Consider the following 72,089-nt stretch of genomic DNA (forward strand, 5'->3'; position numbering starts at 1 on the left):
GATAAATCCCTCAAGCTAATCCAGTCCACCCGTTAAGGTGATTTCTTCCTTCTTAGAATGAAGGCAATCCACTAATCAGATAATTGTTACAACTGCACTTGAAACCTACAAGTGACTAACAATACACTGACTTAGCTATCACTAAGATTCACTCTCTTAGTCTTCTCTAGGATCCGATCAACCTTGATCTCCTAAAGGAATCACCACTAAGATTCACTCTCTTAGTCTTCTTAAGGATACTGACCTACCCGGTCCCTTAAGGAAAATCAAACAACTGTTTGAGGTTGGTGTTTACAAAGGTTTGCTTCTAAATAAGCTGAGTGTAAACTAAATAAGAATAGATGAAGAAAGTAGAGGCTTGAATCTTTTCTTGTATTGCAGCTCTTGATTTCTCTCTCGCTCATAGCTTTCTTCTTTTCTTCAGCCTTTTATAGTCCAAGGTGCAAAGGATATTTCTGTTGAGAGAATATGACCGTTGGAGGGCATTTCTGGAACTTCCAGAACCTGCTGTGGCTGAACCTTGGTAGGTAGGCTTTTCAGAATAGTACACTGCTCTTGTACTTCTAGATAGAGACATTTGCCTTTAACCATTGACTTCTGATCAGAGTTATGCTTCGTGTTGGAACTTGTGAAGCTTGGTGATCAGAGTCAGAGGGATGCTTGGATCCTCTGACCTTCGTAACTTCTGCTTCTGGACCTTCAGAGCTTCTGAACCTTCAGAGCCTCTGGTCCCTCAGAGCTTCTGGTCTTCAGATCTTCTGATCCTCTGATCTTCTGATCCTCTGATCTTCTGATCCTCTGATCTTCAGAACTTCTGACGAATATATCTTCTGGTGTCAGAATCAGAACCTGTTTGACAAAACACTCAAGACAAACATTAGAGTATCATAGTTGTTCATCCACAAATAAATACTTGTTATCATCAAAACATAGAGTTGTACCACATGACCAAATCTTGATCTTACAGTATTTGCTTCTTTCTCTACCTCTGAACTGAAACATGCTTTGTCTGATATCATGGATAAGTATAACTCTTTATTGTCTAAGCATAAAAAGTTGAAAAAGAACTTATCTGCTGTCTCCAAGACTCCTTCTGAACATGAGAAAATTATTTCTGATTTGAAAAATGAAAATCATGCTTTGGTAAATTCTAACTCTGTGCTTAAGAACCAGATTGCTAAGTTAGAAGAAATTGTTGCCTGTGATGCCTCTGATTGTAGAAATGAATCTAAGTATGAAAAGTCTTTTCAAAGATTCCTAGCTAAAAGCGTGGATAGAAGCTTAATGGCTTCAATGATCTATGGCGTAAGCAGAAATGGAATGCATGGCATTGGCTATTCTAAACCAATTAGAAATGAGCCTTCTGTGTCTAAAGCTAAATCCTTGTATGAATGCTTTGTTCCCTCTGGTACCATATTGCCTGATCCTGTACCTGCTAAAATTGCTAAAAACCCTCTTAAAAAGGGATCTTTCTCTATGACTAAATATCATGCAAATATTCCTTTAAAATATTATGTTGAGACACCCAAGGTGATCAGAACCTCTGGGGTAACTAACAAAAGAGGACCCAGAAAGTGGGTACCTAAGGACAAGATTATCTATGTTGCAGATATCCTTGATAGCTCCACTGAAACACCAATCATGGTATCTGGACAGTGGATGCTCGCGTCACATGACGGGAGAAAAGCGTATGTTCCGAGAGCTGAAACTTAAGCCTGGAGGCGAAGTTGGCTTCGGAGGAAATGAAAAGGGTAAAATTGTTGGTACTGGTACTATTTGTGTAGATAGTAGTCCATGCATTGACAATGTTTTTATTGGTAGACGGCTTAACACATAACTTATTGTCTATAAGTCAATTAGCTGACAAGGGTTATGATGTTATATTCAATCAAAAGTCCTGCCGGGCTGTAAGTCAGATCGATGACTCTGTTCTGTTTAACAGCAAGAGGAAGAACAACATTTATAAGATCAGATTATCTGAGTTGGAGGCTCAGAATGTGAAGTGCCTTCTGTCTGTTGATGAAGAGCAGTGGGTATGGCATAGACGGTTAGGGCATGCCAGTATGAGAAAGATTTCTCAGCTGAGCAAGCTAAATCTTGTCAGAAGCTTACCCAATCTGAAGTTCGCTTCAGACGCTCTTTGTGAAGCATGTCAGAAAGGCAAATTCACAAAAGTCCCTTTCAAGGCAAAGAATGTTGTCTCAACCTCAAGGCCGTTGGAACTTCTGCATATAGACCTTTTTGGACCAGTGAAAACTGAGTCTATAGGTGGCAAGAGATATGGGATGGTTATCGTTGATGACTATAGCCGCTGGACATGGGTAAAGTTTCTAACCCGCAAGGATGAGTCTCATGCTGTGTTCTCTACCTTCATTGCTCAAGTGCAAAACGAGAAGGCTTGTAGGATTGTGCGTGTCAGAAGTGACCATGGTGGAGAGTTTGAGAATGACAAGCTTGAGAGTCTGTTTGATTCCTATGGAATTGCACATGATTTCTCTTGTCCCAGAACTCCTCAACAAAATGGTGTTGTTGAGAGGAAGAACAGAACTCTTCAGGAGATGGCTAGAACCATGCTCCAAGAAACTGGCATGGCTAAGCACTTTTGGGCAGAGGCAGTAAATACAGCATGTTACATTCAGAACAGAATCTCTGTGAGACCAATTCTGAATAAGACTCCTTATGAATTGTGGAAGAACATAAAACCCAACATTTCTTATTTTCATCCTTTTGGCTGTGTTTGTTATGTTCTCAATACTAAGGATAGATTGCATAAATTTGATGCTAAGTCTTCTAAGTGTCTATTACTTGGTTATTCTGATAGATCTAAAGGTTTTAGATTTTATAATACTGATGCTAAGACTATTGAAGAATCTATTCATGTTAGATTTGATGATAAGCTTGACTCTGACCAGTCAAAGCTAGTTGAAAAGTTTGCAGATTTAAGCATTAATGTTTCTGACAAAGGCAAAGCTCCAGAGGAAGTTGAGCCAGAGGAAGATGAACCAGAGGAAGAAGCTGGTCCCTCTAACTCACAAACTCTGAAGAAGAGCAGAATCACTGCAGCTCACCCTAAGGAATTGATTCTGGGCAACAAAGATGAACCAGTCAGAACCAGATCTGCCTTCAGACCCTCTGAAGAGACCTTGCTGAGTCTGAAAGGATTGGTGTCCTTAATTGAACCCAAGTCCATAGATGAAGCTCTTCAGGACAAGGATTGGATTCTGGCCATGGAAGAAGAATTAAATCAATTCTCCAAGAACGATGTTTGGAGCTTAGTGAAGAAGCCTGAGAATGTCCATGTTATTGGAACGAAATGGGTATTCAGAAACAAGCTAAATGAGAAAGGAAAAGTAGTCAGAAACAAGGCAAGGCTAGTTGCTCAAGGCTACAGCCAGCAGGAAGGAATAGACTACACTGAAACATTTGCTCCGGTAGCAAGACTGGAGGCAATCAGACTGTAGATCTCCTTCTCAGTAAATCACAACATAGTTCTACATCAGATGGACGTAAAGAGTGCCTTCCTAAATGGTTATATCTCAGAGGAAGTCTATGTTCATCAACCCCCAGGTTTTGAAGATGAAAAGAAACCAGACCATGTGTTCAAATTGAAGAAATCACTCTACGGTCTGAAGCAAGCTCCCAGAGCATGGTATGAGAGACTTAGCTCATTCCTTCTGGAGAATGAGTTTGTAAGGGGTAAAGTAGATACAACTCTTTTTTGCAAGACTTATAAAGATGATATCTTAATTGTGCAAATTTATGTTGATGATATTATATTTGGTTCTGCTAATCAATCTCTATGCAAAGAATTTTCTGAGATGATGCAGGCTGAATTTGAGATGAGTATGATGGGAGAATTAAAGTACTTTCTGGGAATACAAGTTGATCAAACACCAGAAGGAACATATATCCATCAGAGCAAGTACACTAAAGAACTTCTGAAGAAGTTCAATATGCTGGAATCTACAGTGGCCAAGACTCCAATGCATCCTACATGCATTTTGGAGAAAGAAGATAAAAGTGGTAAAGTATGTCAGAAGCTCTATCGTGGAATGATAGGTTCACTTCTATACTTAACTGCATCTAGGCCAGACATATTATTTAGTGTTCACTTATGTGCTCGTTTCCAATCAGATCCAAGGGAAACCCACTTAACTGCTGTTAAGAGGATCCTAAGGTATCTGAAAGGCACCACTAACCTTGGCCTGATGTATAAGAAAACATCAGAGTATAAGCTTTCAGGTTATTGTGATGCTGATTATGCTGGAGATAGAACAGAGAGAAAAAGTACTTCTGGAAATTGTCAATTTCTGGGAAGCAATCTAGTCTCATGGGCAAGCAAGAGGCAATCAACCATTGCACTATCAACTGCAGAGGCAGAATATATCTCAGCAACAATATGCAGCACTCAGATGCTCTGGATGAAACATCAGCTAGAGGATTATCAGATCCTTGAGAGCAATATCCCAATCTATTGTGATAACACTGCTGCAATCTCATTGAGTAAGAATCCTATCTTGCATTCAAGGGCAAAGCACATTGAGGTAAAGTATCACTTTATTAGAGATTATGTACAGAAGGGCGTACTTCTTCTGAAGTTTGTTGATACTGACCATCAATGGGCAGATATCTTTACAAAGCCCTTAGCAGAGGATAGATTTAATTTTATTCTGAAAAATCTAAACATGGACTTTTGTCCAGAGTGAAGATGGATCAGAACCTCTGACTATGATACTTCTTGATCAGAAGATGTCTAGTCCAGAAGGTAACTCAATCAGAGTGTGTGTGCCCACTGGTACTGACTCTGAAGCTGAGACAACAACACGTGTGTCAGAATTTCTGATGCATAATTCCTTGTGCCCGTGTGACAGTCTGTTATGATTGCGTGTAGATATGCTTATCTCCTGTGTGTGATTGTGTATTTTACTGTTACTATCTATCTTTGATTTTCAACCGTTGATCTTAAAGTGCTTTTTGAATCAACAACGGTTATTTGATAAAACCCACTATACACACACGTTCTCGTTCACTTCCGGTTTTCACTCTCGCACTCTCTGCTTTTCAAAACCGCCTCTTTCGTGATTTCTCTCTCGATCTCTCTTCATCCTTCAAACTTCATCTTCTACCTCAAACCTTCAACCTCTTCAAAATGGTGAGACAAACCAGAAGATCTACTGCAGATGCACCTCAGTTCCCTCACATGGTAGTTGGTTTGGCAACGGGTCAAAGGGGCTCTGAGAACCCGGCACAAGAACAAGTTCAAGCTCAAGAGCAGATTGTTCCAATTGCAGAACGGGGCTGTGCCGTTCACTGCGTATTTGCTCCTGAGGAACTCCAAGTCCTGGCAGAATGGAGATTCGACCTCGACAACCTGGCTGCAAATGGGTTTGATCTTCGTCCTGAAGTCCAAGCTCAAGGTTGGGGAAACTACTTCAACCGACTTCGAGGACCGGTGTATGAGAAGTTGGTCAAGGAATTCTGGAAGCACGCCGACTGCGATGATACTCAAGTGGTATCTCATATTCTTGGCAGGAAGATCATCATCACGGAGAAGTCATTCGTGAATCTGCTAGGTGCAGACACTGCTTATGGGTTTCGATTCCAATTCACTGAGTCGAAGCTGAAACCCAGCACCAAAGACAAAACCAACCAGGCCCTGTACACCACTTTCAAACCGGGCAAGACAAGTTACAAGGTGATGGACCTTCACCCCAAACTCAGGATCTGGCACAAGATCCTGCTCAACTGCATCAATCAGAGACCGAAGGGCAGTTCCCCAGATTACATCAACTTCAACCAGAAGGCGATGCTGTTTTTCATTCAAGACAAGAGGAAGATCTGCCTTCCCTACTTCCTGTTCTCCTACTTGAAGGAGTGTATCCGGAAGTCTAGGACTACTGCCTCAATCAAGTCAGCAATCAAGTATATCCCCTTTGGGAGACTGCTGTCTGATCTCTTCATTGAGAGTGGCCTCATTCAAGACCTGATCAATGCTGGTTGCACAGAGGACTTGAGCACAATTGTCAGCGATGTCTTCACTGCCAACTCTCTGAAGAAGATGGGTTTGGTCCAGAAGAAGATTGCTCCTGCTCATGAAGACACATCTTCTGAGATCAGAGGAAGAAGGATGCCTCTGAATGACTACCCACTGTGGACTCAAGCAGACAATCCTGAAGCCATCAGATGCTATGTTGAAGACCTCAGGGCTTAAGGATTCGAGATTGATCTTGATGATTTCTTCAGCAGACTGCCGCCAGCTCCAGAGTTTCCTTCTCCTCCCAAGAAGAAAGCTCAGAGGAAGATGGTTCTGGAAGAATCCTCTGAAGAATCTGATGTCCCTCTGGTCAAGAAGACAAAGAGAAAGCCTGATGATGGTGATGATAGTGATAGTGAGGATGGTCCTCCAAAGAAGAAGCAGAAGAAGGTCAGAATCGTGGTGAAGCCTACTCGGGTGGAACCAGCTGCTGCAGTGGTCAGAAGGACTGAACCTCCTGCCAGAGTGACTCGATCATCAGCACATTCAAGTAAGCCTGCACTTGCTTCTGATGATGATTTGAATTTATTTGATGCACTTCCTATTTCTGCCTTGCTTCAACACTCCTCAAATCCCCTCACTCCTATTCCTGAATCCCAACCAGCCGCACAAACCACCTCTCCACCACATTCCCCACGATCCTCCTTCTTTCAACCTTCTCCTACCGAAGCACCTCTCTGGAATTTGCTTCAGAACCCAACCTCTAGGTCAGAAGATCCAACCTCTCTCCTTACCATTCCGTACGACCCATTATCTTCTGAACCCATCATCCATGACCAACCAGAGCCCAACCAAACAGAACCACAACCCAGAACGTCTGATCACTCTGCTCCCAGAGCATCAGCACGTCCTGCTGCCAGAACCACGGATACAGACTCTTCAACAGCCTTTACACCTGTATCCTTCCCAATCAATGTTGTTGATTCTTCTCCCTCCAATAACTCTGAATCAATTAGAAAATTCATGGAGGTTAGAAAAGAGAAGGTGTCTGCCTTGGAAGAGTATTACCTTACCTGTCCAAGCCCTAGGAGATATCCTGGCCCTAGACCTGAACGTCTAGTTGACCCAGATGAACCTATCTTGGCCAATCCTATCCAAGAGGCAGACCCCTTAGTTCAACAAGCTCACCCTGTCCCTGACCAACAAGAGCCCATTCAACCAGACCCTGAACCCGAACAATCAGTGTCTAACCAATCCTCGGTTAGATCACCTCACCCTCTGGTTGAAACTTCAGACCCTCACCTTGGAACCTCTGAACCCAATGCTCCCATGATTAACATTGGTTCTCCACAAGGTGCCTCTGAAGCTCATAGCAGCAATCACCCAGCCTCTCCTGCACCCAACCTCTCCATAATTCCCTATACTCACCTTCAACCCACATCTCTCTCTGAGTGCATCAATATCTTCTATCATGAAGCCTCCTTGAGGCTCCGCAATGTGCACGGTCAGACTGATCTCAGTGAGAATGCTGAAAATGTGGCTGATGAGTGGAACAATCTGAGCACTTGGCTAGTGGCTCAAGTTCCGATTATAATGCAGCTCCTGCATGCAGAGGGCAGTCAGAGCATTGAGGCTGCAAAGCAAAGGTTTGCTAGAAGGGTGGCTCTTCATGAACTAGAACAGAGAAATAAGCTTCTTGAAGCTATTGAAGAAGCCAAGAGAAAGAAAGAACAAGCAGAAGAAGCTGCACGTCAAGCAGCAGCTCAAGCTGAACAAGCCAGACTTGAGGCAGAGCGACTTGAAGCTGAGGCTGAAGCTCTTAGATGCCAAGCACTTGCACCAGTTGTGTTTACTCCTGCTGCTTCTGCTTCCATTCCAGATCCTCAAGCTGCTCAGAATGTTCCTTCCAGTTCTACTCAGACAAGCTCATCCAGACTCGACATCATGGAACAACGTCTTGACACTCATGAATCCATGCTGATTGAGATGAAGCACATGATGATGGAACTTCTGCGACGCACTGACAAACCTTAGTTTTAGGATCTCTTCTTTTTCTTCTTTTTCGTTACCTTTGTTTTCCTTTGTTAAACTCTGTTTCTTTTTATTTATTTATTCTCTTTTGTTCGTTTGTGATTATATATGCATAACTATATACTTATGTCACATATGTTTGCTAAACTCGTTTTATTCATAATTGTTTTGTGTTTACATCATATTTCTTTCCATCATATAATCTAGAATGGAGGATCTCTCCTCATTCTTCTGCACTCCTGGCGCTGCTCTGACCTATCCTTCTCCAGACGCTCCAGTACATGCTGGATGTTGCTGAGCCTGATCTTTAGCTCATCCCTCTCCAGAATCTCTTCTGAAGTCTTGAGCTTCTCTTCCAAACTCTCTTTCTCTTCCAGCAGCTTGAGTTCAAGCCGGCTGAGTTCTTGCACCTCCTCCACGAAGGCAAGAAATTCCTTCAGGTCTCTCTCCAACTCTGGACGCAGGTCCTCTTCCAGCAGTGTCCGTGTCAGCTCCGCGATGGTAGTTGCACCCTCTGGATGCCTGATGTTCAGGAACAGGTCCTCTTCAAAGGCCTTCTTCCTCAGCTCTTCTAGTGCTACGTTGTATGATGCCATTTTTTTTACTGAAAATTATTCGAGGTGTGAAGCTTACCTTTCTCTCCAACGCTTTTTATAGGCTTCACTTTCTCTCTGAAAGTTAATGCTCTTACAGTTTCTCGAGGTTAAGTTCTTGGTAACTGACCCTTCTATTTACTCACTTGACCGGTGGTAAACGTTCATCCCTTGCATTAACTCTTCTATTTATTTTCGCCTAACTCTGATTCTTACATCGTTTTCATTTTCTTTTAAACTTAGACCTTCTCTAAGGGGGAGTACCTTGTACTTCAAGCTAAGTTTTTCACACCCCAAGCTTTTTGCTTATGACAAAAAGGGGGAGTAAACCCAGTTTTTGATTTGTAAGATGTGTTAGTGTGACTTATTTTTCTTTTGGAGATTTTAAGAGTTCCACCTTCATGACCATAGATGTGTCACTGGGCAAATACAAGGAATACATTTCACTTCTTCTGAAGTGATTCTAAGTTGACTCTGATACCCAAGACTCTGATACCTTGTCCATGACTCTGATCACTTATGCGCTCTGATTATTCGTTTTTCATCTATGTCATAAGCTTTTCACTCTGAACTCTTATATTTTTTAGCTCAGAATCTAGACTTTACTAACGTTTTCATCAAGTATTAGATTCAGGGGGAGCTAAGCTCAGAATCAAGCAGTGACTTGAATTCAGAATGAGCAAGATAAACTATTCACATCAGGATAAGTCTTATTCTATATCTCTAAACTCTGAGTGAATTCAGTTTAATGTTTAAGAATTGTTCATCAAAAATCTTAGTTTTGTCATCATCAAAAAGGGGGAGATTGTAAGATCAAGTTTTGATCTAGTAGTACAACTCTATGTTTTGATGATTACAAGTTAACCTTTTGATATGAACAATTGTGGTACTCTAACGTGTTTTTCTGAGTGTGCTATTTACAGGCTCTGACCTCAACTCAATCTCACACAAATCAGAAGCACTGTGTATAAAGGGTAACCCAAGCAACGCTTTCGCATTCACCATGTTCAGTATGAACAGTGGAAAAGCTTCAGAAGTTCTGAAGCTATACAAACTCTGATGTGGACTCAGTCGCTAGAAGCTCTGAAGATCCAGAAGTTCTGATAACCAAGAAACACTGAAGGTTCAGATGTTCTGATGGTGTAGAAGACTCTGAAGATCCAGAAGCTGAATAGTGGAAACTCTGAAGTCCAGAAGCAAGAAACTCTGAAGGCCATGTTCTTCCCTCTGAGTTCAGAATCAGAAGATACAATGGTCAGAGGATCTGTGCTTTCCCTCTGACTCTGATCAACCGGCTTCACAAGTTCCAATATGAAGTATTCCCCTGATCAGAAGTCTCCTAGGTTAAAAGGTCAAGTCGCTATCCAAGTACAAAAGCAAGTGTACCTTCCTGACGACCTACCTAACGTTCTCAGCCACAGCAGAAGCTGGATTTTCCAGAACTGCCCTCCAACGGTAGCATTTCCCATGCAACGCTCAACCCTAATCCTTGGAGTATATATAGAGGCTGAAGATTGAAAGAAGCGGCTAGAAGAAAGAAACACATATACGCGCAAGACATATTCAAAATATTCTAAGCTTTCTTTCATCTGAAATTCATTGTGTTTACTATTAGCTTTTTAGAAGCAAATCTCTTGTAAACAATTCTTTGATAAACAGTTTGTTTAGTTCCTTTAGGAGATCAAGGTTGATCGGATCCTAGAGAAGACTAAGAGAGTGAATCTTAGTGTGAGCTAAGTCAGTGTAATTGTTAGTCACTTGTAGGTTTCAAGTGCAGTTGTAACTCTTACCTGATTAGTGGATTGCCTTCATTCTAAGAAGGAAGAAATCACCTTAACGGGTGGACTGGAGTAGCTTGAGTGATTTATCAAGTGAACCAGGATAAAATCCTTGTGTGCTTTTCTATCTCTTATCTTTAGCACTTAAGTTCTCGAAAGATTTGTCAAAATCTTTAAGGTGGAAGTTTTGTTCTGAAAACGTTATTCAAACCCCCCCCCCCTTTCTACCGTTTTTCATACCTTCAGCATGGACTCTTACCAATACCTATGGTTCCAGAACCAACAATCTTACCCTTCTCGTTGCCACCAAAACCAACTTCACCTCCAGGTCTAAGTTTTAGGTCTTGGAACATACGCTTTTCTCCCGTCATGTGTGGCGAGCGTCCACTGTCCAGATACCATGATTGGTGGTTTAGTGGAGCTATCAAGGATATCTGCAACATATATAATCTTTTCCTTAGGTACCCACTTTCTGGGTCCTTTCTTGTTAGTTACCCCAAAAGTTTTGACAACTTTGGGTCTTTCAACATGATAATACAGAGGAATCTATGCATGATATCTAGACATAGAGAATGTTCCCTTCTTAATGGGTAAAGCAACTTCAGAGGTTAAAGGTTCAGGTATGATGGTTCTAGAAGGAACAAAATGTTCATAAAGAGATTTAGGTTTAGGCATAGGAGACTCATTTCTACTGGGTCTAGAATAGCCAATACCATTCACTCCATTTCTGCTAACGCAATAGATCATTGAAGTCATTAAACTTCTATCTACGCTTTTAGCTAGGAACCTCTGAAAATATTTTTCATATTTGGTTTCATTCTTATCATCAGAAGTACTGGATGCAATAACTTCTTCTAACTTAGAAATTTGATTTTTAAGAACAGAGTTTGAATTAACCAGAGAGAAGTTGTTTTCATTTAATTCTGAAATGGTTTTCTCATATTTAGCAGAGACTTCAGAAGCAGCAAGAAAATTCTTTTTCAACTTTTTATGTTTAGTCAGAAGAGAATCATGTTTACTCATAATTTCAGCTAAAGCAGATTTAAGTTCAGACAATGAAAAAGATGCGAATACCTCATTTTTGTCATCAGAGTTTGACTCAGCTTCTGATGTTGGATCAACATCTGATTCAGCTCTTGACTCTGCTTCCTTGTCTTTGACAATGGCCATGAGTCCTTCAACAACTTCACCATCAGAGTCTACTTCTTCTGATTCTGAATCATCAAGAGTTACCATGAGACCTTTTCTAGCCTTGAAGTATTTCTTAGGCTTCTTGTCTTTCTTCAGCTTAGGACAATCACTCTTGTAATTTCCTGGCTCCTTGCATTCAAAGCATGTGACCTCTTTTGATGATGACTTGCGTTGACCAAATGAAGACTTTTGTTTTCCTTTGGCTTTTGATGATCATTTGTACTTGCTCTGCCTGTGCTTCCAAAGGTGATTGATCCTTTTTGAAATCAACAAAAGCTCATCTTCATCAGAATCTTCAGAGGATTCTTCTGAAACTTGTTCAGCTTGAAGCGCCTTGGCCTTCTCAGATTTTGACTTCAGAGCTATGGATTTCTGCTTCTTCTGGATGACATGATCAACATGATCTATCTCATGCCTCTTCAGAATGCTGATGAGTTCTTCCAAACTCATCTGGTTGATGTCTCTTGACAACTTCAAGGACGTCACCAAGGGCATCCACTTCTCAGGAAGGCCTCTGAGGATCCTCTTTACGTGGTCAGTAGTGGTGTAGCCTTTGTCAAGCACTCTAATTCCAGCAATGATCATCTGGAATCTGGAAAATATGGCACCTACTGATTCATCAGGTTCCATCATGAAGGCTTCACACTTCTTGATTAGAGACAACGCCTTTGTCTCCTTGACTTCCTCATTTCCTTCATGAGACATCTTCAAAGAATCAAAGATAGCCTTTGCAGAGTCACGGTTAGTGATCTTCTCATATTCATCATATGAGATAGCACTCAGCAAGATAGTTCTTGCTCTATGATGATCCTTGTACATTTTCTTTTGAGAATCAGTCATCTTATCTCTTGGAAGCTTCACTCCAGCTTCATACTCTAGACGTGTGTAGCCATCAACAATATGATCCCAGAGATCAGCATCAAAGCCAAGAAAGAAACTTTCAATTCTATCTTTCCAGTAATCAAACTTTTCTCCATCAAAGATATGTGGTTAAACACTGTAGTGATCTTTTTTAGCATCGTTAGCGGTGGTCGCCATTTGAGTTTTTCACACCGGTCCGGATCTCTAAACACTGTTAAGTGTGGTAATCAGAACTTACGCTATGATACCAATTGAAGGTATGAAAAACACTAGAAGGGGGGGTTGAATAGGGTTTTGAAGTTTAAACGTTTTCTCTCAAAGATCCTGACAATCTTTTCGGTGAAAGAATATAAGGTGCTAAAGATAAAGGATAGAGAAAAGCACACAATGATTTTATCCTGTTCACTTGATGAATTACTCAAGCTAGTCCAGTCCACCCGTTAAGGTGATTTCTGCCTTCTTAGAATGAAGGCAATCCACTATTCAAAGATTGTTAGAACTGCACTAGCGCACCTTGCTCAGTGACTAACAACCTATGAACTAGCAACACTAAGACAACCTTGTCTTAGTCTTGTCAAGAATACTGACCTCACTGGTCTCTCAAGGAAATACAAACAAGGTTTGTAAAAGGTTTGCTTTACAAAGAAATGCTTCTAAAACAAGCAGAAGTAAACACTATAAGAACAATGAAGAAATATTGCTAAGGTATTCGCTTGTAGGTTTTTACTTGTATTGCACAATAGTTTCTTAGCCAATTTCTTCTATCTTCAGCCTTTAAGTACTCCAAGGTTTAGGGTTTGTATCCGTTGAAGGAATCCATCCGTTGGAGGGCAATTCTGGATTTTCCAGAACCTGCTGTGGCTGAACGTCATAGGTAATGCGGTCAGAATAGTACACTTGCTTTTGTACGAATGACAATGACATTGCCTTAGCCTAGTTGACTCTTGATCTTTGGCGACGCTTCATGTTGGGACTTGTGAAGCTATGTGATCAGAGTTAGAAGGAAGCTTGGATCCTCTGACCTTCAGAACTTCTGCTTCTGGACCGTTCACCTGAACTTCTGGTCTTCAGAACATGAAGTACTTTTGGTCTTATGAGCCAGCTTACTCTCTGACTTCAGAGTCTTCAAGTCTTCAGCTTCTGGACCAGTCCTCAGAACATCTGGTCTTTAGAGCTTCAACGCTTGAGTCTTTCACAGTCCACATCAGAGCTTTAATCTTCAGAGAATCTGAAGCGTTTACTACCGTTCAGAAGAACGTAGTGATTGCAGAAGCGTTACGTTGGTTACTCTTGGGTCTTCAACTTATGACATATATATATATATATATATATATATATATATATATGGTCTTTGAGTCACAGTCAGAGCCTGTTTGTCACAACTTAAAAGACAAACGTTAGAGTACCATAATTGTTCATACATAATAATAAACTTGTTATCATCAAAACATAGAGTTGTACCACCTGACCAAATCTTGGCCTTACACAATGAACGTCTTGTCATTTTGATTCAATGACATAGTCTAAAAACGTAATTGTTTTTAAAATCACCTAAAATTTCGTTTTATTATTAATTACCTATGTTTGTGTTTTTTTATTTTTTTATTTGTTTTACGGTTTATATGGAAAGGAAAAAAATCAGACATACTCCCTCCGGTCCTTTTTATAAGAAACACTTTGGAGATTTTTTTGGGTCCTTTTTATAAGAAACACTCTTATAAAATTAAGTCAAATAATCAATACCAATGCAAAGGGACTTATTCTCAATACAAAAATATGGAGGGAAATTGCAAGCACCCAATAGGTATGATCAACATTTATGGTAATTAGCATGATTGTTCTTGTAAAAAGGAAAAAACATCATTAGAATTAAGCATAGTAGTTAATTTTATAAAAAAATATTAGTTTTCTTGGTTTGTGTGATTTTGTCCAAGTTTTTCTTATAAAAAGGACCGGAGGGAGTAATAAATTAAGTAATTAATGTATACATCATTTCAGTTTTTAATATACTCTTTGATATTATATTATATATTTTAATATATTTTAATTATTTGTACATAAACATTAAATTTTATGTTCATGTTTAGTTCGTTGGTGATGTTTAAAAATATGTGTGTGTGGGTTTCAACGTAGAATTAAAAAAGATAGACTTAAGGATCCTGTCACAGGATTCCTTAAACACTAGTTTATGACCATTACCTTGCACAAGAATTTAATTTTAAAGTGTTTTTTAAAAATTATGTTGAACAATTAATTTCTATTTTTATTTATTCTATAGAGGTATGTGGTTTTTTTAATGGTTTTTTGCACATTTGTGTTGCAGGTGGATTTTTTTGAAAAGCAATGTGTTTAAGGGTCGAAAGCACATTTAAATTGACTTATGCACGAAGATTTGCAAACATGAAACGATTTATTGAATATTTGATAACCATGGTCAATATGCGGAAAAAAATGTCAAAATGATTGAAATTGACTACCGAGGTCAATTTACAAAAAAAAAAAATATTGTGAACGTGGGTAAAGACATATAAGTGAACGTTTAGCACAAAAGCTATTTATTTGTAAGCAACCTTAAGTTGTTGGTATTCCATGTAATTGTTGGTATTTGCATTCAATCCGTTATAGTAATATTTAATGAGTAGTTCAATGTCTAAAACAAACCTATTTTACAGCAGTGATGACCAATACCTCAGTCAGAGATTTTAGATTTGAATCGGAAATATAAAAAATCATGATGTAGATATAAATTACCATTATTTAGCAATAAGAGTTTAAAATTTTACCTTTGATTTGAATTTTGAAATTATTTGCGGGTCCTTGCAAATTTTGAAAATGTTTAATGCTGATTTAAACTACCTTCCGCATCTTATCCTTTCCTTCAACCTTGAAAAGAAATTCCTTGTGCACTAAATCTACAAATTCTTTTGGGGTGTTCCATACAGCCAGTCTAGATTTCATTTAAATTAAAATGAAAAAATTAATATATTATGCATAGAGGTGAGCAATGAATATGTACTTTTATTTACATGACTATATTTACCTTTTTCATTTTTTTCAATATTTCATTGCCTTTTTTGTTGATTAGATAACAACCTTCACGATAAAAAACGGTAAAAGTTGCAGATCCAGTAAATGTTAGATTAACAGTGATAATAACATATGTAAATGTAATACATTTAAATGTACATACTCAGTAACATGTTTTTTTAAAAGGGAAATGATTATACTTGTTTTTGTTGTTATTTTTTGAGCTAGTAATTAATTTATAGAAAAATTCATTAAATTGGTATGTGTAAACTTTATGTTTATAAAAGGAGGGATTATTGTATTTACTGTTTTTATAATTGACTAAAAAACACAGTATTTAAGATCCATTAAATACGTGTATTAAATTAGTCTTATTTTTAAAAAAATGGAATATAAGAGTTTATATTTTTATTAAACGATAATAAATATAGGCGTTTAAAAACCTTTAAATAGCTGAACTTTATTATTTCTTTTTTAAATACGTTATTTATTTTTAAAGACAATTTTTTATCATTTTTTTAAATTGATTAAAATTTAATATTTTAAAGACACTAATTTAAAACAACTAATTTAATGTTTTAAATTAGTGTTCTAGCATTTTTTTTAAACAATAAAAAAAAATTAGAATTGAATAGTAGGTGTTTTTTTTAACTGTTGACTAAAAGTTAATTGATATTTTATCCCATTTTTAAGGTTTTATTAAGTTTCTATCATAGGTGATTATTAATTTAATTTAATAATTATTGAATTTTGTAGTTAGTGTTTCAAAATGGATATCCCCATGAATTTTTTATTTAAAACGCGTTTTGTGTAGTGTAATCCTAACATTATATGTTTTTTTACCAATTTAATAAATAAATCATTAATACTAATTTAATAATATAATAGGTAATGGTTTATTTAATTAAAACGTTGAATGAAAATCAATGTCTACTATTTTTTTTAAACAAAAATCAATGTCTAATAAATTAAATTAAAAGTGATGAGAACATACCGATCTGCAAGAAACCATATTTTTAATCGTTGTGCTTGGGAAAAGCTTTAGGAACTCATCTTCTTCAGTAACTTTTAATTTTTCAATCACAACGTTCATTACTTGAGTATGAACTTCGTGACACTCAAATAATATGAAATCCACAGTACGTACATACCTGTCTCTGTAGCATACTGCTTGTGGAATGTCAGGATTGGACATTACTTTAGTGCAGTTTAACCCAGCAGTTAGCTTGTATTCCCCTGGGGGAAAAATTAGTGATCGATTGTAAGTTAAAGTTTGAACATGTTGGTTTATTATATAGAAGTTTATGTTTGTTTATTGCAAAAATAATTAAATGTACCTTGATGCATTGCTACTACTCCCAATGATATGATAATAACAACATGATTGTTGTTTTCTGAATTTAGAAGTGCATCCAATTCGTCGACAAATTGGTCGTATAAAAAACATTTAATTTTTTGCTGGAAAAAAAATTAAATAATAGTTGTTAATTTTCTTCCCTAGGAATTTAGAGAAATTAATAATTTTAATTTGTTACTGATAAAAACAAACTTACCCTTGAGATTCAATTTCAATGTCTCTTCTTTCCGTATAGACTCCGTTCCGCTCATATCCGTTGTAATTTCCGACGTGCGTTACTTCGCCCATAACATCTTTTTTAATGGTAATGTCAATACATGGAAGTCTTGAAGTATTTGAAATTATTTAAATGAAGGTCTTTACTTACCAACTAAGAACCGCTCGTCAAAGTTAGGGTTTAGAACTTCATGCACGTTGTCAAATATCATATCACACACATAAAACACATCTTTATTATACTGAACCATCCTTGTTCTACTTTGCAAGTGTATCTTGTAGATATGACTAGATGCACTAAGACCTCGGAAATTATGCCATACCCATAAATATTCAAAACGGTATACCAAACCTTCATTGATTATGTTGGCAAAACGTTCGTGAAGGTTACGTATACACTCTGCATGGATTGTTTAACCTTATTAATGAAGGAGTTTCATATGAATGTATGTCCGTGAATTAAATTAAAGTATATTTAGATTTTTAATAATAACGAAATTGTTTCTAGTTTACATACCATTCGATCCATCAACAACAGATTATATAACGAACCGTCGTGTCCTTCCTCCTCTTCTTCAGCATACCACGCCCTTATGACTCGAACGACAATAGTCCAATCATGAGTTAGAGGAGTAAGTTGGTCAAGTAGGCTATAACGCGGATTCATGGTGCAAGGAAGTTTTCGAGATGAAAACTAACGTGTGATGATTTTGGTCAAAACTTGTGTTTTAAAGGAGATGTATACTAAACTATATATATATATATATATATATATATGTTTATTGCTCTTGTGTGATTTCTAATTGATTGTGTTGTGATTTATTACAATTTTAATAATTTAATGCGTATATGATTTTTTTACGTGATTTCGTGTTTTTATGTATGTATGTAGGTTTAATGCACTTAATTAACGCACATAATTTTGTATAATTAATTTATACAATTAACTAATTATGCATTTAATTGCTAGCTATAGAAAACATTTTTTTCATTTTAAAAAAGGAAATTATTTAGCAATTAATGTTATTGATAATTTAATTAATGAATGAAAAAAGTATTTAATAAGTGCACAAATCACGTAAATTTTAAAATGAAACAAAACGGGAAAATGTCATTAATTTTTTATATAAGGAAATTAAATGAAATAATTAATTAATTTCAAATTTTAATTTTTTAAATAAATAATTTGTTGAATTAAATAAGTAATTAATATATTTCCTCTTGTAACAAAAAAAAGTAATTAATTAATTTGGCAGGTATTTAAAAAAAAAATTGACTATAGCATTTATTTTATATAGCATTTAATGTCTTTTATGATTTGATTACAAATTACGTCATTAATTTAAAGCAATGTTTAATGAATGAAAAACTATTTAATAAGTGCAGAAATCATGTAATTTTTAAAAAGAAACAAAACGGGAAAATGTCATTAATTACTTTTACCATAGACTAATTATGCATTTAATTGATGACTATAAAAAACTTTTTTTTTCAAATTATAAAAGGAAATTATTTAGCAGTTAATGTTATTGCTAATTTAAAGCATTTTTTAATGAATATCAAAACCGCTGGCCTCCTTCATGAAAAAAAAAAGAATTGTAGTAATTGGGTTAGTTTGCTTTTATGTATACATGGATAACTATAACTTTCAAGTCAAATAGTCAGGCCTTGAGTTGTACTACTTACATTGTGAATGAACTTCATAATAATGTTTGAATCCTTGCAAAAAAAATTGACGGTGTATGTAGACTCAAACCTGCCTCCAGAATCCTCCTTAGCCTCGACCTTAAAGAGGAATTGCTTATGCATTATGTTACAAATCTCTTGGGGAATACTCAATTTATCACCGCCCTACAATCAATCCATGAGGGACATAAAATATACATTTATGAAAGTTAAAGGGAAAATGATGTAATTTAAAAAAAAAACTCCGAAAGATTACGTAGACATCGAATGTGGTGTTATAAACTTTTGTCTTTATCATATTGTAAATATTAAAATACCTTAACAAAATTTGCCTCGACATCTTTGAATGATTTTTGAATAATGGCAAAAACTTCACGGTCAAAAATCATGAATTGTGCAGATCCAGTATCATCGGTCACAGAAACACAAAGTTTGTACCTATGAAGTTTAAATGGAGAAAATGTGTATGATGAATAACTATTTAACGTTGGAAGGATGCATGATAAAGTTGGTTAGGTTAGTCTCTATTTATAAGGTGGAGGTATAATAGGTATCAACATTTTCGTCAATCATACGCGGTTCTATTAGTGTGAATTTCAAATTATTACTCTTGTCAATAATTTGACTCATATAAATAATTTGTCAATAATTAGGTTAGTCTCTATTTACACATGAACTAGCGTTTTTACCCCGTGCGTTGCACGGCGAATATGGATCTCATTATTTAGGCACGTATTAATGAAAAAAATGAGCATTCAGCCAAACAAAATCAATCACAATGATTATCACACAACTTGCAATATTTGACAAAAACTTCATATGTATTTAATCTAAGTATTTTTAAAATTATAAAAATATACTTAAATTAGATGAATTTTTTTCCTTATACCAACATTTAATGCATTACAATTTGACAGTTAAAAATGTAAGGAAAATTAATAACTATTTTTCAAAAACTCAAAAGGCTACATAAGGGTTTATACCTATAAGGAATGATATATCAACGTCCTTATACATTATATCACAAAGTGGAACGAAAGAGTACGGAGTTAAGTTGATAGTCTTGTTAGGAACCAATCGTACAGATGTATGAATATCAAAGTTGATTTTGAATGGATGCGAGGTTGGACGAAAATCACGACCGCTTTCACCAACACCAAAGAATGAAATCTGATATACGCGTCCTTCTGTTAGCAAAGACTTAAATCGATAGATCAAAGCCTTCCTAACTGTAGCATGAATCTTACAACCCTGGAATTTAAAAAGTAAATAAACTAAGCGATTTATGAATGCATTTCAAAAATTACATTAAAATCGAGTGATTAAAAAAAAGTGTTATACCTTGTCATCCATAAGAATCATGTCCATTGAAGAGGGTAGCTTTGAGCCATATAAGCTCGAACTTAGCCATAAACGATTGAATTTCGCAAAAATTGTCCAGGTCTCTTTGGAGGCATCGATTTTGGTGAGATCGTCGATTCTTGAAGCCATAAGAGGAAAGCTTAATTTCAAATATATCAAGTGCTGAAAAATGGGGTATATATAGTTGAAATTATGGTTAATTCTGACTAAAGGTGAAAAGAACATTTCATTCTCAAATAGAATATGTATTTTTAATTCAAAAACAGGTTTATTTGGCACGGGTTAAAATCAAAGTATATTAATTAGTACAGGTACATAGTTCGTACAATTTGGTACATACAACCTTATGATTTTGGTAAAATGTCAATAATTAAAAAATCGCATGAAATTTGGCTAAAAATTATCTGTAGACATATGATTTGTCATATTTGATATTTGATTGTTCCCAAAGTCATATGACTTGTGATATATGCTAAACATTATAAACTGCATTAATGGTTTAAAACGTCAATTTGAAGAAAAATTCTATAGGGAATTTGAAGGAAATAAATAATTAAGTTCAAATAGTAATTTCCTTAAATATATAGCTAATGAATTTAATAAGTAATTAATTATTTAAAACATTTTTTTCATTTTAAAAAAGGAAATTATTTAAAAACATATTTTCACCTCATTAATTAATTTATATAAAGAAATAGATAACTAATGAATTTTATTTTATTTTGGTGAAAAACGGATTTTCCATTAATTTAATATATCATTTAATGTCTTTTATGAGTGTAAATACAAGTTAATATAATTAAGTTGTCTATTTAAGGAATTTGAATGAAATAAATAATTAATTGCAAAAAGTAATTAATTGCAAAACCTTGAATATAATAATTCTTGAATACTATCCAAATTTATTTCCAATTCAAATTATATTCGATCCCATGTTTGTTTCTCTCTCTCTCTCTCTGTTTCCTTTTTCTTGTTCGATGCCCCTCCGCTTCCTCTGTTTTTTTGGTCAATCTGCTTCCTCTGTTAAATATGTTTGTTAATTTTAGGCTTACTTTTTGTGTGTGCTGTCAAGGAAAATAGATTACATTTTTTTTTGTCAAGGAAAATAGATTACATTAAGGTGTGTGTAAAATATATGCTAGGAAATAATCGGAATTGAACAAATTTAATTCCAATTATTTATCATGTAATTAATAAATTATTTTAAATGCATTCATAACCATCATTTAATGGGGGACAAAGATACAAAATTATAGGGAAATCAAAATGGATATTTAATGTGTGTGAGTCTCTCTGGCTGTGACACTTGTCAGCCAGAGAGGGGGGTGTGATGACTTTTATTCTTGTATTACTCGATCATTTCCTATATAGATAAAAAGAGTTTAATGAATATGCACTGTCATTGTAAAACAATTTTACACTGACAACCAATCACAATATTGCTATTTAATCAAATTTAATTGTAGTTAATTCATTTCCTTATTTATAATAAAATTAATGACAATATTATTATTATAAAATTATTTTTAACTGCTTTCTAAACGTATTTCTAGCAAAATTAATTACGACAATTTTTATTCTAAAATCAGTTTTATTTTCTTTTAATTCTCAACTTAATTATAGCAAAATTAGTGATAAAATTATTACTCTTTACTTTTTAAATTTTTTTTATTTTGAATTTATTTATGGCAATATTAAATCACAAATAATACAAATCATTAATTATTAATGAAACATATTTTTTATTCATTCTAAACTGAATGATATCTTTTAATTTATTATTTAAAATATTTTTAAAAGAGTTATGTATTTGACACCAGATGAAACTTTAGTTATTTGACACCAGATGAAACCTAAATTTTTCACTGCACTTTAGTTATTTGACACCAGATGAAACTTTATAATACCTTTAAAGGGCTTTATTTTGACACAACTCACAACAACAACAACATTGGTTGCATCAACAAATCCAAGATAACCAACGACCTCATCAACATACTTTCCAAAAAAGGCGCATTCAACCCGAGCCCTATTAAAACGGATGTAAAATTATAAATTTTTAAAAACTCCATAATTAAAGATGTATAAAATTTGAATAAGCTTTGAACATTGGGTGTACCCATCTTGGTCAAGTGCAATAGTAATTCTTTTATGCTTCCCACCATCTTTTTCAAATTCTTGTTCAGCACTTGCACCAGTGAGAATTCCAATCACATCTGCAAAATCATAGCAACATTAATCCAAATCCCAAAACAGTAACTTAAAAATCAAAAGGCCCAAAAAGAGTATATACCTATAAGAAAAGACGTATCAAGATCCTTGAACATTATATCAGATATTGGCACAAAATTGTACGGGCTTAAGTTGATGGCCTTGTTGGGAACCAAGCGCACAGATGTATGAATATCAAAGTTGATCTTGAATGGATGCGAGGTTGGTCTGAAATCACGACCTTTTTCACCAACGCCAAAGAACGAAATCTGATATACACGACCCTCACTTAGCAAAGATTGGAATCGGTATATCAGAGTCTTCCTAACGGAAGCATGAATCTTACAAACCTGAAATTCAATCAAAGGAGAACATAAGGGATTTATAGTTTAAGCAAAAAAGGACGTAAAACATGATGTTTATGTGAAAAGTGATTTACCTTGTCATCCATAAGAATCATGTCCATGGAAAATGGAAGCTTGGATCCATATAAGCTCGGACTAAGCCACAAACGGTTCACCTTTGCGACAATAGACCAGTTTTCTTTAGAGGCATCGATGGTGGCGAGATCGTCAAACGTATTTCCCATACATAATACCTTTAAATGGCTTGATCTTACAACACTGTACAACCACGACATCATTGGTTGCATCAACAGATGAAAGATAACCACTGACTTCAGAAACGTATTTCCCGAAAAATGCACATTCAACCCGAACCCTAAACACAAAAATAGTTAATTCAATTAATTTTCGTATTCATAAAATTAGGATTGATGATTTGAATAAGCAAAGAACATGAGGTGTACCCATCTTGGTCAAGCTCTACTGTTATCCTCTTCTGTTTAGTACCATCTTTTTCGAACTCTTGTTCTCCACTTGCTCCCGTGATAATTCCAATTACATCTGGTGAAAAAAAGTAAAAAAAATGTAAGAAAAATTAATAACTATTATTGAAGAAATCAAGAAGCTACGGAAGAGTTAATACCTATAAGGAATGATGTATCAAGGTCCTTATACATTATGTCAGCAAGTGGAACAAAAGAGTACGACGTTATGTTGATAGCCTTGTTAGGTAGCAGGCGTACAGAAGTCTGAATATCAAAGTTGATCTTGAATGGATGCTCGGTTGGGCGAAAATCACGTCCGCTTTTGTAACACCCCGATTTCTCGAGTGTCACACAGTAAACCAAACATCACCATTTTCATAAAGAATTTTCGTCGTTCGATTAATAATCTTTATTTAATGACAAAAGTTCAATTAATGCGAAACTCTTGAAAACTTTACGATATAAATTTGCGGAATGAATAAGACATGCATTTCCGAATAAAATACTCGTAATTAGAAGAAACTGTAATTCCAAAGTACATAGATGAAACCTTGGGCTAAAGCCCTACATCAAAGTACATCAAAAGAAAACCCCGGAAATAAAAATGATAAATAATAGTACGACACGAATTCTCAGTCCCACAGAAAGGAACACTCTAATCATGATCCCGCTCCGAAACGTCAGCTCCCGCTCCACGCGCCCTCTTCTTAGACTGCTCCAGCTTTATCACGCTATTCCGAGGACCCACTCTAAAGCACTTTGGACGCCCAGGTACACGCTGCGCACAAACTCCCGACTTGGCCTCTGGTGGTGAAGACTCCACTGCCTCCTCCTCCTCGACCAACCGTGACTCCACTGTAGTGTCCTCCGAAGGATCTTCTTCCTCCTCGTCCACTGTAGTCTGATGAAACCTAGCGGGAGGATGTGGCAGCACAACAGTCCCATCCCTAAGGATCTGCCTCTCCACAACTGTCCCAGATCTGTTCCTCCCTAAGAGCTCCGCATCGCCGACGTAGACTCTCCGGACTCCGGAACCGTCGGTCTCCCAAGAGCCGGTCTTCCGCTGGCCTACTCAGAACGATCTCCCATCTCACGATAGTCTCCAATATCGTGGTGGTCACCATCTACCCCCCCCCCCCCCCCCAAATAAACACATAAATAAATAACAGGGTCAGATCACATGTTCTCATAGAAACATTCACCTATTCATGTATTCTCATAAATAACAAGGTATAATAAGCATAATCTTTACGTTATATCACAGTCAGTCACCTAAGTTCAGTTAGGCTAATGACCTCACCATTCACACAACCACCACAACACCAATGACCATAATCACGATCATCCGCAGATGAACAATTCTCGGAGGGGACACACCGTACAACCCTCAATCATGTGGGGGGGGGGACACACCGTCCGTCCACAGAATCACAAGGTGACCGCAGTCAACCAAAATCACGTGGGGACACACCGTACAACCCACAAAACACCCTCGCGTGCAAGTAACCGTTTGTCCTAACGGTACCATCGTTCTCATGGTCCATAGTCATCACTAGACCTATGTTCCAATTACATCACATTTTACTAGCAAGCGATTAAGTCTCAATTCTCTTTGTTAGGGCTCTAATAGTCAACCTAGAGTCTTAGCATCTTCACAAGACTTATACAACATAATCACAATAATAACCACAACACCAAAAGGAATTACAGCTGGATGAGCGACCTTTTGACAATATTCAAATCAGACATCAAATAAGCAATATCAAGCACATAGTCATATTCTCATGCACTTCAACACTTAAGTCATGGCAACCTCATCAATCAAGCCATCACATAAACTTGTGCATGAATCGGAAGGAAGAAAACTTGCCAACAACCACAAAAGTGGCTTAGCCGAACCCTAAAGGGTCCAAGGTTTTCTAAAACTCTTCCTTCCTTCCATCTCAACTTCACAAGTCAATGTCCAGCCAACAACAGTAAGCATATACTCTCCAAAAATCCAGAATTGATCATGTCACAATTACATGTTAAAATCATGGGAAAATCTAGGCAAATTTGGCATAAACTCATGGTTTCCATACACAAGACCTAGGGTCATTTGCCAAACATTAACCTACTGATCATGGCATCACCCAAGCTTCACAAATATAGTAAAATTTCCTGTAGCAATCAGCAACCAACAGTACATCAAAAGTTAAAGAAAAATCCATCAAAACCGCATTTTTGTACACATGAAATCATAGCATTTCACATAGAAATCCCTAAACTCTACCCATGTCCTAGAGATCAGCCCTTACCTTGATTTCTTGATCTGAAAAGAATGGAAGAATGAAGCTTGGATAATCTGCTCCTTGCTGTCCAAGTTCCTCTTCTACTCGAACCCTAGCATTTAGACAGCAGGAACAGTGTGCATTAAAACTGGTCTCCAGAATTCATTTCTCAGCCGAAATTGACATACTATACATGCCTGGAAAGATATTTTGAAACTCTACAACTTTCTAGTTTATCACTTTTTCATCTGAGACCCAGAATTAGGTGATATTAGGCTCTGAAGCTCGCTGTCCAGTACAGAAAACTGGCAGTGATACTTTTACCTTCAAATTAATTTCTAACCATTTGAGTCCAAGGTTTCTAGGCCATGTTCCAGCAAACATACAGCACATATTCCTCCTCTAAATTCCAGTAGCAACATCTCATCATAATCATTAAGAATTTCATCAATCTTAGGCATATGAATCATCATGAATCGGATCTAAGCAAAACTCATAGCAAGGGTGACCTCTATAATAGTGATTTGCAAAGAGGCATGGCATCCATCATCTCATCATCTTAAACAGTAGGCATCACGAGCATATGGCAGATAATCAAGCCCTAAACCCCTCATGCATTCTCATACATCATTCATCATCATGAAGATTCAACCCTTAATCATGCTTTCATGAAATTTTCATCAAGAAACCTAGACTCCACCCTTACCTTGGCTCATTGGAATGAGAGAGATGATGAAAAGGATGAGTGAAAAGCTCTCTCCTTGCTCGAAATCTCCTCCTCACCCTTGCTCCTCCACGGCTTCTTCTTCTTCTTCTTCTTCTTCTTCTTCTTTCTTCTTTCTTCTTCTTCTTCTTCTTCTTCTTCTTCTTCTTCTTCTTCTTCTTCCTTCTTCTTCTTCTTCTTTTCTTCTTCTTCTTCTTCTTCTTCTTCTTCTTCTTCTTCTTTCTTCTTCTTCTTCTTTCTTCTTCTTCTTCTTCTTCTTCTTCTTTCTTCTTCTTCTTCTTCCTTCTTCTTCTTCTTCTTCTTCTTCTTCTCTTCTTCTTCTTCTTCTTCTTCTTCTTCTTCTTCTTCTTCTTCTTCTTCTTTCTTCTTCTTCTTCTTTCTTCTTCTTCTTCTTCTTCTTCTTCTTCTTCTTCTTCTTCTTCTTCTTCTTTCTTCTTCTTCTTCTTCTTCTTCTTCTTCTTCTTCTTCTTCTTCTTCTTCTTCTTCTTCTTCTTCTTCTTCTTCTTCTTCTTCTTCTTCTTCTTCTTCTTCTTCTTCTTCTTCTCTTCTTCTTCTTCTTCTTCTTCTTCTTCTTTCTTCTTCTTCTTCTTCTTCTTCTTCTTCTTCTTCTTCTTCTTCTCTTCTTCTTCTTCTTCTTCTTCTTCTTCTTCTTCTTCTTCTTCTTCTTCTTCTTCTTCTTCTTCTTCTTCTTCTTCTTCTTCTTCTTCTTTCTTCTTCTTCTTCTTCTTCTTCTTCTTCTTCTTCTTCTTCTTCTTCTTCTTCTTCTTCTTCTTCTTCTTCTTCTTCTTTCTTCTTCTTCTTCTTCTTCTTCTTCTTCTTCTTCTTCTTTTTTTTTTTTTTTTTTTTTTTTTTTTTTTTTTTTTTTTTTTTTTTTTTTTTTTTTTTTTTTTTTTTTTTTTTTTTTTTTTTTTTTTTTTTTTTTTTTTTTTTTTTTTTTTTTTTTTTTCTTTCTTCTTCTTTTCTTCTTCTTCTTCTTTTTTTTTTTTTTTTTTTTTTTTTTCTTCTTCTTCTTCTTCTTCTTCTTCTTCTTCTTTTGCTGAATGTGTGAAGTGATGAAAATGTGAAGAGGGTTTATAATTCTTCTCTCCTTTTGTTCACTCCAAAATCTGAAAATCTCTCCCCCTTTTACCCTCAAACCCGCGGCCTATATAGACTCCAAGGGCATTCACAACCTTTTCTTTCAATTTGAAATGAGAAATGAAATTAATGCTCATCAATTTCTCATTATTCCCTCAACAAAACTGATTTGCATTGACTAAGGAGTCATAACCCCCAAATCATTACCACAAATTAAGCACAACCAAGTCAAAACAAGTCTTCCCTCATTCCTTCCTCATGGGATTCGGCCATGGTACCATGCTTGGCCTCCAAGCAACTCAAACTCACTTATCTTGGAGTCCTTGACCTTACAAATAATTATTTCCTAGCCCCCAAGTATTATCATTTTAATAATAATAATACTACACACTTCAATGCATCAAGAAAATTCGCCATTCATAAGCAAGACACATTTTATCATTTATTCTAAAATAAATAATTTTATTCATCAAACTAGGGCCTTACAGCTTTCGCCAACACCGAAGTAGGAAATCTGGTATACTTTTCCTTCAGTTAGCAAAGACTGAAACTGATAAATCAACGCCTTCCTAACAATAGCATGAATCTTGCAGCCCTGGAATTTTAAAAATAAACAAACTAAGCAAATTATGAATGCATTCAAAAAAATACATTAAAACTGACTGATTCAAAAAAAAACTAAACTATACCTTGTCATCCATAAGTATCATGTCTATTGAAAAGGGTAGCTTTGAGCCATATAGGCTCGGACTTAGCCATATATGATTGACCTTCGCAACAATTGTCCAGGTTTCTTTGGAGGCATCTATCTTGGCCAGATCGTCGATTCTTGAAGCCATCAGAAAAAAGGTTAATTTGAAATATGCAAGGAATGATGGAAAATGCTGGGAATGATGGAGGAGAAATGCCACATGAGGGGGTATATATAGTCTGAAAGTAGGGTTCACTATTTGAATTTTTTCCCAATGATTGATCAGTAATAAATGCAGCGGTCAACAATTTTCCTTATATACATTTAATTCCATTCACACAAATCAGTAATAAATGCGTTTAGAATATGTTATAATTTATGTCAATGTCGAATTTTTTTTCCATGATAGTGCTAAATCAATCAATATTCGGCCGTGTCCAAAACGATTCACAGGAAATCAACATTTGTTGGTTTTTCCTCATTTATTTCTAATTCCATTCATAGGAAATCAACGTTTTATTACGGAAAGTATGAGAATAAAATACCATCATATATTTTATAAAAGAAACAACCAATTAAGCGACACCAAAATAAATGCATTAATTAAAGATTTGTAACTATAATTTGCTTAATTGATTCCATAATTATTTGCTTTTAATTGTTTCCATAATTAAAAACCAATAAAACAAAAATTATGGAGTAAATTTTGTCACACTAATTGTGGTTAAAAAATAATAGTGTCGGAAATTTAAAAAAAAATAACTTTTAAAATTATGTCCATAATTAAGTTTATTTTTTTTGTTGACCGAAATTGTTTCCAAAATAAACTCATTAATAGGTGACAAATTAGGTTTTATTTTACCAATTTTTCTTATTCTGAAACAACGTGATTAATACCATCATATATTTTATAAAAGAAACAGGCCAATTCCATCATTTACTCGTTAAAAATTAAAAAGTCAAGCAATTATAACGCACTCATTTACAACGTGATTAATACCATCTGAATGTTTTTTGTGTTTCTTTTGCAGATATGACCCTTTTAATTGTTTCATGGTTGTGGGCTTTTGGTGGGCTGTGCGTGAATTCTAGTTGGGAGAGATCATTTAATAGGTGGCAATTTAATAGGTGACAAATTAGAGGGAAAATGATTTGTATAATTGATGTGTGAAAGTCTCTCTGGCTGTGACACTTGTCAGCCAGAGAGAGAGGTGGGAGGAAAATCATTCTGAAAATGCCACGTGTCTAATTCTTTTGGATAAGGATTCTCTTTTATAAAGTATATAGATACAACGTTAATTGATTAATAAGCATTTTAGACGTACCGTATTTGTCTCTAAATAAGTCAATAATTTGAAGCATTTTTTAATGAATGAAAAAACTATTTAAAAAGAAACAAAACGGGAAAAATGTCATTAATTACTTTTACCATTTACTAATTATGCATTTAATTACTCACTATAGAAAACGTGTTTTCTTTTCAATTTATAAAAGGGAATTAGGAAGTAGTAGTTTTTGTTTTTACCATTGACTAATTATGAATCTATTTTTAAAAAGATTAAGAACGTTTTTTATTTTGATTTATAAAAGGAAATGATTTCGGCAGTTAATTTGTGGAAATAATTAATTATTTCAAATATTAATTTCCTTAAATAATTAATTAATTAAAAAAGGAATTAATTTTTTAAAAAGGTTTTTTTTTTTGTAAATCGAATATAGCATTTATTATAATTAGCATTTAATTACTTTTATGAATTGACCACAAATTTATGTAATTAAAAACGGAGAAATGTCATTAATTTCTTTTACCATCGAATATAGAATTTATTATAATTAGCATTTATTGTCTATTTTAGCCGTTAATGTTATTGATAATTTAAAGCATTTTTAAAGAATGAAAAAGTATTTAATAAGTGCACAAATCACGTAAATTTTAAAAAGAAACAAAACGGGAATGTCATTAATTTTTTATATAAGGAAATAATTAATTAATTTCGAATTTTAATTTTTTGAATAAATAATTATTTGAATTAAATAAGTAATTAATTGATTTCCTCTTGTAACCAAAAAAATAAGTAACTAATTAATTTAGCAGGTTTTTAAAAAAAAATTGACTATAGCATTTATTGTATATAGCATTTAATGTCTTTTATGATTTGATTACAAATTACGTCAATAATTTAAAGCATTTTTTAATGTATGATAAAACTATTTAATAAGTGCAGAAATCACAGAATTTTTAAAAAGAAACAAAACGGGAAAATGTTTGCTTTTAACATGGACTAATTATGCATTTAATTGCTGACTATAAAAAACGTTTTTTTTTAATCTATAAAAGGAAATTATTTAGCAGTTAATGTTATTTCTAATTTAAAGTATTTTTTTAATGAATGAAAAAACTATTTAATAAGTTCACAAATCACGTAAATTTTAAAAAGTAACGAAACGGGAAAATGTCATCAATTTTTTATATAAGGAAATTAATGAAAATAATTAATTAATTTAAAATTTTAATTTTTTAAATAAATAATTATATGAATTAAATGAGTAATTAGTTGATTTCCTCTTATAACCAAAAAAATTAAGCAAGTAATTAATTCCGCAGGTTTTTTTAAAAAATTTGACTATAGCATTTACTGTATATAGCATTTAATGTCTTTTATGATTTGAATACAAATTACGTCAATAATTTAAAGCATTTTATAACGAATGGAAAAACTATTTAATAAGTGCAAAAATCACGTAAATTTTAAAAAGAAACAAAACGGAAAAATGTAATTAATTGCTTTTAACATTGACTAATTATGCATTTAATTGCTCACTATAGAAAACGTTTTTTTTTTTCAATTTATAAAAGGAAATTATTTAGCAGTTATTGATATTATACTAACTTTAAATAGGTATTCCCTCCGTTCCTTTTTAAGTGTCATTTTAAAAGAAATTTTTTGTTCCTATTTAACTGTCGTTTTTATGTTTTAAGGTCCATTTTGTCAATTATACCCTTACTAGTAAATGGAAATTAAATTTCCATTACATCAAATAAAAGTCTTGTCTAGTAAGTGGAAATTAAATTCCAATGGAAGTACCCAAAAGAGCTTTCAAAATTACATAGTAAAATGTGTTAACATTAAATTTTGTCAAAGGAAAAGAAGGAGGTTATTAATTTTTAAAGTTATTAGGGAGGGAAGAATGATAAATGGTTTAATGATATGAGAGAGTGGAAAAAAAATTTAATTATCCACTATATTGGTTGGAAAACTTTATAACTTCATGGTTAGGATGTGAGAGGGTAGAATGGGAAAAAAACTGAAATAACCCACTATCTTGGTTGAAGAGCTTTTTGCTAGAATGACACTTAAAAAGGAACGGAGGGAGTAATTAAAAACGGTTTTTGTTTTAAAAAAGGTAAGGTAAAAATGTGTTTTTGGTATTTGACTAAAGTATTTTTTATATAAATTTGAAAAAAGAAATTCCATAATGAATTACGAAAACAACGAATGACTAATTAAATATATGTATTCGAATATAAATTTTAGATGAAGTCTGTTTATGTAATTGCATATAACAACTAATCTTGTACTTTATTGTTGAAATGAATTTTATTGATAAATAAAGTAAATCTTGAGAACAATCCTCTCATGTAGATTGAGAAAAACAAAATGACGAAAAGAGACCCAAGACAAAACAACAACTGATTAAATTTTGGAATGAATAACAACTGATTAAATATTTTCATAAACCACCTTAACTTCAAAAATTCTATTTGCTATTTTTTCAAACCTAAATCAAACTATGTCACCGGCTCTAATTTCCATTCTCTTGCAGAATTTTCACCAATCAGATCCTATACGCGCATCAGTAGGTTTTGACGAAAGCACATCGCAAGGGATGTCGTTTATCACACCAGTACGAAGTTGAACGGGAGATGTTCCAAAACTTAAAAAAAAAAATGGAACGATTTAAGAAGGTAATACCTGGAAAAAATAAACCACGAAATCAATTGTGTTGTGAACAGTCACGGTGTAACGCCACGATTTCTCGAGTGTCACACAGTAACCAAATCACTAAGTTTCGTAAAAAATGACAAAGGTTCATTTTACCAAAACTCTTAAACATTACCTTTTAATAAATCGTACGCGCGTTTAATTGGAAACGCCTAAATACAATGAGCCCATTAACTGTAATAATACTTGCATTTAATTAAAAGAAACAGTACTCACACCCATGTGTGAATTTAATCAATTCGAGTACAAAAGTTGTGAAACCATTACATCCGAATTAAAATGATAAAACCTTAAAGATGGTTTAATCAAAACTGAATTTCAAAAGTTCAATGCGAATACTCTCAAACCCCCAATGTAAAATGCTCTCAGGCTTCATCTTCACTATCCACTATGTAGATCACGTCCGCAAAGGAACCCCTGAGCTTGCGACGCTTCACGGGAAGAGACTCAAGTGGCGGAACCTCAATAGGACCCCACACACAACAAGCCTCGTCCTCGCCCCACCAAGTCGGTACTTCAGGAACACACCCACTCAACCCTGGTTGGTTCTCGACCTTCGGAACCTCAGCTTGAGTTTGCGTCGGAGCTGTGTTCTTCACAACCGGTTGCTGTGACTCGACTGCTGCTTCCTCTAAAGGGTCAACCTCTGCTGAAGACACTCGTGAGCCTTCGTCTTTTCGAAAACAGAATCGTGGAGGTGCGTATGGCATTGTGATCACTCCACCCACCATACGTTGCGATTCCACGACGTCTCCGTGTACGCCTAGACCTGTGAGCTTCGCATCGCCAACATAGATACGTCGGACTCCGGATGTGTCAGCCATCCAAACCCGATCTTCCTTTTCATTATACAGAGTCAGCTCCCAAGAATGGGTCGACGTTGACATCTGCGTCAGAACCATCTACCCCCCTCCCCCCAAAACAACACAAAGCAAACAAGAAAGGATCAGGTTCATGCAAGACATAAGAAAATAATGATCACATCACATCATATTTCACCGACTTAACCATAGTTGTATATAACAGTTAGTCACCTAGTTATTCTGTTAAACTAACGATCCTCACATCACACAACCACCACAACACCTTGGCCAATCTCGAACATCCGCAGATGCACAATCACAAGGGGACACACAGTACAACCCAAGTCACATGGGGACACACAGTACAACCCATAATCTCGAGGAGACCTGGATTGGGCGAGACCCCAGGGTCCCTCGCCCAGGAGCGCTGGCCTAGGGCCATGAGCGGACCAAGGACTTGGGCCTTTATCCCGGAAGCCCAACTGGCCCATTAGGATGATTCAGAGGCGCTAAGCCCAACTCCCCCAACTATAAATAGGGGAGGAATACCAATTGTAAGGGACTCCGAGCTCATTTGTGAAATAACAAGATTGAAATTCAGTTATTCTCTCTCCAAAGCAGTTACGCTCTCATTCTCCCTAGAAATCTCACATCACGTTCCTTACACCTTAGGTACTATACCTCATCTCAATGTTCATGACGGAACATTTGGCGCCATCTGTGGGGAGCGGTAGATTTTAATTCCCGAACTGCGTGGATTGCAATTTGGTTTAGAGAAGTTCAATTTTCTGTGTGATTTTCTTCGGTTTTCAGTTTTTCGCTTGAGGTCCTTTGGTTCACTAACAAAGATCGATGGAGACACGTCGTCGAGACGTGACGAAGATCAGGAGCGGCGGCGCGGTTCGCCTTCACGTCGCATGAGAGGCAGGCCGCGACGCGACCAAGTTCGCCGTGAAGAAACCGATCGGTTAACTCCTCTATACCAAATAACATGAAGAATATTGTCCTTGAGACATACAGCGGGAAAGCTAATCCCAAAGAGCACCTGCTATATTTCAATACAAAAATGGTGATCAGTGCCGCTTCTGACGCTGTGAAGTGCAGGATGTTTCCAGCTACGTTCAAAGGCACAGCCATGGCGTGGTTTACGACGCTACCCCGAGGATCCATCACTAATTTTCGTGACTTCTCATCAAAGTTCCTTGTCCAGTTTTCTGCCAGTAAAACCAAGCAGGTGACAATTGAGGATCTCTACAACGTCCGCCAATCCGAGGGCGAGACTCTGAAGCAGTATGTTAAATGATTCAGCGCGACATCAGTCAAAATTGAGGAGTCAGAGCCGCACGCCTGTGCGCGTGCCTTCAAGAACGGGTTGCAGCCGGGGAAGCTGAATAGCAAGTATAGCCGCAAGCCGGCTCGGTCCATGGCGGAGATCCAGACGCGAGCAAACACCTACATTCTGGAGGAGGATGATGCTTTCAAGCGAAGGCGCGCGAAAAAGGAGAAAGACGGCGAATAGGGGGACGCTTCGCCAGAGGAGAAACGGAATAAGGAGAGGGGAGAGGGCAGCAAAAGGCGAGACAGGAAGGTGAGGACAGGAGAGAAGGCTGCGAAAGAGCCATTGTACCCTAAGAGAGAAAATTTTGAGCGCCGCAGACCGTGGCATCAAGCTGACCCTCGCCGGCGAGAGGAGTCAGGTAAGAGTCTAAATGCACATTTGACGGAGTTGCTTCGTGAGGTTAAGGCAACCCACGCGGTTGAGGAAGGCGAGAAAGAGGCCGACCCGCCCCGAGAGGCATTCGATAAAACGAAGTGGTGCGAGTATCACCGCTCGGCGGGCCACGACACGGGAGATTGCTTTACCCTGAAGAACAAGATTGAGAGGCTCATTCGAGCGGGACGATCGCAGATGAGCCACCGTGGCGATCGGTGGAATGGAGAACGGCAGCAGGCGGGACGACCGCCGACGTACGCCAACCGCTGATAAAAAGGAAACACTGATAACAAGGAAGAAGGGGGCGGAAGAAACCTTTAATAAAGACCTTGAGCCGCCAGTTGGGACAATAAACACAATCGCGGGTGGCTTCGGCGGGGGCGGAGACACAACGTCGGCAAGGCGAAGGCACATGAGAGCAGTGACATCAGTGCAACAATATGAAACTCCATTCGGTTTCCAGCATCCAGATATTGTGATATCGTCGGCATTTTGAAGGGATCAAGACACACAAAGACGATCCCGTGGTTGTAATGATAAGGATTAACAGTTTTAATGTGCGGCGGGTTCTTTTGGACCAAGGAAGCTCCGCAGACATCATCTACGACAGGGTCTTACAATGGGGGTGATTCTTTGACCCGAGGGGTTGGAACCGGAAGCGTGTGGAAAGCAGGGCCGAGGACGAAGCAAAGGAAGCAGGAACGAGGACACAGCAACAAAACCAAAAATTAGGACCAAAAATAAAGATGCACTCTTTTTCTCCGCCACGGGAATTTTTTAATGAGGCATCCCTCCCATGTAAAAACTTTTTACAAATCAAATACAAGAGGATATTCTCAAGTAATACTCCTTGCTGGACTACAATACGATGGACGCTCGGTGGGAAAAATTCCCCGAAGGTGGCGATCCCAACACGACCTTGATGTCTGAGGATCGCTCCGGGAAAGTCCGATGCGAACCGCTGCTACCCAGATAGCAACTCAACTAACATGTCACGTTCGCCCGGTGGGAAAAATTCCCTGAAGGTGGCAATCCCAACACGATGTCTGGGGATTGCTCCGGAAAGTCCGGCGCGAATCGCTGACCTCTCGTTGGCGATGTGTGCGGACAAGCTCGTTATCCTAGGATAAGCAGATTGTCCCAAAAGTCTCCCCAAAATATGGGCAAACAAGACCTCCCCGAAATATGGGAGAGAACAAAAACTAGGCATAAGTCTGGGTAAACCTATATGGCCATTGGGTCCCTACCAACTGTAAGCCCTCGCCGGGATAAAACCGGCGAGGCCGCACCTGCTCTTACAGGAAATATTGATGTGAAAAAGAAAGCCTCAGTCCAAGGTTGAGCTAAAGTCCTAGTTTCGCTAGCACACATTCAAAATCGCTACACGAGCACAAAATGCAAAGCCCGAAGGGCACAAGGGCGCGAACGAGGAGATAAATGGACAAACGAAATCGCAGCAAATTTTCATTAAATAACGTGGGGTGATATTAATTACAAAAAAAAAAAGAGGTAAGAGAAAAATCAACACAAAATATTCACACTACATTAACGTCTTCTGCTTCCCTTGCGTTTTCAGCGGCCGCAAAATATGCAGCATTGAAGCCCGGGGGATCGTCCGAGCCGACCAATCCGTGGGGGGGTGACCTTCTTGAAGGCTCCCGTCCCGTTGAGGTCAATCCACGCTCTTCCACCGCCTCAGCAGCAACCCTGGCCGCCAACCTTGCCCGGAGAATTCTGACCTCAGAATCTGCACGGTATTCCGCGTCCGCAACAGCTTTAGCCTTTGTTTCTAATTTAGGTCTCACCTCGGTGAGAGATTCGTTTGTCGACCCCAACTCACTACGAAAGAAAGCGATCTCTTTGTCTTTGACAAGGCACGCGCTCTGCCCGCGGCAATCGCCTCAGCCTTTGCCTTCAATTCCTGCTGCAAATCGTCTCGCTCGCCCTCTAGCTCCTCCGTTCTCCCTTCACAAGCGGACAAGTCCGCCTCGCGACAGCTCATCTCGATACCCAAATTGTTCAGTTTAGTCATTTGGGCCGCTACCTGGGTCAGCAACTTGTCACGCTCGCCATGCAGTTTTAGTGTAGTGTGGCGGTAACCCTCAGCCCTCTGGCGGAGCTGTTCAACTTCAATGGTTGTGGCTGAGTCCTGCGACAACCTGGTGAAGAGACACCTCGCTCGCAAAAGGCTCGGGATGGCTTCTCGCGCCACACCATCAAGGTCAGGATTCTCAGTTCCTCTCATGCTGCCAAGAAAAGGGTCAGTTAGCATAAAGTCGACAAGGGAGGGCTGCTGATTTGAAATAAAGCACGTCCGCCCATCAACAATCGGATGGCTAGCGGCGGGGGAAGAATGGCGAAGCGGAAGCGAGGCGATGAGAGTTTGGTCTCCACCGCCATGACTCGTGGTGGGAACGGGGGAGGCCCTAGATGGGCTTGCCTCAGCTTGATGACATGAATGGTCAGGAGAGACGGTCGTTTGGGGAGCATCAGGGGGAACGTCTTTAAAAGCATGTTGATCAGCGATGACTTCTGTAAGACCTAGATTTACAGAACAAGTTAATTTCCGACTCACGCGCAGAATCAGTGTAAGCGTGACAGGAGTTTGCTGTTTGGGAAAGGTTAATGAAGAAGAAAGTTCAGGAATTGCTTGAGGAATGTTTCATAGTTGTTTTAGGAGTTAGTGCGAGTCGTCTGCACACCTGCCTCGAGCCTTAATTTTCCCTCTCCCTCGAGCCCACAACAATCCTAGGCCCAATTAGAGTTCCCTCTCATTTTCTTAAGCCCACAACTCTGATTTAATTAAATAATTAATCATTCAACTAAATGATTAAAATTCCACAAATTGATTTAAATCAATATCATGCAATTCACAATAATTCACAAAATTCACTTATATTATTTATCTCAAATAATACTACAATACTTTATTAAGGTCAGGGTCTTACACACGGGATCAATAATAAAAAAATACCCTTGATCGATATCTATGAAATTGTTATTTTCAGCGTCTATCGGTCTAATGACACCATAATCCTATAAAAATAATTGTTGAAAGGGAATGAGGAGAAACGCATGTCAGGGTAAATAATACATGAATTTTGAAGGAATGATATTGGATTACAGTAAAACATACCAAAGACATGAAAAATTGATTTCAGAGGAGAATAATTACATACCTTTATATAGTCATGAAGAACCACAAAAGGAGATATTGAAGTCATGTAGAAAGACTCAAAAAATCACAACACGCAGAAGATGGCTGAAAGTTCCGGAGACCAAGAAAGGTTGAGAGTTGTGCAAATAAGATGATGGAGAAATTCAAATAATGGAGAGATGAATAAGAGTCTTATATAAGCTTTTAAAGTGAGAGGAGTGTAGGTTAAGGAGAAGGGTGTACATTAAGAGGAAATAATGAATGAATGCCATGTAGGATTTCTATTAAATTTAGCCAATCATAAGGTGCCACGCAGGCGATGATTGGACCTAGAAAAACCCCTGAATGTATATATTATGGATTAGATGGAAGAAGCATCATAATTTTAAGCATCTTCCATGTCGCAGCCAGAAATTGGCAATTGCCCTTGTGCCCATATTAAATTTTTTATGACGAAAACATAAACGAAGAAAAACATATTTTTATTTTGAAAGCAAAAGGAAATATATAGATAAATAAGAGGCTTGGTGAGCCAAGTACACAAAAAAAAACAGGGGGAAGAAGGATAGCTCATAAACAGCTAACCAGAAACCAAAGAAAATCACCCCCACAAATCAAAACCTAACCAAAACCTACTAAATACAACCCAAACCAACCAAAAATCTATAGACAGAGGACCCAATAACAAAAGAACCCATCCAATCCAATCAGCTAAAACCTTCACGGCGAGACCTAATGTTCTGAACAATGCCTTGAAGGGCAACCTCGTCAGAACAATCATAGGACAAACCCAGCTGTTTTCCTAAAATCAAAGCCACCCTTGCCCTTGTCATAACACCTAAATGACCCTTAGAAGTCGAAGGTTCAAAAAGCACCACCTGACCCGAAAGATCCGACCCGAGACCGAGTTAGCCTCATGCTCCACCCCACCAACCGAAAGAATCGCCTTCCTAGGTCGACCACGGGGACGAGGTGACAGCGGGGTACAAAGCCCGCCAGCAGCCTTTTTTGGTCGACCTCGCCGCATAGGCAGCCTAATAGAATCGCCGGAACCATCACAAAGCCCCTGACCAACCAAGTCACAACCCAGACCATAATCACAGTTCTCACCTACAACCAACGTCTGCTCCGAGACCCGAATCAGGGCCGTGCTACAGTCCACCTCTCCATCCTCCTCCAAATCTGCACCGAGTTGCAAAACAGGGCCTTCAAGCTTGGACCTGTCGTGCCACAACTCAGGAAACAAATCAGCATCCTGACTTTTTCTGACCTCAGCCCCAGCACTGCTATCCTCAAGAAAACTAGCAGAGAAGGTATTCTTAGGGAACAGGAAAGCCTCTAGGACCCTCAGAGCCTCCACGCTGCCCCTCCTCAAACTTGTAAACACGAAATCGTCCGCCAGAAACAGCACGGAAACCAGAAGACTTACCATCGCGCCAAGAAGAGGAGGAGGGCATCGACCCTGTTCTCTGAGTACCTGGCTTCAGCACCCCCACCTCTGTCCCTTTCTGGCTACGACCCAAAGCACCCGAGCCAGGGTCTCGTGAAGACGACCCACGCACCCGAGGGAACCTCGCCACCGTCATTGACAAATGGAATCCTCCTACCTTGACCCCGTTAAGTCGGGCCAGCGCCGCATCAGCGTGAGCCCGAGCCAAGAAACGCAAGAACCCAAACCGAAAACGACGACCAATCTTACGATGCTGTTGGACGAAAACCTTCCCTAACCTTCCAATTTGCGCGAACAAGGCCCGGATTTGAGCGTACCCCACCAAATGAGAGATCCCATCGATGAACAGCGTGTAGCTCTTCACGGGAATTTCTCCTCGCCGGCTGGAAACGTCCTCTTCATCCTCATCAGCGTCATCGTCGCCCACACCTCCGCCTGCTTCAGTCGTGGATTTCTGGCCGCCAATCACAGGGCCCTGGGTTGAATCTAGCGGCGGAAGAGAACCAGGGCTTTAAGAAGCCCTGGCAGAGGAAGGGAAGTTCATTCTATCAAAAACATATATAAATTAAATATGAGCAGAAATATGAAAAACAAGTAACATTTGATTGCAAAATTGATTGACCAAATAAATAAAACTGTCAGAAGTAATGCAAATTGACCACCGAGGTCAATATACGAAAGAAAACAAATTGTCTAGTGGATAGAGACATAAAAGGATAGTCGTAGCACAAAAGATACTTTATTTTCTGCGATATCAAAGGAATCTTATGGAAAACAGCTACATCTTCTCTAATTTGATCCGCTTCAAAAGTTTTGCATTGGTACTTGCAGAATTTTCTTGTACGGAATCATCCTCTGATCCACATTTTGAAGGTGTGATGCTGTCAACATCTATAACATTGTTTAGTGTGTTTGCACCTTTAGTGTTGGATTGTGAATCAGTAATGTTGACGGCATTACCAACATTCTCAAGTCTGCCTTTATGGGAATTTGATCCTTCCTTAGGTGGCATATCTTCTTTTTGAACATTTTCTGCATTATCACCAGTGATTTGTGGGAGGGAGGTCGGAGAAATTAACTCAGCCTTTGACTGATTGACAACGGTACCACTATCTAGGGTCTGGAGCAAAGAAACATGGACATTAAGATAGAATTTTAGGATGATACTCCCTCCGTTCCTATATAACTGATACTTTAAGGTTGTGGCACAAATATTAAGAAGTAGCAATTAATATTCTTATTTTACTAAAATTACTATCTAACTTCCTATTATACCCTTTATCTCTCTTATCAATTCTAACTTTTCAATTTTCCTACCAACAATAAATGAAGGACACAATTGATAAAGTAGCATTAATGCTCTCTTGAAATTGTAAAAGTATCAGTTAAATAGGAACAAAAAAAAAGAACCAAATTAGTATCAGTTATTTAGGAACGGAGGGAGTACGTTATAGTTAAATGATTTTTAAGGTCACATTGAATGCTTGCAAATTTATTGGAATGAATTCATTAAATTCATTAAATTAGTTTAAAAAGGTAATTATTTCTGTGTATTATTTAAAAGGGATAATTAAAAATTAATTATTGAATGCATTCCAAATGCAGCTAAGGATAAGTTGTTGATGTTTTTAATGCAGTTAATAAGTCCCTCATTAAATTCAATATAATGTACCTGACTCTTGATCCCACTTGACATGCCCTCGAATGCAGTGATTTGTGGTAGGGAGGTTGGAGTGATTAGCTCGCTTTTGACTTATAGAGAGCAGTACCACTATCTGGGGTCTGTAGCAATCAAACATGAACATTGAGATTGAATTAGTAGTGTACCGATAAAAAGAAAATTGTATCACCAAAGTGAAAATCCATACCTCAGTAAGGGATTTCATTTTTGAAACTGAAATATCAGAACCACTAGCATCCTGCGTGTTAAAAATAGTATCGCAATAAAAACGTGAGGTTGTGTGTATTTATATATTTAAAAACTTTTAAGTCGAATTTAGAGTGAAATGGCTGTACTAATTACATCATGAATAAACTTCATAATAATGTCTGAATCCTTGCAAATTTTTTTGACCGTGTATGTAGTCTCAAACCTACCTCTAGAGTCCTCCTTAGCCTCAACCTTAAAGAAGTATTGCTTATTCATTATGTCACGAATCTCTTGGGGAATACTTAATTTATCACCGCTCTACAATCAATCAATGTGGAGTATAAAATAGCAATTTAAAAAAGGGTTAATCGTCTACTTGGTCCTTGTCTTTGTCTCGCCGTCTGAAATTAGTCCCTCCCCGGAAAATTTGCAAATCTGAGTTCTCTCGTTTGCAATAAGTCTGGAGCAGGTCCTCGCCGGAGCCCGGAGCTCCGGCGAGTGATGAATTGGCTAGCTGACTGGAATAAACACGCTGATGTGGATTTAAAAAATAAAAAAAAAAATAAATTACACATAAAAAATAAAATTAAATTAAAAAAGTAAAATCAATGAACAAAACTAAACCTAATTTATTTAACAAAAACAAATTAACCCTTAATTCCCCCAAATTCCCAATAAAATTAGGGTTCTTCTTCTTTCCCCTCATCTTCTATTTTCATTCCCCTGGCATCAACACTTCCGATTCTGATTTTGCTTCATCTGCTCTCTCTATCTCTCTCCACCCAATCAAACCACCCATAGCCATAGCCACACTCATCTCCATTTTCTCTCTCAAACACACCATGAATTCCGCCACTACTGTCTTCTTCAACCATTCTTGCATCTTCTTACTGTGTCTGTTGTCAACACCTTCCTGGGCTTCTTTCAAATTCAGATGCAACAGACAGAGCAAAAAAACACCTCCCCAATGGAGCCCAGAAGGCATACTCCAGAAAACGCCACCTCAACCCCACCACCATACCCACCCACTCCCCACCGCCACCCTTAACCCCAACCTCACCTCAATCGAAACCCAAACCACCCACTCCCCACTCCATTGTAACAAAACATGGCGAGATTTTGGTGGCACCATCGAAGGGTAACCGCGGCCATGACTAATTGACAAGCGTAATCACAGTCTCTCTCGCTCTCTCTCTCTCTCCCTCAATTTTCCTCGACTCATTTTTTCTCGCTCTCAGTCTGTCTGTCTGGGTCTCCCTGTTCTTGTCTCTCGAGCTTCACTCTCTCTTCACCTCTGCAAAAGGGAGACAAATGGGGTTCGCTTCCTTTCTGGGTCATCTCCTCTTTGCTTCCCTCTTCATCCTCTCTGCATGGCAGATGTAAGTCCTCTTTGAGATCTATCAACTTCTTTTTGCCCTTTTTTGTGCCCTTCAGATTCTTGCAAAGGACTTCACCATCGAAGGGTAACATGGCGAGATCTCTGACCAGAAACCCAAATCTCCCCTTTCAACCCAAAAACCCCAAATTCAAAACCCTAACCCAGAATCTAGAAACCCCAAACCCAGAACTACGTGAGAGGAAAAGAAATGGCTGCGAAGGTGTCTCGTGTTGGGGCGAGGCCAAGCTCACGGCAGAACAGAGGAAGAACAAAACAGTTCGAGAGAAGAAGATGCATCAGAAAGCACTCCAAACCTTTGTCCAATTGGTGTTGCAAGGAACGAAATTGAGGGCTTTGAATCCTCCCTTGAATCGGTGAAGTGTTAAAAGAGGAGGAAGATGGAGATGTTTTGAAATTAGATTTGGGTTTGGGTTGTTTTTTAAGTGGGAAGAAGATGAAGGAGATGCTGGATTCTGTTACTGTGGTGGCAAGCTTGATGTTTTTTTTAGTTGATCATTAAGAACGTTTTTTGTTTATTTTATTTTATTAATTAAATTAAAATTCTGATGTGTTATTTAGTTTTGTTTTGTTTTTTTTATTTTTTTAAATCCACGTCAGCGTTTTTATCCAAGTCAGCTAGCCAATTCATCACTCACCGGAGCTCCGGGCTCCGGCGAGGAGCTGCTCCAGACTTATTGCACACGAGAGGACCCAGATTTGCAAATTTTCCGGGGAGGGACCAGGGACCAAGTAGACGATTAACCCTTTAAAAAAATTAAATGGGAAAATTAATATATAGGAAAATACGAAAGGCTCAGTACAAATAGATTGTTGTGTTTTACACTTTTTCGTACACAGATTTGGAATCGTGCATTACCTTTAGAACATTGGCCTCCAAATTTTTGCATGATTTTTGAATAAGGGTAAACCCTCACGGTAAAAAATGATGAATTTTGCGGAACCAGTATCATCGGTCACACTGACACGAAGCTTGTACCTATGATGTATAAATTGAGGAAACATGTATGAACATTATCTATTTAAAATTAACTGAATTATATTTTTATAAAAATGAAGATAAGATTTGCAACATGTTTATTGCAACATGTTTATTGCAACTTTGCAATATTTTTTACCTTGAAGCAAGATTTGCAACATGTTTATTGCAACTTTCATAGTACCAAAGCTTTCCATTTTCTTCCTCAACTGACTTATTGCACTTGCAAGCTTTGTAACTCCAATCATCCGGGTTGACAATCTCATTAATACTTCCAAGAACAATGAAGACTATATGTTGAAATTAATTAATTAATTAATATAATTAGATTACAAAGCCATTTTTAAACAAAAATTTAAAAAATTAGGTATTACAAAAAAGTTTGAAATTATATTGTCAAAAAATAATTTGATGCATAAAATTAATGTGTATAATAATTATTTAATTTACTGGGATGTAATAAGATGAATGCATTAATTAATTTATTCATTACGATTTTCATAAAAAACGCATAATATTAGGCTTCAAATTTGGAATAATCAAACAATTTAATGACATATTAAATAAAAATTTGAATTTAGAATAAAATAATCAACAATGATAATTTAAGTATTCTAAATAAAACCGAATTTTTAATGTCAAACAAAACTTTTACACATTCGAAATTAGATAGTAATTGCACTTTCAAAAAAAAATATATAATAATTGTTGTTTTACTCATTCAGAATTTAGACTCGAATTTTTATGAAACATTTAAAAAGAGAGCTAGTTTATCAAAAAAAAAAAAGAGCTAATTGATAAAACAAATTTTCAAACAACTTTTGTTTTAAAATATTAGTTAAAATACAAATCCTTTTTAAATTATTAGATTACAAAGCCATTTCTAAATAAAAATTTTAAAAGATCTGGAAAGAGAATTGACTAACTGATTCACATGCGAGCAAACCACTGATAGTTGTTCGAGGATACAGCTTTAAGAATTCGTCTTCCACCGATGGACAGACTGGATCTGATATCTTGCTCAAGGTAGAAGGCGACAGTTCATTCTGCTCGGATAGACTAATGAAATACCAATATATTACTGACTTACGAAAGTAAAAATCATTAAAAAATGACATTTAAGATGTAATACTTACTAATCATAAAAACATACATTTTTCGCAGGGTGACAGCAGCTGGATGATCTGGGTTGAACATTAGTTTGTTGCAATTGTAGGCATTTTGTAATTGAATTTCACCTGGAATTTATGTTTAGCTCAAATTGAAGCATATAAAATATTAGTAGATAAATTTAAGAATATCAAATGTACTAAATGTAAGATCAAGTTTTGATCTAGTAGTACAACTCTATGTTTTGATGATTACAAGTTAACCTTTTGATATGAACAATTGTGGTACTCTAACGTGTTTTTCTGAGTGTGCTATTTACAGGCTCTGACCTCAACTCAATCTCACACAAATCAGAAGCACTGTGTATAAAGGGTAACCCAAGCAACGCTTTCGCATTCACCATGTTCAGTATGAACAGTGGAAAAGCTTCAGAAGTTCTGAAGCTATACAAACTCTGATGTGGACTCAGTCGCTAGAAGCTCTGAAGATCCAGAAGTTCTGATAACCAAGAAACACTGAAGGTTCAGATGTTCTGATGGTGTAGAAGACTCTGAAGATCCAGAAGCTGAATAGTGGAAACTCTGATGTCCAGAAGCAAGAAACTCTGAAGGCCATGTTCTTCCCTCTGAGTTCAGAATCAGAAGATACAATGGTCAGAGGATCTGTGCTTTCCCTCTGACTCTGATCAACCGGCTTCACAAGTTCCAATATGAAGTATTCCTCTGATCAGAAGTCTCCTAGGTTAAAAGGTCAAGTCGCTATCCAAGTACAAAAGCAAGTGTACCTTCCTGACGACCTACCTAACGTTCTCAGCCACAGCAGAAGCTGGATTTTCCAGAACTGCCCTCCAACGGTAGCATTTCCCATGCAACGCTCAACCCTAATCCTTGGAGTATATATAGAGGCTGAAGATTGAAAGAAGCGGCTAAGAAACTAAGAAGAAGCAATACACACGCGCAAGACATATTCAAAATATTCTAAGCTTTCTTTCATCTGAAATTCATTGTGTTTACTATAAGCTTTTTAGAAGCAATTTCTTTGTAAACAAGAACTTCATATACAGTTGTATAGTTTGCCTTTAGGAGATCAAGGTTGATCGGATCCTAGAGAAGACTAAGAGAGTGAATCTTAGTGTGAGCTAAGTCAGTGTAATTGTTAGTCACTTGTAGGTTTCAAGTGCAGTTGTAACTCTTACCTGATTAGTGGATTGCCTTCATTCTAAGAAGGAAGAAATCACCTTAACGGGTGGACTGGAGTAGCTTGAGTGATTTATCAAGTGAACCAGGATAAAATCCTTGTGTGCTTTTCTATCTCTTATCTTTAGCACTTAAGTTCTCGAAAGATTTGTCAAAATCTTTAAGGTGGAAGTTTTGTTCTGAAAACGTTATTCAAACCCCCCCCTTTCTACCGTTTTTCATACCTTCACTAAAGACATTACACGTTTAGAAAATTGACCTTGAAATGTCATCAGCTTTGCAAGTAAGAGCACAACTACAACATTCGAAACATTGCCAGCTTGGAGGAAAGCATTCAATTGATCAACGTATAGACCAAACAAAACACATTTTGTTTCAATTCTGAAAGTTTAAATGGAAAATTGAGGATCCGAAATTATGAGGATGTAATATTGTCTAAATTATAATTAATAACAAACCATGCAGATGTAATAACAATTTGAATCCTTTTTGTAGGCACTCCATTTCGTAGAAACTCAATCGGATCATCTCTACCTTTAAGCGTGCCAATGACATCTAAAAATAACGTTTATTTGTCAAAATAATTCACACGTTTATAACTTTTGATTTTATATTTAATTTTTTTTAGAATACTCACCAACCAAAATTTGTTGGTCAAAACATGGGTTTAATATCTCTTCAAAGTTAGCGACCTTGAAGAGATTTAGAGGGATCTTTTCCGCGGTTACTGGAATGACTTTCGTTTCCAGTTTCAAAGTTATCTTGTACTCATTGCTGCAATGTCTAAAGTCACCTGAGCTGCGGCTTACAACAAAATCATGAAAAGAGTAGACACTGTCTTCAATGACTACCTTGTCCACACGATACACATGTTTTTGTCAAAAAACATGAATTTTGTCACCCTGCATGATTTGGAGAACAAATGTGAATAGTATAATATGAATTACTAAATAAAAATAATTTTGATATTTCATTGTTAGGTTACTAACCTTGGTGTCCATTAGCAACATGTTATATGATACTGGAAAACCAGACTTACCATCTGCTGGCCCATGCCAGCTTCTAATAACTCGAGCGATAAGGGTCCAATTTTCTTTGGACGGGTTAATTTGAGAAAGGAAAGATAACATGGTTCAGAATTGATAAAAGCACAAGGTATGAATATTTGTAAGGAATGATTTGGAAAGGTGAATTGTTAGACTCTATATATAAGGATGAGTTAGGACAATGATTTAGATGATTTGGACGTATTCTTCTCAGGTTATGCAATACGAAAATGTTACGGAATTTGTATTTAATTTCATTAAATAATTTCATTTATGAACTTTATCAATTTATGCCTTTAACTTCGTTTATCCCATATAATTTTCAAATAATTATCTAATTTTATGCATAACCGAATTGGTTTGGCCATAAAATCTCATATTTATTTTAAATACATTACGTTCATCATTTTGCATTGATTTCATTTGTTGAAAATTCAAATTAAAACAATTAATAATTGCATGAAGGCTTTATTATTATTAATGTTAGGTTAATTTCTACACTGAATTAAAGGAAAATTGTGGGTTTAATTCGTACAAATTGTTAATGACTTGAATGGATCACGTAAAAAGGCAGTTAATATTTGCATTTAAATGGGTCACGTAATTAGGCATTGTATTTCGAGTAATGATTGGTAAACTATAAATGGCCATAAGTTTTGCATTTAATTTTGGAATAAAGTCTTGGTATAAGTCAACGAAATTTCAAATTATTTCTATTGTAATAGCATGAAGAATTCTTTTCCAAAAAAAAGCATGAGGACTTTATTAGTGTAAATGTTAATTCAATTACGTACACTGATTTATCGACCCATTGTTAGGTTTAATTCATAGACTATTTTGAAGACTTTGTCAATTGATAGCATTTTCGTATCATATAATTGAATGGCCGAAATCAATAGCATTAAATATGGAAACTTGCTAATAGTCATGTTACATAATGTTGGTTGAGGAAGGTATAATTATATGAATGTTTGACTTAGTATTAATGTGTATTAAAATCATTTTAATTCAATTCAATTTATTGTTGGCTCATAATGTGTAATAAAAACATGGCTAAAAAGCACTTTTGGCCCCTAATGTTTTACGTTTGTGCAAATTCTGCCCCTACTTTATTTTTGTCGATGTTTCTACCCCTCATGTTTTCAAAAAGTGCACTGTCTACCTCTCCGTCAGTCAGACGTTAAAAAACTAACGGAATGAGCTGATTTGGCTTTTTTAATATATTTTTTTGACCTGCCACGTGGAAATTACAAATGAAATTGGAAAAAGATGGCATGGGAGATTCAAACTCAAGACCTGTAAGTAGCAAAACATGCATTTAACCAGTTCAGTTACATACATAATTGATATATACATCAAGCAAATTTAATTTATATCATTTTCTTGATCATCATCAATTTCATATACTCCTCTTCATCTCTCCAATCTACTCAGGAACCTATCCTGAGAAAGCCTGACTGACGGAGGGGTGGACGGTGCACTGTTTGAAAACATGAGGGGTAGAAACGTCGACAAAAATAGAGTAGGAGTAGAATTTGCACAAACTTGAAACATCAGGGGCAAAAAATGCTTTTTAGCCTAAAAACATTTTAATTCAGTTTAATTAAATGTCTGTTTGTATTGACCCTTTAAAACATATGAACATTTAGTCATTTAATCCCACCTGATTCTATTATGAGCAAATTATATAACAATTTTCATTTCAAAATTTATTGTGGCATTTAATATACCATGTTAATCCTGATTTGGTTAAAGAGTCAGAGATAGAAAACGATCCATTGTAACATTCACATAATTTCCTAAGCTAACAAACAAATGGGGTCGCATGTAATAACTGAAAAATAAAGAGTTTCCTCTCTGTAACAGGCAAATAATTTCCTGCTAATATAACAAACCAATGAGTAAATTGCAAACGACAAATAAAACTGAAACTTCTATAAGAAGACATTTATTTTGAATCCATAAACCTTTCACTAACTTAATATCCTAAAGAGCTCGCTTAATTGACATGAACAATCCTTGGATCTGAACTTGTAAACCTGAAGGTAAACTCCTCAAATGGCACACCATTATTAACCTTGCAGAATTTTCTCCATCCGCTGCCTACGATCACTTTTTTATGATTGGGAGGAATAATGACACGACACTCAACCTCCACTCCTGAACAGCCGATGAAAATCCTGAAGGTGCGAAAAACACTAGAAAGGGGGGGTTTGAATAGAGTTTTTGTATCTCGGGTATACTTTTTGGCTTTTTCAAAACTCAAGGATAAAAACTAAGTGCTGAATAATAGAAGGTAAAGCACACGAGTATTTTATCCTGGTTCACTTGAGATAAAAGCTCAAGCTAATCCAGTCCACCTGTGAAGGTGATTTCTTCCTTCTTCTGATGAAGGCAATTCACTAAAATCAATGAGTGTTACAACTGCACTTTGCAACCTGCTAAGTGACTAACAATACACTGATTTTCTCACTAGTATCCTCTTAAGAAGCTGATCTACCGATCCTCTTAAGACTAGCTAAATACTAAATCAGCCTTGATTCAGTCCTCTCAAGATCTGACAAACCTTGGTCTCTTGATGAACTTTACAATATGATGTAAAAGGTTTCGGGTTTACAATGAGTGCTTCTAACAAGCGAATAGTAAACTCAGATGTTTAAGAACAGTGAAGAAATAATGCTAAGAGAATGGTTCGTTTGTGTTGAATATTTTCAGCAAAGTTTCTTAACCTCTTTCTTCTTTCTTCAGCCTTTATATACTCCAAGACTTGTGATGTAGCCGTTGCTAGGGTTTTATCCGTTGGAGTGGCAATTCTGTAATATCAGACTGCTAGGCTGTACAAGGTAGGTGACGGACAGACTGAGACTTGTACGACGTTGTACTGTGATAGCGACCTGTCCTTTCACCAGTTGACTTGTGATGAAGGAGCTTCAGATGAACGTTTGATGAAGCTTCTGATCATCGTCAGATTGAAGCTTGGAGTCTTCTGACCATGCAACTTCTGCTTCTGAACAAGTTCCTCAGAACTTCTGATCGTCAGAGCTAGAATAGCCTGGGTCTTCAGAACCAACTTCTTGCAAGTCTTCAGAACTTGAGTCTTCTGCTTCTGGACCGTTCCACTGGAACATCTGGTCTTCAGAACTTCTGACTTGAGTTCTTCAGATCTTCTTGAGAGCTTCCATCTTCAGAGCTTCTGAAGTATTTGCCACTGTTCAGAACGAACATGGTAGGTTAATGAGCTCTCTTTTTAGTAACCCTTGGTTCTTCTTCTTCTGAACGAATAGGCTTGAGTCAGATTCAGAACCTGTTTGTCACAACTAGACAAAACAAACGTTAGGGTACCACAATTGTTCATCATCACAAACCTTAATTGTAATCATCAAAACATAGAGATGCAACCACTGATCAAACCTTGATCTAACAAATCCAACTATCAAGACGTGCTTGTATAAGGTATTGAGCAACCCAGTTAGGAACATGCCACATGGAAGGAAGGAAAAAAAACATCATCAAGTTATTGTACTACGAAAAATGGTTTAAGCTATTTTATATATAAAAAAACTCATACAAATAGATATGCATCTAGCAATAAACATACCAGCTTATAGCGAGTAGCTTGAGACAGAGAAATTGTGTGAGTCCAAACGCAATTATATTGAACATCCAACCGAGGAATGTTCACAGCAGGATGCAATTCAGGATACAGAACCTCCTCATTGTCATATTCCTCCTTGTCATATTCATAAACTTTGAAATGAAAAAGACACTCACTGACATATCCAAGAGAGAAAATGCCATCATTTTGAATGTTGTAGAAACCACACAGCGCATATCAACCCTCTGTGAGTTTAGGATCTGAATCGCTCATGTTGTACTGAACAACATGAGTATTGCCCGCTGGGTCGATCAACGTCCATTGTTCTTTGAGCTCGGTCTTAAACTGCCTGACAAAACAACTTAGAATTTCTCCTTCATGCTGCATGAAGATCACAAAAGGGTTAGATAAATATGGAGTTAGGATTATCACTTGAGAATAAATATAAATGGCATTATAAACTTACCTTCCACTTGTAACTGAGTATAGGAACCCAATACTTGTAATTCATCCATGGGTAATCTTCATTCTCATATATGCCTGATAATCAGATTGGATGAACAAACATGAATTAGTGAAGGATATATAGGATAGATGACAAGATAATTCTTACATTCATTTTTTTAATAAATGACTTACCTATTTATAGTTCAAACTTCACTCCTTAATATAAGGGGTCATTATGTTTTTTAAATTAATTTCTGAAAAAAGTCAAACAAACATAACAGACAAATCACTGATTAAGAGAATCAATTTTTGAAATTGCAAAAGGCATATTTGGAAGCATTAGTAGTATAAAAGTCGTTTAACAAAAATTAAATACTTTTGCTTAATGTTTTTAAACAAAACCATTTAGACTATCGGTTTCGGGATTTGAGAGGGAAAAATTAACATGGAAGTTTCATACAATACCTGGATTTGTCATGTAAACTGATACATTGAATTCCTCAGCTATCTGTGTCAATCAAGAATGCATTTTGTAACACCCCGATTTCGGTGGCGTCACTTTAGTAACCAAAAAGAAACTTAATGCGGAAAAACGTGAATATTTTTTTTTTTGATAATAGAACCAAAGACTGAAAGAAATAAACTCCCAACAAAAGATAACAGAACTAATGTATAATATAAATACAGCCCCCGCTGTAAGTAGCAAACCACGTCACGAGTAAACTGATATGTAAATAAGTAACACAAGAAAGGGGGGGTTTGAATTGTGTTCTTAAAAATTACTTGTTAAAACTTTAGTTTATGAAAAGAAGATAAGTTCTTAAGAAAATTGTTCTGGTGACTTTTCAAAAACTGTTTAGTGCAGCGGAAGTAAATAAATAAAGCAGAACGATCAGCACACATGAATTTATACTGGTTCACCCTAAACGATTGGGCTACGTCCAGTACTTGGCCACCACCAAGATTTTCACTAGCAAGTATCAAGGACTTCTCCAATACAAGTATTAGACAGGACTTCTCCAAGTATTATCACAGACTTCTCCAAGTATTGTACAGGACTCCTCCTAGTATTATCACGGACTTCTCCAAGTATTGTACAGGACTCCTCCTACAATCAACAAGATTGTTTGGCTCTACAAGAAATCTCTTCTCAAAAGAGTTGGTGTAGACAATTTATGGCACTGGAACTCTCAAGTGTTTTGGGTTCTGAAAGGACGTTGGAATACACAAGAGTTCAGAATCTAAGAGAGAAGTAAGAGAAGAGGTTTGACTCTTTTAAGGTTTGGTATTCTCTCTTGATTTAGCAGAGGTATGAGATCGGATTTGACTCTTAGGAAATCTGCTGTGAGCTTTTAATGCTTTGAAGAATGTTTTGATAACTGCTCTGAGTTCTTTCTTTTCTTGCAATGAATTTTTCTTCTTCTATTCTTCAATCTTCAGATATGTCCTTTATATATGATCTTGCTAGTTGTGTAGCCGTTGAGACACAAAATCTGGCCGTTGTTTGTAGCCGTTGTGAGTGTCATCTAACCATTGATTCAAATCTCCGGTTGGTAGCTTCATTAAATGCATGCTGCTGTTCAAAACTATCCTTTAGCCAAAAAGGTGTACTTTGTCAGCTAGTAGGTGGTGATAGCTTTGGGCTACTTTGCAGAAGAGAGACATTTTGGAAAAGTGATGTTGACGTGTTGTCCTTTTTCCTCTTCATTGGTCATCGAGACTTCTCTCTTCAAAGATAAATCAGTTTGCACGTGACCAGATTAGTTTCCTTCTGACTGGAGCATGGGGCAAATAGTTGAGATACAATTTTGACTTTCCCGCTCAAAGACTTCTTCTGAAATTCTGAGGTATGACGTGGCATAGAACGATACAGAATAAGTGTCTTCCTTGTTTACTGGACGATGCGGTCATATCTTGCGTAAACTTCTTTTTCCTTATAAGGCTTAGACATATTCGTTGAAGCATGCGACCTTATAATATATATTTCCTGAAAAATGTCATTAACATCTGGAATAAGATTTTAGTATAGAAAGGTATTTATAAAAATTGTTAGGATCAAAATAAGATTGAAACACGTTGTAACACGTTTGAACTTAACAATCTCCCCCTTTTTGATAATGACAATTTTTATTGAAAAGGATAATGATCAAGAGTAAAAAGAATTTATGCTCCCCCTAAATTGGGTAATATAAAAGTTAAAAAAAAACTTTTCAAATCATATTACTCCCCCTGAGTTGTATTACTCCCCCTGAGTTGTATAAAACTTTGGTGTTAGGTTAAGGAAACAACCTTGAACTTGATCTTAAACTTTTCTATATCCTAATTCCTATTTTCTCCCCCTTTGGCATTATTAAAAAGAAAGGGAAAAGAATTTAGAAAGGTATAATATGCATAGTAAATATGGCAAACGTTAGTTATAAAACGATAAGCATAACCAGTAAACATGGCAAACGTTAGTTATAAAACGATAAGCATAACCAGGAAACATGGCAAACGTTAGTTAAAATATGCATAACCAGTGAGCAATTGTCTGAAAACATAAAAGTAAAAGCGAATTGTTCAGGATAGAGAGTTGGCCATTAGCCAAAGCGTGTCAGCAGCTGATCGATTTTCTGAGCAAGAGTCATGAACTGCTGGTTGATGTGGTCACGGTGGTCTTCAAAGTCTTCTCTGGTGACAAATTGAGTCGCCACGACTTGAGCACTTGAGCTTCCACCTTCAGTCTTGAAATCAGCTTGAAGTCCCTCAGATTCATCTTCTTCTTTTCCATCAGCAGAACTGTTCAGTTGTGACTCTGTATCATCTGCCTCTTCAAGCATCTTCCCCTTTCCTTTGTCAGTGATGACTTTCTCAGAATGAGGAACAACTTCAGGAATGTGAGTGGGTAGGAGTACAAACACCCAAGTTCCAAATTTCAGTGAGAGCGCGGAGGTCCGATTCATGAGAGAATATGGCAGAGTACCAACATATCCCTCAGAGACACTCAATTTCCAGAACTCTGGATCAGGAACTTTGCAAGCTTGAAGTTGGAACAAGTAGTGGTCACCCTTTTGTCGTTTCCATGTGGCGGAGAGCTGATTGCTTGAAGACTTGTCAATCTTTCTTGCCAGAAGGTTCAGGTAGCTTTTGAACGATCCCTTGGTAGTCCTCAAGGTGCGTCTGCGTTTGATAGCAGAGGACACTAGCGTCTGAAGGCGCCTCTTTCTTGCTTGAGAAAAATAGAGAACAGTACCGGATCTGCTTGCCTTCTTAGTGGTTGCTTCCGTGAACGGTTTGAGAGTAGAAGTCATATGCTCATCGGCACTCAATGACTTAGGCAAAGATTGAACAAGTTGGAATGCAGAGGCATTCTCTTGTGCACCGACAGTTTGGTCAGTGATGAAAGCAGTGTCCATGGTAGGGTTTGGTTGAGATGTGGGTGGTTCATTTGTTGTTTCAGTCAAGGGTTCATTGAGGTTTGTGTTTGGTGGGAGCTTTGGCAATGGTTCAGTGTGGTGTTGTGAATGTGTTGGAGAGGAGTGTGGTGTTTGAGTATTGTCAACAAACAGTGAATCCAGAAATTCTTTGTTTGACATTTCAGAAGGAATTTCTTGATAAGGTAAAAGAGAGTTTGCTAACCTTGTGTGAAGGACAAGGTCCTCATCAAAGAAGGGCTCCTCAGGTTCAGCAGAGAGAATCTTCCTTTTCCGATATGCAGGTTGTGGTTCAACAGTAACTTGAGGTTCTTCGAATTGCTTCCTCAATCTCTTTAGCTTTTTGGGTGCAGCCTTCTGGACAGGTGGAGAACCTTTTCCTGATCTGGTTCTTGAAGCGATGGGGTTGGATTGAGACTGCAATGGTTCACCACTCTTCACAATCTTGATTCGAACAGACTGTTCTTCCTCGTCCTCAGGGAACCGTGCGATGCGGAGAGATGCAGGAACAGTTCTCTTGGACGGTTCCTTCTTTGACACATCGGACAGTTCTGTCAGATTTTTCTTCCTTTTCTGGACAGTCTGTTCATCAGATACCTTTTCTTTTCATCTGGTGTTTTTCCTCGTTCTGGGCAAGTATTCTTCAGGAACTTCAGAGGCATCAAAGGGAATGTGCATTTTGCTCACATCTCCCAGTCTGATCGGTGAAGGAAAGATCACATCTTCATTCAAGCGATCCTCTGATTCCAGAAACTCTTTGATAACACCTTTCTTTTCGAGAATAACAGTCAGCAGCGAGCCAAAAGGAAGGTATCCTTGGCTTTTCTCCAGATAGTTGATCAAGTAGTTCCACATCAAATGTGCAGGGTTAATTTTCACTCTTTTCAAGATCTTGTACAATGCGTACCTTGCATGAGCATTTACATAATTTCTTGCACCATCCTTTGGTAAGACAACCTTGCTAATCACAGCATTGTTGAACTTGACATCATCAATGAGATTGCCCACTTCCACAGTCAGTGGTTCCTCTTGGTTCTTCCAGATGCACTTCCAGTCATCAACTTTTGCAAACCAATTTGGGGAATATTTTTCACCAACTTCCAGCTTCATATTCAGTGCTTCAGCCATGTCGTTGAGAGTCACGAAGATGATCTTGTCATTTACTTTGGACTTAATGACTTGTCTGTGATTTATCACAACGGCACAGTCATAAAATTCCTTTACCAAAGGCACATACACTTCCCGCTGAGCCATGGTGTACACGGTCTCCCAGTCCTGATGAAGTAAGTCTGCAAGCCCAGCCATCTTCACGAAGGCAAACACCTTCAGATCAAAGTACCTTGGGGACACAAGAGAGTTGTCACCCAGTTTCTCAGTTTTCACGGCTCCAACCTCCTGGAGTTGAACAGAGCGTTGGCGGTTGATCCTCTCTGATCTCCTTTGGATGATCTCCATTTCTTCAGCAGAGTAAGGTGTTTTACCACCTTTCTTGGATTGGGCCTTAGATTTGGAAGGGGCTTTGGAAGAGGTAGCAAGAACTCCGGCCATTTGGGAATGAGAGGAAGTTTCAGAGAAGGCTTAGGGTTTCTTGGAAGAGAGAGAGAGTAAGTGTCAAATGAAGTGAGGTGAAAGAGAGAGAAGGAAATCTTTTGGATATATTTGATTTGGAATAAGGAATGGCAGTTTTGGATGGTGTGCAGATGGCGGTTTTCTTTTCATGAGAGAGAAACTATTAAACAATTGAGCAGTTGAGACCACGCGCGTTAAAAGTAAGAGAGATAACTGCTTCGCATTTAATGTGATGGGACCTTTCAAAGTTCACTGTTGTAGCACGTGCAAGAGTAATGATGCATTGAACTAAACGATGTCTTTGCCAGCTGTTAACCAAACGATATAGATTTCCTGAGAGCAACTTCATTGAACGGAGAGTTGTTGAACGATATGATCTACTGGTTGAACAGTGAGGAAACAGAACAGTGCGGATGTCCTTCGAAGAACGAAACCTGCAAAATAGAAACCTTTGTTTCCATACCTTTTATTGAGCAGAGTGCATATTTATCCTTGTTCTTAGATCTGAGAATCTGCCTTCTAAAAGAGGTTTCGTGAGTATGTCAGCAAGTTGATCTTCTGTGTGTATATGAGATATATCAATGTTTCCCTTTGCCACAAGGTCTCTAATGAAGTGATGTTTGATCTCAATGTGCTTTGTTCTTGAATGCTGAACTGGATTCTTGGCAATATTGATGGCACTTGTGTTATCACATAAAAGAGGTATCCTGTTTTCATGAATGTTGTAATCCTCAAGTTGATGCTTTATCCATAGGAGTTGTGTACAACAGGAACTTGCTGCCACATATTCAGCTTCAGCAGTGGATAAGGAAATAGTGCTTTGACGTTTACTTGTCCAGGATACTAAACAGTTTCCCAGAAAGTGACATCCTCCACTAGTGCTTTTCCGTTCAACTCGATCACCAGCATAATCCGCATCACAAAATCCTTTTAACCTGAAATCTTCACCTTTCTCATATAATAGACCAAGATTAGCAGTACCAATTAAATATCTAAAGATTCGCTTAACAACACTAAGATGAGATTGCTGTGGGTTTACCTGAAACCTTGCACATAGACAAACGCTAAACATTATGTCTGGTCTGCTGGACGTTAAATAAAGAAGTGAACCAATCATCCCTCTGTATGATGTTGGGTCAACTGGTGAACTTTCATCACTTTTGTCCAGAACAGTGTTGGGATACATAGGAGTACTCATCTCATTTGACTTGTGCATGTTGTATTTCTTGAGCATATCCTTTATGTACTTGGACTGATGTATGAAGATCTTGTCTTTCTCTTGCTTGATTTGAAGTCCCAGAAAGAATTTCAGTTCTCCCATCATACTCATTTCAAATTCACTTTGCATGAGAGTGGAAAATTCTTTACACAGTTTATCGCTAGTTGCACCGAAGATGATATCATCAACATACAATTGTACAAGGATGTAGTCGTCCTTCAATTGCTTCTTGAAGAGGGTGTTGTCAATCTTTCCTCTTGAAAAACCATTCTTCATGAGAAAGTTGCTTAGACGATCATACCAAGCCCTTGGGGCTTGTTTTAAACCGTACAGAGCTTTCTTCAACCTGTACACGTAGTCTGGAGTGGATGGTTCTTCAAAGCCTGGAGGTTGCTTCACATAGACTTCCTCTTCAATTACTCCGTTCAGAAAGGCGCTTTTGACATCCATTTGATATAGCTTGATGGAATGTTGACATGCAAAAGCTAGGAGTATCCTTATTGCTTCAATTCTTGCAACTGGTGCGAACGTTTCAGTGTAGTCAATTCCTTCTTGTTGGTTGTAACCTTGTGCTACTAGTCTCGCTTTGTTTCTAGTTACTTTCCCATTTTCATCCATCTTGTTTCTGAAGACCCATTTAGTACCAATGATAGATTTTCCAGTTGGTCTTGGAACTAGGGTCCATACTTGACTTCGTTCAAATTGATTTAGTTCTTCTTGCATAGCCAGAATCCATCCTTCATCTTGTAGAGCCTCTTCAGCGTTCTTTGGTTCAATCTCTGAGATGAATGCGCTGTTTGATTCTTCTCTGAATGCTGATCTGGTCTTTACTCTTTCTGATACACTTCCAATGATTTGCTCTGGTGGATGATCACTTCTGTACTTCCACTCCTTTGGAAGTGAGATTCCGCTTGAAGTCATGACTTGGTCAGACTGTTCAGGAATAGTACCAAGAGGTGACGGAGATTGATCTTCAGGAACTGATTCTGATGGTTGAGCTCTTGTTGTGTCGTCATCTGCTTCATCATGATCTGATAGGTCTAGATTGAGAAAATCTCTTTCTAAACGGTCAACGGTCTTGATTGAACTATCATCGAACTTGACATTGATAGATTCTTCAACAACTTTTGTTCTTGAGTTGTAAACTCTATAGGCTTTGGAGTGAGAAGAATATCCAAGGAGAATTCCTTGATCAGACTTATTGTCAAATTTTCCGATGTTGTCCTTGGTGTTGAGAATGTAACACTTGCATCCAAATGGATGAAAGTACGATACAGTTGGCTTTCTATCTTTCCATAGTTCATATGGAGTCTTTTTCAACATGGGTCGCATAGATATTCTATTCTGAATGTAGCATGCAGTTTCAATAGCTTCAGCCCAGAAATACTTTGGTAGGGAAGTTTCACTTAGCATTGTCCTTGCCATTTCTTGAAGTGATCTGTTCTTCCGTTCAGCTACACCGTTTTGCTGTGGTGTTCTTGGAGCTGAGAACTGATGGCTGATACCTTCTTGTGCACAGAATTTTTCAAAATCTTCATTCACAAACTCTCCTCCTCTGTCACTGCGAATGGCTGTGATGCAGTAGCCCTTTTCATTTTGAACTCTTTTGCTGAAGATCTTGAATGCTTGGAATGTTTCATCCTTGCTTCTTAGGAAGTAGACCCAACAGAATCTTGTGTAGTCATCGATAATGACAAAACAAAATCTTTTTCCAGAAACACTAGCTACTCTAGTGGGACCAAACAAATCCATATGTAAAAGGTCCAGAGGTTTGCTAGTACTGACAAAGTTTTTAGCACGACAGGAGGTACGATGCTGTTTGCTTTGAGTACATGCAGAACATGTAACATCAGATTTAATAGATAGTTTTGGCAAACCACGTACTAAGTCATTACTTATGATTTTAGTAATGGTCCTTAAGGATGCATGCCCTAGCTTCCTATGCCAAAGCCATGTATTATCTTCTGATGATACTAGACAAGTTACATTTTGATTTGCTAGTTTTTCCAAGTTCGTCTTATATAGATTCCCTTGTCTCTGAGCTTCAAAGATGATTTTGTCATCGGAATCAGTAACACTACACTTCACTTTATTAAAGGAAACAGTGAACCCACTATCACATAATTGACTTATGCTAAGTAGATTATGTTTTAACCCTTCAACTAATAAGACATTATTAATTACTGGAAGAGGTTCCTTACCAACAGTACCTTCTCCAACAATGAATCCTTTTTGATTTCCACCAAAGGTTACAAATCCACCATCAGATCTAACTTGAATCTTGGGGAACATAGACTTTTCTCCCGTCATATGACGCGAGCATCCACTGTCCAGGTACCATTGTTGGCGTTTCCTTCGTTCTGTTAAGTAAATCTGCAACAGGAATTATTGATTTCTTAGGTACCCAGATTTTCTTGGGTCCTATAGGGTTAGTTGCACGCTTGGGAGGAATCTTCTTCTCATAGAAGATTTTCTTTCCTTCCCTTTCTATTGAACAGTTCACAACAAATTTAGATTCATTATCAATAGAGGAAGTAAACGATATATCAGACATAGTTTCATTAGACGGTTCACTGCTGTCAAAACCCAGACCACTTTTATCATATAGGTCTCTACTGTTTCCACATAGTTTAACTAAGTTGTCATGCCCTATTGTGAAAGTAGATAAATCATCAATCAAAACTTTGATTCTTTTCTTTAAAGCAGATACTTCCATTGTGGAGTCTTGTTTCTTTAAAGACTCATTTTCATGAAAAATGGAATCTTTTTCTTTTAAAACTTTCTCATGTTCTTTTTGCAACTTGGAAAATTGTTTCTTCAGATTCTTGTATTTTTCAGATAAAGTGTAAGAATGTTCAAGCAGTTCATTAAACTCTTCTTCAAGATTTTCAGATCTTACCTCATCATCTTCATCATCATCTGATCCATCTACTGAAGCCATGAGAGCGAATAGAGATTCTTCATCTTCTTCTTCTTCCTCGTCATCTTCAGAGTTGTTTTCAGAATCATCCCAGCCAGTTATCAAAGCTTTCTTCTTCTTGTAGAATGGTTTCCTGACAGGCTTTTTAGCTAGTCTAGGACAGTCTGGTTTGATGTGACCTGGCTTTTTGCATTCGAAACCTTCATAGGCAAGCCCTAGAGCTTCCCATACTTCTTTGGCAGTTGCGAGTCCATCAACTTTGTCCAACTGAGCTTTGCTTAAGGCACATAAGAGAAATAGTTTTGCCTTTGAATTGAGTTGATAGTCTTTGCGTTGAGCTTCTGTCAGCTGATCTTTCTTGATGGGTTCACCAGCGTCATCTTTATAGACGATGTTGCCATTTTCAATGATATCCCACAACTTGTAGTTTGAGGATTCTATGAAAAGTTGCATGTGCGTCTTCTAGTAGGGATATTCGGTTCCATCAAAGAAAGGAGGCTTGTTGGTGGATGAGCCCGTAGCGATAGCTTGATCATCTGCCATGGATCTTTACTCTACACCTGTTAAGATGTTAGTTCTAGAGCCTAAGCTCTGATGCCAATTGATATGTAAATAAGTAACACAAGAAAGGGGGGGTTTGAATTGTGTTCTTAAAAATTACTTGTTAAAACTTTAGTTTATGAAAAGAAGATAAGTTCTTAAGAAAATTGTTCTGGTGACTTTTCAAAAACTGTTTAGTGCAGCGGAAGTAAATAAATAAAGCAGAACGATCAGCACACAGGAATTTATACTGGTTCACCCTAAACGATTGGGCTACGTCCAGTACTTGGCCACCACCAAGATTTTCACTAGCAAGTATCAAGGACTTCTCCAATACAAGTATTAGACAGGACTTCTCCAAGTATTATCACGGACTTCTCCAAGTATTGTACAGGACTCCTCCTAGTATTATCACGGACTTCTCCAAGTATTGTACAGGACTCCTCCTACAATCAACAAGATTGTTTGGCTCTACAAGAAATCTCTTCTCAAAAGAGTTGGTGTAGACAATTTATGGCACTGGAACTCTCAAGTGTTTTGGGTTCTGAAAGGACGTTGGAATACACAAGAGTTCAGAATCTAAGAGAGAAGTAAGAGAAGAGGTTTGACTCTTTTAAGGTTTGGTATTCTCTCTTGATTTAGCAGAGGTATGAGATCGGATTTGACTCTTAGGAAATCTGCTGTGAGCTTTTAATGCTTTGAAGAATGTTTTGATAACTGCTCTGAGTTCTTTCTTTTCTTGCAATGAATTTTTCTTCTTCTATTCTTCAATCTTCAGATATATCCTTTATATATGATCTTGCTAGTTGTGTAGCCGTTGAGACACAAAATCTGGCCGTTGTTTGTAGCCGTTGTGAGTGTCATCTAACCATTGATTCAAATCTCCGGTTGGTAGCTTCATTAAATGCATGCTGCTGTTCAAAACTATCCTTTAGCCAAAAAGGTGTACTTTGTCAGCTAGTAGGTGGTGATAGCTTTGGGCTACTTTGCAGAAGAGAGACATTTTGGAAAACTGATGTTGACGTGTTGTCCTTTTTCCTCTTCATTGGTCATCGAGACTTCTCTCTTCAAAGATAAATCAGTTTGCACGTGACCAGATTAGTTTCCTTCTGACTGGAGCATGGGGCAAATAGTTGAGATACAATTTTGACTTTCCCGCTCAAAGACTTCTTCTGAAATTCTGAGGTATGACGTGACATAGAACGATACAGAATAAGTGTCTTCCTTGTTTACTGGACGATGCGGTCATATCTTGCGTAAACTTCTTTTTCCTTATAAGGCTTAGACATATTCGTTGAAGCATGCGACCTTATAATATATATTTCCTGAAAAATGTCATTAACATCTGGAATAAGATTTTAGTATAGAAAGGTATTTATAAAAATTGTTAGGATCAAAATAAGATTGAAACACGTTGTAACACGTTTGAACTTAACATAAACCTCCAGTGACGAGAAGTAACAGAAGGTAACGCCCGTAGGCAAAAGGTACAATCCAAAAGAAAAGGTTAAGTGTCCGCAACACTATCCCTCAAAATGAGAATAAGTCAGCCCAAATGGCCTAAAACAAGACCTCCTAGCCCAACCAACTCTCTGTAATTCCAGTAGAGGAACCACACAAAAAGCTATAGGCGGGAAAACTACCCTGTCCCAAAGGAAACAAATGACAGTCAGAGCTAAGACTCTACTCCTACACTAATCCTATCTCGAGGAGCTCACACTAACACTCAGACCCTACATGCTAGCGTGATCGTCGTCCGAATCTGAATCCAGAACGACCAAGTCTATGTACACCATTCGTCCTCCCCTTGCTACCGTGATGCGCTCCTGTTCCGGCATCTCAAACCTAGTCCCCCCCGAAGGGTGAACCATCGTGAATCAGTCCACCATAGACATCTGACAAAGGGCGTAGTCCGCCAAAGCACACACAGAAGACGCGAGGGTCAACTCCAAAGAATTACGTAAATAATAAATCCAATAGATACATATATAGATAGCTACTTAGGCTTATAAGTTAGGGATAGCATCCTAGAGTTGTATATTTCACAATGAATATAAAAGACAGTAATAACAATTAACATGCATCAGATAAGATTAACAATTATCAATCACACTCAGCAACTAAGTCAGTATGCATGTTGCATGAAATGATATGGCGGTTAACCCAGTTAACCAATGCATTCCGAAAAGGGATGGACATCAAACGGATCAGCCCTAACACCAGCCACGGTGGGACCATTTCGGCCCGCGTGCCTCTTACTCCAACAACAGCGGTAGTCAGATCAGCAGTAAACCCGAAGGTCTGCCATTTCGGTCTGCTACAAGAGTCGTCTACAAACGCTCTTACACGGCATTCCGGGTCTTATGACCATTTTGGAAACCGACGAGGTCCAGAGTACGTCCTGTGTTAATACCTCATTAATGTTGCATGAATGCAGGATGATTAGTCAAACAACGTCTCCGAATCTCACTCGACACGTCGCCACGTGTTCTAGGTAAATTAAAGTCTCTAAAAACATGCCCTAAGGTAAAAGTCGATTCTGCGACAAAAGACACGTCTCCACAACAACACATAACTCATGATGATCTCCAAATCATCCGACTCATCTCAATCCGATGGTCAAAACTGCTCAACGAGCAAGAGTATCAACATACTCGGAAACTATCAATTTCCCGGACTTATCCCCCGGATAGTCCAACAACACAGCTGCTCCAACAGCACAAGAGCATCAACATACTCAAAAACTTACTAGTTTTCTCAACTCTTGGACTCGACGACACTTCTCATTTTTCAAAACTTAATGTTCAAGCCCTAAACTTTCGTCTGAGTCTTTTATCATTATATTAAGGGTTTTGAGGTTGTTTAATACATTATGGAGGTTCATTATGAAATTGTTTAAGTTTCGTCTCTAATCCTATTAGTTTCAAAGATCCTATAATTCCAATGATTCCCTGGAGAAGGTCTCAAAACAAAAGGTCCATCATCACCCAAGTAATGGCCCGAGAAGTTCCCAGGTAAGCTGGCCGGGCACAATGCCTCATTAAAAGCCCTTCTTGCCTTAGACAGAACAACCCAAGTTCTTACGTGAATTCAAATGGGGTTTTTCCAATATCATTTTCAAACTCATTTTCCTTAGAGAAGGTCTTGATCCATAAAACAATAATAGGGTATGAACCTCAGTCCGTCCCATCAAACTTCCCCCAAAATCTCAAAATAAAATCGGCATGACATGCCCGTTATCCTCACTCTGAAGCATAACAGATATAGGTGCAATAGCATAGTTAAGTCAGCACAATCCAACAATCATAGCACATATATTAACACATCCTAGATTAACCATGTAGCACTTAGCATATAGAGCAGATATCACACATCCTAATTTAACCATTTAGCACATAACATGTGAATCATTTAACACACAATATCAAGGCATCATGAAATCAACAAGCTTGGCCGAAGCCTTAGAAATCATTTCAGACATTTAGCCATTAAGTGCATAACACATAAATCAAGTCGAATTCGTCGACACCTAAAACATTAGCTAATAGTTCAGTGAGAAGCCCTCACCTTAGCCAATTTCCAGAGTTCTCTTCAAACGCTCCTTCACAATCAGCTCCTTGTTCTTCAGGAAATTCCTCAAAATAACCTTTAGAGTAAAAACCACAGAATTCCCTCAGAATCTAACCGAAACTCAACAATCAATACTCACTAAGGTTACACGAAGTAGCATATACTCCGAGGTACGATAATCTAGCGCGAAAGGACAAGTTTTTGAAAAAGAAATTTTCTTCCTCCTCCTAGGGTAGCTCTCGGCCACTTTTGATAATTATGGGGCTCGATTTTTCTTCGATCAAACTTGGTTCCTATGCTTTCATTAGTCGTAACTAAGGTTAATCTAAACTCGGAAAAATTATCGGATCGAAAACTATCACAGAGGTATTTTGGTCATTATTTTCAGCTCAGAATTTCAAAATCAGAATTTCGAAAAACAAATTCGATGGGGTTGATACTAACGACGATTATGACGACTAATCTTACTAACGCTAAGCTCAGTCGAGGGTTTTAAGCCCAAAGGTTGGAACTTTAGCCAAAAATGGGTATTATGAGCAGAATTGAAACTCGGCAGCAATTCGGCGAGAATCGGCAAAATGTAATCCGCTAAACATGCTCAGGGGCACGCAGGGAATTAGTTTAGATAGAAAGATGAAGGTATTTGGATAGTTTTGCAAAAACCTCAAAACTTAGAGCACAGAAAAGCATAGAGAAAAGCTATGGAAACGACGATCAGAAGTAAGGATTAGCGACTATACCTCGATACCTTCAAGTAGCAACTGTTGAATCAACGATCAAGCAAGAAATGAAGAAAAGCTCTCCTCCTCCTTCTTCTCTCCAAGCCGCGGGTTGTGTGTGTGTGTTTGTGAGGTTTTTGTTTCAAGCTTCACATATTTATAGGGAATGAAATGGAAGATATTTATTAAGGATAGGATAAGTATGAATAGATATTTATCAAGATTGGATAAGTATGAACAGATATTTATCAAAGATTGGATAAGTATGAACAAATATTTATCAAAGATTGGATAAGGTTGAATAGATATTTAGTAAACCGGTACAGTTTTGTTTAGATATCGGAGGATTTAGCTCATAGAGTTACGATAAAAATATGAGAGTGATTTCCGATTCTTCCTACTGATTCCAACGTATTTTAGACACGATATTCACCCCGCTGAATCTTCTAATTCTTCAAAGAAATATCAGCATGATTTTTGGTTTTCGAGGCTTGCTATATAGAGGATGGAAAAACGCGGGAAAATGAAAGTTTCGCGATTCCGATTTTTCCGGCTTCATTCTCCGTGAATTCTAAGATAGGTTTTGGCGACATAAATCCAAAACTCAAAAGAGGTTTCCTGGTATTTTAGGTGACTAATGCAAAGTCGGTGTAAAACTATTTTACCCGATAAGTTACTTTTTGCATTGAATGTCGGAATAGAAAACTTCCTTCTGAAGAAAGATTGAAATCATCAAGAAAAATGGGTGTACGCGTGTGGAATCTTCATTTGAAGCTCTGAATAGAAAAATTCTTCATTGTCGGTTGATTCTAGGGTTTTGAAATACCAGGGTTTCGGTTTCGGCAAACTTCCGATGATTGGAATCGGACGTTCGTAGATTCTAGAGTTTCGCCTCGAAACGATTGTGATATATGGAAAAAGAGAAGTTCTAACATTTCTCTGAAGATTTTTGGAATAAATTCCTACAGTGTTCCAAGGGTGGAACATAGTTTGATTTCCTAAGGTTCTTGTCCTAGGTTTTAAAACGAATATTAGTCGTGCTATAACTTAAATCAACTTCGATACAATCCTTTGACTTTTCCTGAACTTTCTCCTTCATAAATTTATTTCTTCCGATAAACTCTTGTTCAGGTTTTTCCTTCCCGATACGTCAAGCCTAATGGAAATCTCTTCCACTTATTCTAAGCTTAAAAACTTGGGTCTTACACATTTGTGCCAGTTTTTGCTGCAATGGTTATTTTTCCTATCAGCAAAATTGGTCATAGAGAAGGGAATAGGTTGTTGTAAATGAACTTAAATGTCCAATTTGTTATGCGCTTTTACTAACTTTTGTCATTCTAAGAGGGTATTTATAATGCCTCAAAATCTAAAAAAGGTATAGTATGTTCTGCTAGAAAATTCAATATGTTCTGCTCTTTGACTTCAGCTCGGCTCTTCCTGGATGATACAAAAGACTGCGGTGCCCAACCTGCACATTCATTCATAAAGTTAACACTCACCACTTGCAAAAACTAAAATGCATAGCAGGAGCATTATAATTCCCTGATGAACTTATACCTTCCTTTGAGCCCACTGTATTATAGTAACAAACCATCTTTGCTTTTCCCTGGTTAAACTAACCCTGGTTAAACTATTTCTTTGCTTTTCGTAGGCCAAACCATTGAATGATTTTTGCTAATTGATTTACTAATACTGTTTAGACATATGACCATAGTTGAAATATCTACACCGTATAGAAGAAAATATCTTCACTGATAAGATGGTGTTGTTGTATGATGTTCGGTACAGTTAGCATATTAGCTACTTATATATTTATCATATTAATAAACTACCTTCTCAAGCACATTAATCTCTATCAAATGAAAGTAAATGACAGTACAAAACTTCCTTTGGTTTTTAGTTATCCCTCGATGAAACTTGAGACTCTTAAAATCTAATTTATGCATGTAAACAAAAAAGATGCAAGAAAATAGGCAGCAGAAAGGAGAAGACGCAAAAGAGATAGCACCAAAAATGTTACTCACCTGTAATCTTTATCAATATCCCAAAAGCTCCTTGCTGCAATTTTTGATATCGCAGAAGGCATAATTGGGAAAATAAAATTTGGGAGGACCCAAAAGCTCATGTCTGATGTCAAGATAGAGAGATTGGTTAAAATCCTAAACATAAGTTTTCTAAAATGTCATATGAATTAATTCCAATAGAGCATGATCAGTGCATATGAGTACCCTTTAAATAGTATAAGGGGAATCTAGTCCATCACTAATTGTAGTGAAGAGCCAGTAAGACATTTAAGTAATAAACTCACTCATTATATAAATAAACCAAAAGTAAATAAAACAAAAAATTAAGGATATCTTAACTATATAGCAATTGAAATTTCAAGTGGAGTGTAGACTGGAAATTGAACTACCCAACAAATTGATAAAACTTATCTATGTAGCATCTTCAGTTTCAAACACATCCCAATGGAGGCTCTAAAATAATTTCCTAACATGTATTATGAATTTTGAGGAACTGACCCTACAAAGAACCAAAGGAATGTTGTGCCTCTTGATATTAACCGTTTCATGGCTTATAACCAACAATAGCAATTGAATATAACAGAATCAAGGTAAAGAGAATTATTGTATCTTCATATGGGAACCCTCAGTCCACCTTATTAGATTCCCAGGTGCACTTGCTTTGTTTGCTTCACTGGGAATGAGAACGTAAAACCCAGCCAAGATATGTCTTCCTCGGGGTGGATGAAAACCTTTAGGTTCTGAATCAACAAACTTTGCAAGAGCTGCTACTACAAAATCAAATGGTCCCTAAAATAAACCGAATGAATGTATATCAGAGTGTAGGCAAGCTTAATACTCTGATAGATTTTCCCTTAACAAACTTACCTTTGGAGTACCGGTGATGGGGTTCAAGTCAAAACTGCAGCAGAAAATAGAGGCTAATCGGTGTTGGGTTTTGGGTACTTCGCCATTGACTTTGCTACATGTTGGTGGTATTTGTCTATGTATGTATGTATCTGGTTGCATCCGAAATCAAATCAGGTGGTGATGCAAGGAACCTGCAAATCATGCCAAAATCAAACAATAATTCCACACTTTAACTTGTTCAATTTTTGGGAGAATTTTCAGTGCTCAAATTTAATTTAATGATATGCATTAATTAATTGGATGTTGAAGATTTCAACACGCGAGTCTTCTTCTCCTTCTAATTTTGTATTTTTAAATCAATTTCTTAAACGAATTTATGATGTAAAATCCAACGAATAATGTTGAAACCATCATGAAACTATAGAGCAGCAAAAGAAATATTGTAGAAGAGATGAAACCAATGAGCATAAAATTCGTACCTGATGAAATGCCCTAAATTATTCTTGTAAGCAGTATGAGAGATGCCATTGAGAGAACAACCATGAGAGATGCGATTAAAGGTCGAAGGAATTGGAAGGTCTAGGGGATGAAATCAATGATCGTGAGACTGGAAGGTCGAGGGTGGATATGCGATGTTTGCATCAGAGTAGGCTATGAGAGATGCGATTGAAGCGAAGAATGGTTAGAATATGGATGAGAGGGGAAAAAAGGGAAATCTGGAAGCCCTTTAGGTTTCGATTCAAGGGCTTATGAATCTGTAAATCGCAGACGGTGATGAAATTCTGGAAGAGATGAATTGCAGGGGTGAAACGGCAGAGGAGGCTACACTGATGAGAGAGGGGAAAAACACGTTTATAATAAATGAGATTAAGGAGAGATGAGTAAAGGATAAGAAGAAAGGTGTAGGATAAGAAGAATGAAGGATTTAGTGCCATGTATGATTTTTCATGATATTAACCAATCAGTAGATGCCACGTATGCGATGAAGAGATGAATTGCAGGGGTGAAACGACAGAGGAGGCTACACTGATGAGAGAGGGGAAAAACGCGTTTAGAATAAATGAGATTAAGGAGAGATGAGTGAAGGATAAGGAGAAAGGTGTAGGATAAGAAGAATGAAGGATTGAGTGTCATGTATGATTTTTCATGATATTAACCAATCAGTAGATGTCACATATGCGATGACTGGACTGAGATCTTTTCCTGAATGTATATACTATGGATATGGGTATCTATTACCATTGGAGTACATATTCAATTCCAACATGACAAAGATGAGTATGTGGGAATAGATACTCTATACTACACTTGAAAAATGAGCTTGTATTTATTACAAGCACACAATTAATATAATTAGTAATTAAAATGGAGATAAATACTAAAATATACAAATGTGATGTTGATGGTGAGATCCACTATAGAAACTTTTAAGAGTTAGTAAAGTGGTGTAGATGATGTGACATATGAGGAATTATAAAAAATGAAGTGTAGATATTTTAGTGAATATGATGAATGTAAATGCTCTAAGAGCATCTCCAATTAGAGTGTCTCTTGCCTAAGACACTTGAAGATGAGTGTCTCACACCATTGGAGTAAATGAGATCTCCATGCTGTCAAAAATTAGTGTCTACAGCCACACACACTGTCTCTTCAAATTGTGCACAAAAAATAAAAAAGTTATTATTATTATATTGAAGTAAAAGTGGTTTGATGTTGATTGTAGGGTCAACTAGAGAAACTAAGAGTTGTTGAGTTGAAGTAAAAAATTAGTAAAATGGTTTAGATAATGTGACATTATAAAAAATTGTAAAAAATAATATAAAATGAAGTGTAGACGCATTAGTGAATATGATATATAAAGATGCTCTACGGCCTTAGTTTTTTTTTATCCTTCATGGTTGTATGTCCTGTGGGAACCGTGAGTTGACAGCCTAAACATGGCATAATAGAACAGAAAGCATTATTTCTAGCAAATTGGGCCCCACCTGCGAACCTTGCGGCTTGGGATTCTGAGACTGAAGACAATTGGAGCCGTTGATGGGCCTGGATTACCCAAAACGAGGTTCTTTGTTCAAAAATTCCCCAACAAAGATTCTCCCTAATCTAATTAAACAAAAGGAGAGAAAGTTCTATGATGATGAATTCATAGTTAAGTAACATGGCACATTAAACACACCCCACTGTGCTTTACACAGGACATTCCTGCACCCGTGTCAATTTTGAGGTCCCATTGGTCCAACAAAAACACACAATGCCGAAAGGGATTCTCGTTCCTTAGATGGGAAATCATGGTGATGAAGCAGGCCTGAGTTGTTTGACATCAACATGGGACAACCTGTTATTGCTCCATGAAATCATTTAACTAATTGATACTCTGCACTTTTATGTGTCTTTTACTCCACCCCCTCCTGCCCTTTACTCATTGGCTTGCCTCTATGCTCTCCACTCCTACAAATAATTAACAATCACCCTAATCACATTCAACAGGATCACTGAAACAAATAACAATATCAGTAATACTTTTTATTTATTCATAGAGATTCATTAAAACCAAGATTTTTGAATAACTTTTTTTTTATGTAAGATTTGAATATCATTTCAAATCCTTTAAAAAAATTACCATTTTCAAAATAATGCTAAACTTAATAAAATGGGTCGTTGGTATGATATTTTAACATTTTATTCCTTAAGCATATAGTTAAAGGTTTGATTTCCATCTCTTACAAATGAAAAAACACATTAGTCTTACAATACATTAGTTGAGAGAGTAAAATGCTGAATTTTTTAGAAAAAATGTAAACCATTTAATATTATTGAAATCATTTAGTAATAAAAACGATTTAATACTATTTATTTAGCATTTAATACTTTTTGTCGTATATAAAAACAGACACCAGTGGCTGTGTGAGGAGAAAAGAAAACTTGAGGCCAAGAGGACAGCACGTGGAAATAAGAAACAGACAACTAATTAATACTGATAGATGTGAATGCGAATAATAAGGAGTTGCTCAATAAATAAAAAATTATTAATAAGGTGTAGTACAACTGATTGATAAATAGTTGAACTCTTTAAATATATAGTTCTGTGTTGAGAAACATTTATTGAGAGAAGCCTATCGATTTAATGGGATCTCAGAGCCTTGAAAATTAGCCTAATGGTTGCCGGCGCCGTGGGGATATTAGGGAAAAAAAATTAAAATATTAAATAAATAAAATAAAATTGTAAGAAAATAAAACCCCTCCACACTTGAAATGCAAGAGCAGCATCATCCATAGAAAAACAAAAAAGAAGCACAAGCACCGCCACAGATAGAAGAGGGAATGTGAAGTGAGTGAGTGAGTTCAGAAGAAGAAGAAGAAAGGTGAAGTGTGTGTGTGAGAGAGAGAAATGGGTGGAGTTACCTCATCCATGGCTGCAAAATTGGCCTTCTTCCCTCCGAACCCGCCGTCGTACAAGCTCGTGAAGGAAGAAGCAACGGAGCTGTTGCTCATGGACGCGTTCCCGCACCGTGAAAACGTCGAAGTTCTCAAGTTCCCCAACCGCCGCGGCACCGAGATCGTCGCCGTCTATGTTCGCCACCCGATGGCCAAATCAACCATCCTTTACTCCCATGGAAATGCCGCTGACATTGGCCAGATGTACGAGCTCTTCGTTGAGCTCAGCATCCACTTGCGTGTTAATCTCATGGGGTATTTCAAATTTCCACCTTTTTACTTTTTTTTCAAAAAAAATTTTGAATTTTATTGAATTACTATTTTGTGTGTGTTTGAGTTTTTAGTTGAATTTGGTTGTTGATTTTTGTGTATGGTTTTGACTTAGTCCTGTAGGAATCTCAACTGTCCTGTTTGGCTAGGATTTACTGGGTTCTGATGTTGATGGGAATGTTGGGATCAGGAATTTTCTTATTTTCACTAGCTTTGTTAGATTTGATTTGTCAAAGATGGGGTCTTGTTTGGTCATCAAGGGGGTGCTAAATTTATGATATGAAGGCTTTTGAGCCATGTATTTATTTTGTGTGGTTCTTACGCGATTAGAAGATAATGATTTGAAGGTGGGAGTTTAGTATTCCATCATTTTCATTTTTGCAATATGCTCAGCATATCATTAAATATGATTATATTGAAGATGGAATTTAACTAGTTGTGAGGGATTTGAAGTGGCCATTTACATTTTAGGATGTTTCAATTGCAGGACAACACAGCTTAACCCTTTTTCTTTCTCTTACTCTTGGATAGGTTTGTCTTTTCTCCTAAACACTAAACAGAAACCTCAGGAAACACTAGTAAATTACTATTAAAAGGAAGGAAATGAGAGCATCAAGTTGGTAAAATAACGCGCAGTTCGTTCCAGTAATTGATACATAACATCAGGTTAAACTCAATGACAGGATTTTGTTCTGCAGAGAAGTGCTTATGGATTTTTGGTCTGCAGTGTGACCAGAGCTTATGGTTTAGCTCTTATATTAAGAAACCATTCTGCTTTTATAATCGGTATTGAAAGCTTCTAAACTTCACAGATTGCCCCATCATCAAGCACTTGACTTCAACTTCATAAACAGTCGGATAGATACATTCAATTTTGGGCTTACAGTAACACCTTAAATGCCCAGTGAAAGATGAA

General features: G+C 37.2%; 3 protein-coding genes across 5 annotated transcripts in view; 1 reads left to right on the forward strand and 2 right to left on the reverse strand.

Annotated features, from left to right (window-relative positions):
• Nucleotides 1–18,681: 18,681 nt before the first annotated feature.
• On the reverse strand, nucleotides 18,682–23,308 carry LOC130738282 (uncharacterized). The gene is made up of 10 exons (XM_057590243.1): nucleotides 23,275–23,308; nucleotides 23,096–23,192; nucleotides 22,866–23,007; nucleotides 22,370–22,637; nucleotides 22,196–22,292; nucleotides 22,015–22,105; nucleotides 20,056–20,238; nucleotides 19,760–19,965; nucleotides 19,032–19,152; nucleotides 18,682–18,879 (listed from the first exon to the last, which is right to left on the reverse strand). Exons 1-10 carry the CDS (start codon nucleotides 23,306–23,308, stop codon nucleotides 18,682–18,684), a joined length of 1,437 nt encoding a protein of 478 aa, XP_057446226.1.
• Nucleotides 23,309–39,626: 16,318 nt separating this feature from the next.
• Nucleotides 39,627–41,911, reverse strand: LOC130728042 (uncharacterized). 2 transcript variants are annotated; one of them, XR_009015543.1, is made up of 3 exons: nucleotides 40,875–41,911; nucleotides 40,679–40,788; nucleotides 39,627–40,126 (listed from the first exon to the last, which is right to left on the reverse strand). XR_009015543.1 is itself a non-coding variant. In XM_057579373.1 (2 exons), exons 1-2 carry the CDS (start codon nucleotides 40,700–40,702, stop codon nucleotides 39,785–39,787), a joined length of 366 nt encoding a protein of 121 aa, XP_057435356.1. In that variant the 5' UTR covers nucleotides 40,703–40,854; the 3' UTR covers nucleotides 39,627–39,784. The 2 variants fall into 2 exon arrangements, 1 of the variants encoding a protein (XP_057435356.1); XM_057579373.1 differs by lacking the exon at nucleotides 40,875–41,911 and having other exon boundaries at nucleotides 40,679–40,854.
• A 28,697-nt stretch (nucleotides 41,912–70,608) lies between these two features.
• The window catches only part of LOC130728079 (uncharacterized), a 3,743-nt gene continuing 2,262 nt past the window's right edge, over nucleotides 70,609–72,089 (forward strand). The window contains exon 1 of one of the 2 annotated variants that reach the window (XM_057579422.1): nucleotides 70,609–71,158. In XM_057579422.1, the coding sequence (XP_057435405.1) occupies nucleotides 70,857–71,158 (302 nt within the window). In that variant the 5' untranslated portion in view covers nucleotides 70,609–70,856. Of the gene's footprint in view, nucleotides 71,159–71,197; nucleotides 71,960–72,089 lie in introns of those variants that run through there. The other variant, XM_057579430.1, reaches the window with a different exon arrangement.

Source organism: Lotus japonicus, chromosome 1 (genome assembly GCF_012489685.1).
Source record: "Lotus japonicus ecotype B-129 chromosome 1, LjGifu_v1.2".
NCBI lineage: Eukaryota > Viridiplantae > Streptophyta > Magnoliopsida > Fabales > Fabaceae > Lotus > Lotus japonicus.

Bases quoted from the DNA above. Each gene is read 5' to 3' on its own strand.
- LOC130738282 (XM_057590243.1), bottom strand. From the start codon at position 23,308: ATGTATAAGGACCTTGATACATCATTCCTTATAG. The intron at 22,293-22,369 runs GTATATACTCTT...ATGATTTTGCAG, and splicing joins TGATACGTCTTTTCTTATAG to ATGTGATTGGAATTCTCACT. The intron at 19,966-20,055 runs GTATAACACTTT...TTTAAATTCCAG, and splicing joins TGATTCTTATGGATGACAAG to GGTTGTAAGATTCATGCTAC.
- LOC130728042 (XM_057579373.1), bottom strand. From the start codon at position 40,702: ATGTCAAGTGGGATCAAGAGTCAG. The intron at 40,127-40,678 runs GTACATTATATT...TCTTTGCTCCAG, and splicing joins CAAGTGGGATCAAGAGTCAG to ACCCTAGATAGTGGTACCGT.